Here is a 71620-nt window from a genome sequence, read left to right on the forward strand (position 1 = left end):
ATCCAAACGCACACTTAGTATATGTTTGGATAGGAATTATTTTCCTACATCTGGCGTTTTGTGTTTTTTTTTTTTTTTTTCTTTTTTTATTTGATGCATGTGTTTCAGCTTTTAAGAGACAAAGTGCACTGTTCACGTGACCCACAACCACTTTATTTAGAAAAAAATATATATTAAAAATGGATCCCACAGTACTATTCACACATTTAAAATTTATTTTGCTACAGTATTTTCAATTTTCTGTAAAATAAGCTGTTTCCAAACGAACCCTTAGTTTCATTTTTTATTTTGTGGAAGACTTTTTTTTTTTTTTTTTTGTAAAGTGTTTTTTCACAAACTTTACAGAGTTTGATGCTCTTGCAGATGGGTAAACACCACTTTCAGTTATTAAAATTTTGCCCTATTTTCATTTGGTACATTGGAGTTTAAAAAAATAGTAATCAAATCCTTAAAATGTATAAAATTATCCAATTTGGCTCATATACTAATTAGTACACTGACCAAGATTCTTATGGTTTAATTAGCACTATGAGTTCAACTAATAGTCTTGACCTTGTCTACATGTTATTAGCTTGTTTCTTTTTAATTTTGAAATACCAGAAAATTCTTCTGTTTGTACTATGGTTAGATTATCTTTGGCCAAAAAAAAGAAAAAGAAAAGGTACAGGTTGTTAAGGTTACTGTCTGTCATTCCACAATCATAGAATTCAACATGCATTCAGTTTGGTTTTTTTAGATTCAAGAACTAAATATTATGTGTGTCAAACACATTTCATTCCATGTATAAATGTAATCTAAATAGTCCCAGGAACCACAACAACCTAAGGAGGATCTTTAAATACTAAGTACCTGTTACATATACAAGCCTGCAAAATGACAGGCATATACAAAGCCAAGCCCTCATTTACAAAAATGATAAAACTGAGTTTGGAGACATTATTTCAAATGTGACCTAAAAAAAGTATATACCAAATTTGTCTATCCCAAGCTACAATGAAAGCTGTTTATGAATTTATGGCTGCCCTTCGCGTTCAAATGGCCCCACCTGATCAAACCCTGCCCTCTAGTCTGTTAAAAAGGAATCAAGATTTAAGAGCATTCATAAAAGGCAAAAAAATATCAAAGAAAGTAAGATAAGATATTGTATAACTTAATTACCACACACAGTTGCAACTGTGGTAAATATGCAAGACATAAAACCATCATCAAGTAGGTCCTACAAACAGAACTGTTTCAGGTTTGGAAACTTTTGGAGTGAAGAATGTGCAATGTGCTTATGTACATCGATTCCATAGTGCCAATTTGTTTTGTTAGAGGTATTTTTTGCACTCCATCGGCCACATTTTAGGTGAATCACATGCATGGTATAAGATGGACCAAAGGTATCTCATTGTTTGTTAAATTCAAGCATCCTCACCAAAGATTACATTCCTTATCCTTTACTATGAGACTATATAACAAATATAACACGGCTTGACAAATTTTTATAATTTGAGTGAAAACTGCCAAGTATCTCTTATTGACAAAATTGATTCCTGTCCAAGCACATGATATTCAATAAGGCCGTTGCTTTTAGCCCTTACTGAAAAGCCTCATGTAACAAACCCAGATGAATCATAACTAGCGATATATACTCAATAAAGAGTGTGAAAACAAATAAAAGAGTAGTGCCAACATTTTCACAACAAAGCCCGGGTGGCAAGTTGTTAAAGGTAAAACAGCTTGCCGCCTAGGCTTTGCTGTGAAAATGTTATGCTTGTAGCTTTATTGCAAATAAAATGGAGAGACCAAAATATAAAGTTCTTGGTGATTTTACAAGCCACTAAATCGAGAATATAAAAGCCTGATATATTCAAGATTCCTCAACACAATTTCCTCTAAAAGCCTGTTTTTTCTCCTTTCTGCTGGATGCTTCTTAAACCTATTAAATCTTTTGATACTTCAGGAATTTAGGCCAAGCAATAAAAATAATCAGATTGGTAGCATTCAGAACTAATCTTGTCCGTATAGGCATGTTTCTAAATTGACTCTCTCGGTGCAAGACACTAAAGTAATTCATTGAGATTGTGGTGTAACAACTTACTCTTTTAGGGAGCACTGATGTAAGACATTCATAGATCAACACCCTCATCAAGGCCTTTTGACCCAATCATCACATTTGAATCAATTTGCTTGTCAAACTTCTTCTTTCTTCTTGCTTCAAAATCTTGAAATCCTTCCATCTAAAAACGTTTAGGGTTCAGTTGGGTTGAAAATACATATTGGGTTTTTGCTGAAATATAAAATGAATAAATTAATAACACTACATGCGGGGACTATGACATACCTGCTGAAATTGATCCATTGAAATAGGATTGCCATGCAGGGAGATATTCTGCAGAACTTTGCAGTCTTTCAGTAGATTCAGAGGTATCTGTCCAGAAATAAATACTAATATTAATACAGGCAAGTCCAGCTACTGCATAAATAGACTAGTACAAAGGGAATCAAAAGAACCATGACTCTTCGATACTTAAACCACCTTATTCAAAACAGTACCAAATAGTAAGGCTTCCCAAAATAGATTAATAACCATGAATCTTGAAACTCCAGAATTCACATTTCTAACCTAAAAATTAAATTTATATAATCTTCAGAAAATTGCTGAACTCTCCTTTTGACTGGCAAAGTCCTGAAAGCAAACACCATCACTGTCTTAATTCGAAAAGGTCCATCAAATGGTAGTCAGGAAGTTGTACTTAGCGGAGAATAATATGTTCCGATTCTCTTCTTCAACCTAAACTATATCTTTTCTCTTTTAATTTCTTCATCTGTGTTGACCACGGGACAAAGTTTGCAAGTCCAACGGCTTTCGAGTTTGATAAAAGTAAAAGGGGCATTATCAATTCTGTTTTGGGGAACTTTAGGAAAGATAAGACTTTGAGGTAGAAAGAAGGAGAGAAAATGACGAGAATAATAGCTAAGTAGATCAAGGAAGAAGGGAGGCTTCAGTATTAGGAAAGTTGACAAGAGATCCACATGCATGTGTTAAGAGAGAGAGAGTGAGAGGTAAGTTAATACCTGGTTCACGTTATTATTGTCCAAGCAAAGTGATTTTAAGTGAATGAGATTGCAGATTGATGCAGGTAGATCTTCAATGAGATTATCTGAAAGGTTATCCAGAACATGAAGCTGTGAGTGGTCAAAATATAATTAAGAAATTACAACCATGGCACACAGCTGACAAAGAAAAATTTACTCAAAAGTTGGAACTCTTCAAATAGAACCAAACAAATATATATATATATATATATATATTTGGACAAATAAATAGAACCAGATAAATAATGATAAAATATGACACATGAAGCACAGAAAGCAGAATCGTGCCTCCAGCTTGTCCACTAAAATAACACAACCTATAAACAACTTAACAAATTCATAGTGATTGTAAATTTTATAATCAAAGGATAACATCCAAAACATAATTGCAATACACATTTCACAACATATTGATGAAGTATGAAAGTAGCATGGCATAGAACAAGAAAAGTAATGAAAAATGTAAAACTTTAGGTCAAAATGTCGTGAAAAAGATGACATATGCTATTAGTAAAAGATTTAACAAATTTGTTCATCATCTATACACATGCAGAAATTATGACCTTAAATCTCAGAAATCTACATAATGTTCAGATCCACTTATTCTAGTGCCTTATAGGCAATAGTTTTTAATGTAAAAGAAGACATTAATCTGAAGAAAGATTTAAACATACCATTTGCTTGTAATTCTTCAAGAGAGAAACAACTCCCAATTGATTCTGGAAGAGACTTCAACTTGTTATTTGATACATTTAAAAGCAATAACTGCATCATCAACAATTCATATTAGATCCTGGAATTTATAAGACATGCTAAATGTGTCATTCTTAATATTAAAATACCCAAGAAAGCATGTGAAGTTAACTTCTAATCATGATTCTGATCAATGGGCACCACAATGCGACTCCTATCGAAGTTATTCTACAATTAAAGAAACCCAAACCACAGAGGCAGTGAAACAGCCAAATAGCATTCAGTTTCATTAGATAAGATTACTCACATTGCGCAAGCTCCCAATAGTCTCAGGCAAGCATGTTAACAAATTTCCAGAGATGGATAACCGCTCAAGCCTCACAAGCTGTCCCACTAGAGACAAGAAACATAATCTGGTTAGATGCTAGTGAAAAAGTCTCATGCAAGTTACAATTATTCCATGACAATTGCAGATAAAGCCAAGGAAGGCAAACAAACTATATCGAATTTATAAATTAGCATTATCTTACTTATTTAGAGAAGAGAATTACTTTCATCAGGCAAGGAGGTAATTTGATTTCCATCAAGTGTCATAAGTTTTAGAGACTGAAGTTTCCCCAAGTTTGTAGGTAGTTGCTGGACAAGATTCTCAGCTAAGATCTGAAAAGATAGGGCAACTTTAAGCTCAAGCTTTGCCAATATCATATTATGATGATCACTCATGACAATAAAAGCAAAAAACACCATGTGCATATAATCATGTCATAAGAAATATTAAAAAAAAAAGATAAGACTTAGCAATAAAGTCACAAGAACAGCTCTCAGAGATAAGTTGGTAAATAAGATATCCAACTGTTTTACGAGACTAAAAGATCTAACAAGAGAAGAGAATGGATTGCTTCAATGAATCTCTTACAATTAATTCCCAAGAATTGCTCTTCTGATGTATGTCCCTCTCTAAGACTCTAATTCTCTCCACCACAGTGAGATAAAGCAGAACCAATACAATTATTATTCCTTATAAATATTTGTATCGACATATTCTAAGCTGATAAACAAACTGAAAATCAGATAAGTTCAAATCCATTTATCCATTCTACCTCCAAAACGTCACTTGTTTAGCAACCAATGCATCAGCCAACATTAGTGTATCTCAATGTAATTCATTAACAAATAAAAAAATGGTTCTATTGCCAATCAATGCTTTTTTTTTTTGTTTGATAGGTAATAAGTGTAGTTATACTGATCAAAAGTATTAAAAAATTAATTTCATGATGAAGAACACAAGGGAAAAAGGCTAGTCTAAGAGAAACAAGAAGTCTATGTTGGATGAACAATCCAAGAAACCCCAACACCGAGACCAATCAAAAAGAGTGTGTTGACATAATGATTTTTCCGTATCCTAAAAAAAAGACGATTTTGCTCCGTCCAAACAATCCACATCATACAACCCGGAACCATATTCCAAATATCTGATCTATGCCTCCCAAGCCAATCAATGCTTAGTGAAACTGGGTAGATCAATCCAACTTATCTCTTAAAAATGCAGCAGGCAATATGTAAATTTAAAGCTTACACAAATTTATGAATCTATTAATAGGTGATCTCTCAAGTATCCAAACTCTCTCACTACCAGATATGTTATTAAGATAGAATATATATCCTTACTTTCTCTAAAAAAAACTCCCATTTTTACAACTATGTTCATTCTTGTAGTTTAAGCTGGTATATTACATTGACTTAACAAGTCACTGTGAGCCATGTTGAAACTTTGTCAATTCAAACAAATAACAGATTATCCCGTAATCTTTGATTCAAAACTAGAAGCACTGTTTCCATCAGAAATTGAAAAGCTCCTTCAAAATCAAGCAGTTAAGGTTTTATCACTTATTTAAATGATAAGTGCATTTATAACCTATTTCATGGAAAGGGATTACAGTTCACATACACAACTGAATTTAAAGATTCTTACCAGGCGCTGCATGTTAATTAATTTGCTTATATCCACAGGTATGTCAACTGCAAAAATAAATTGAACTTGAGTAGGAGACAGGTGTTAACTGTTAACAGCATGAAGACGTTCTTTTAAAGAAAATTAAAAAAAAAATTAATTAATTAATTTCTCACTGCTAAATCAAGTACAGAAAACTATGAGAACGAGTCTGAACGAGTCTTTTTCACCAATGTTAACCCAATGACTTGGGATCTTCATAGGAAAAAGAGCATTACCTATTTTATTGTGGGTTAAATCAAGAGTCCGTACAGATCTATCCAGATCGAAAACTTCATTTGGGAACGCCTGTTGAAGAGAAATAAAGTATCCATGAGTAAAAATGGTAACTCTTCAACTGGTATCATAGTATTAGTATCCACAAACTCACTTCATAGTTTTACACAAATTGACAGGTCCTGATGAATGATACGGTTTTTCTTATCATTTATGCATGCATAAAGCAGTTCACTTTTATGTATTGAAAATATCTCCATGTTGGTATTTATGTGTCTCTATATTGATCTGATCAAAACATGCACTGACTACTTCAATTGCTAACATTAATGCATAGATCAAACCATCATATCTAATCATTTCACTGTTGTCCAAGATATGCAACAAAACTGAAAAAGTTTAACCAATGAAAAACTTTATATTCTCAACAATACTGGAACCCATTTCATTTCAATTATAACCGTCTCCTACTCTAAATTACATACAACCCACACTAAATCAAAACCACTCTGAACAAAAGCGGGTGACCTCCACTAAAAGAAACAAAACTTTTTTCAGTTTTAAAACTCCAGGATTGAGAACAAAACAAATACTTTTTCTGGTTCCACATGGCACACAAATATACATAAAATACATTAAAAAAAAAAAAAAAAAAACTCGCCGTGACTTTTTCTATATAAACAAGCTGTCAATCTCAAGTACCTCACACCCAATCAGCTCATACTCAATATAACTCCAAACACAATGATGGGTCATAATTCTTAATCCTTGGCTCATGCACAAACAATCACGGCCCTCATCCACACACAAAGAAAATGATAAGTGTTTGATTATATGATAAAGTTAAAGAAACCCAATTCCTAAAATCACAAATTGATCAATACCCACTTAACCTTTCAAGTCAATAGATAATTCAACGACCCACAAGCCCAAAAAAAGAGAAGCACAAACATAATGAATATACAGATAATATTGTAGAAAAAAGAACAAGGGAGAGAGAGAAATTACCTTCAATTTGGAGTCTCGGAGAGCAACAATGCCGGTGGATCGCCACCGTGCAATCCTACTAGCCTTAGAGTCCGTGCTCCTGCTCACACAGCAACCCATTTTTGTGATCAACAAAAAACCAAACAAACTAAGAGAAATGAAAAATTAAAAGCTCTCTCTCTCTTTGTCTCTATGTGTGTGTGTGTTTAATTCGATATATTTAACGTTGTTGTTGTAGAAAAGAAAACAGTGGTGGTGGTGTGGTCTGGTCTAGCGTCTAGGTAGGAGAGAAGCTAGACTTTTTTAAAGGAAGGAAACCGCGTTGTAAATTGTCGGCCTTTTGTTTATGAATTCATGTAATCTTTCCTTGTACTTTGTTTCTTGGCTTTTTAATGTCATTGGATATGAAAAAGTTTTACCTCCCATTGGGTTTGAAACTTGTGTATCTTTGTTTGGACTTTAATATTATTTTTGGAAAAATATTATATCATTTTTAAAATATATATATTTTAAAATTATCTCATTTTTTTATGTTTGAAAAATATATCATTATTTAAAAAGTTTTTTTTTAAATTATCTCATTTTTCTATGTTTGATAAGCATTTTAAGAAAATGCTAACGAGTGTTCTAAGGATACTCGTTAATAATCCATTTAAAGAAAATTTTTATAGGAAATAAAAAAAAAAAGTAATTAATATTTTGACAGTTTTTTTCATTTCCCATAAAAGTGGTATCAAAACTTTCCTTAAATAGATTATTAATGAGTGTCCTAAAGGCACTCGTTAGCATGACCCAACATTTTAAATGATCTAGAGAACTGTTTGTTGATTTTATTTATTTAAAAAACAATTTTATTTCAAATCAAACTTGTGGGGATCGTTCGATTAATAGGCCAATAGGATTCAGAATTAGTTCAGGATTGTTGGGCCAGTGGCCCATCCGAGGCTGTATACCCGTCCGAGGACACCATTCTCCTCGGCAATACGCGTCCGAGGACGATCGCGTCCGAGGACGATCAGGACGTGGTCTCACTGCGATCAGATCTCAGAATTAGGTCATCTCAGAAGGTAGAGTAGCCGACTAAAGATGAAAGAGATAAGGCAAACAAATATCTGAAACTACAGCTGCTTCCGCATTAATGACCACTCAACCAACTCTCTGGCCGCATTAATGTGGAGGTGATACCTGAACAGTAGGGAAGCAGCCTTACAGCTGCCCATAGGAAGTTCCAGGAGGTGCCAGATGGGATAAAAAGAAATCCTTCGGACATAACCTACATGTGTGCGGCAAGGATGGAGCGCAAAGGGGGGTATATAAACTAAAAGAATAACATGAAGAAAGGGATCGGGGGAGAAAAAGAAAAGGGAAGAACAGACATAAACTAGAAAGGAGAAAGGAAGAGGAAAAAGAGAGAATTGCACTAATCACTAAAGAAAAACGTTCATTGTACCAACTTTAAAACCTTGAACGGGCTTGAGAGTAAATCTTGGAGGTAGATATCACAGTTAACCTAGTTCTTTACACCCACGCTCTACAAATCATATTGTCTGGGCCTTTTACGTACGAACCCAATACTGTTTAGGTTCGTCACAAAATCATGTCCTTACAATTGGCGTCGTCTGTGGGAAGAGCTTGTGTTAGCTTGTACAACCTCTGATACAACGTTTCCGATGGAAGGAGTGGAACTACCTCATCCCGCAGCGGGGCTGCAACAGGATGATGTCAACTTGCATCAGACGGAATCAAGGGGCTCTCAGCATGGTGGTCCTCGAAGGAGTCCCGAACGGAGGTTAGTCCGGGAGGGGAGTATACATACCACTCATACCACGAGGAGCCATACACGCGGGAAGAGTCACGTTTCCCACGCGAAGCATGGTGGGGATCTGCAACGTGAGATTGCGAACTTGAAGAGAGAGTTGCGCTATGCACGACGGGAACGTTCCCCATCTCGCTCCGAACTATCGTCCGGGGAGTCGGATGGAACTAGCTACAGGAGGAGGTCGAGAACTCCGCAGAGCGAGACTTTCTCCTACGAAGAGGAGCGTCGCCATAGGCGTAGGCGTAAAGTTCCAACTAGCAGGGGCTTGGGAAACGATGCCATGAACAAAGTCTTGAGTCAAATTTCCAGGTCACCCTTTACAAGAAGCATAGATGATGCTACCCATCCTCGGCGGTTCAATCAACCTACGTTCTCTCTGTATGATGGCCATTCGGATCCGGTGGAACATGTAAGCTATTACAGCCAGAAGATGGCTATTCATTCCAGGGATGATGCTCTGATGTGCAAGATTTTTCCGTCGAGTTTGGGTCCAACGGCGATGAGGTGGTTCAGTGGCTTAAGGGTCAATTCTGTTGGATCTTTCAAAGCACTAACCCAGGCTTTTGGTGCTCGTTTTATTACATGCAGCAGGACTCCTTTGCCTCTGGGATCCTTGTTGACCTTGTCTATGCGAGATGGCGAGACTTTCAAGAGTTATTCGGATAGGTATTGGGAGATGTTTAACGAAATAGGGGGGAAGAATGACGCTATGGCTATAACCACTTTCAAAGCCGGCCTCCCAGCTGATCACGACTTGAGGAAATCCTTGACGGGTAAGCCTGTTACCAGTGTGCGCCAACTGATGGACAGAATAGAGAAGTACAAAAGGATAGAGGAGGATCAACTTCAGGGGAAAGGAAAGGCCAAGATGATCCCTCATGAGAGGAGGGATTTCAGGTCGGATCGTTATAATAACAACCGACCGAGGAGGGACTTTGTTGGCCAGTCGGCCTCGGCGGACGCCCAGGTTGTTAATGCGGTATTTCGGGAGCCTGTTCAGCAGGTTTTGGAGAAGATAAAGGATGAGCCATTTTTCAAATGGCCGAACAGGATGGCGAGAGAGCCTACAAAACGCAACCCGAGTTTGTATTGCCATTACCATCAGGACCATGGGCACACAACAGACAACTGCAGGAATTTATGGGACCATTTGGAGCAGTTGGTCCGAGAAGGGAAATTAAGGCAGCTCTTGCATCACTCCAGCGGAAGGACGAGCCAAGCAGGTTCCGAGGTGCGTGGGGATGCTTCATCAAGGCTCCCTCGGGGTACGATCAACGTCATCTTTGCGGCCCCGGGGAGGACTGGATCTTGCCCCACCCGAGTGTTGTCGGTGTCCCGATCCCCGGCCGAGGATCGTTCTCAAGCATGGAAGAGAGCCAAGAGGCGTGTCCCCTTGATTTTGGGTTTTTCAGACGAAGATTTGGTTTGAATCATACAACCCCATGAGGATGCCTTGGTGGTAACGCTGAGGATTAGTGGGTACGATGTCCGAAGAGTGATGGTTGATCAGGGAAGCGCAGCGGATGTGATGTATCTGGATTTGTACAAGGGGCTAGGTTTGAAACAGCAGGACTTGACAACCTATAACTCCCCTCTAATCAGTTTTGAGGGAAGGTTAGTCATTCCCATGGGGCTAATCAGGTTGCCCGTGCAGTCAGGCACAGAGGTGGTGGAGGTGGATTTTATTATCGTAGATGTTTATTCTCTGTATACGGTTATCTTGGGCAGACCTTAGCTTCACACACTTAAGGCGGTTTCATCCACCCTACATCAGAAGGTGAAGTACCCATCCGGAGACCAAGTGCTGGAGATAGTAGGGAACCAAGCGGCTGCTCGGCAGTGCCAAGTAGCGGCTATTCGGCATCGGCCGGAGGCAGAAACCTCGGCTACAGCCGATAATGAGTCATAGCAATTAAAGTCCCCAGCATCAGGTTTAGACGTACCAACCAATAGGGTAGAGTGTGAAGATCTGGAGAAGGTGACTGTTGCTGATGATCCAGAGAAATTCTTCCGGGTTGGGGTCAAGTTGCCTCTGCAAGAGAAAGCGAGTTTGCTGGAGTTCCTCCGAGCTAATGTGGACGTTTTTGTATGGGACCCGTATGAAGCCCCAGGAGTAGACCCAAGTTTCATTTGTCACCGACTCAATGTAAACTCTACCGTTCCCCCCAAGAGGCAAATTCCTCGGCGACCATCGAAAGAGCATGTCGAGGCAGTCCGAAGTGAAGTCGCCAAGCTAAAACAGGCTGGGGCTATCAAAGAAGTCTTTTACCCCCAATGGCTGGCCAATACGGTGGTAGTGAAGAAGAAGACGGGGAAATGGCGAGTGTGCGTGGATTTCACGGATCTTAATAAGGCATGCCCTAAGGACCCATTTCCTATGTCGAAGATTGACCAGCTGGTGGATGCGACTGTGGGCCACCCTAGGATGAGTTTCTTGGATGCCTTTCAAGGGTATCACCAAATACCGTTAGTCGCCGATGATCAAGAAAAGACCGCTTTCGTGACCCCGGTTGGGAACTACCATTACAAGGTGATGCCCTTCGGTCTGAAAAACGTTGGATCCACCTACCAACGCATGATGACGAAAATGTTTGAGTCACAGCTAGGCAGAAGTATTGAAGTTTATATTGATGACATGGTGGTGAAAAGCAAGGTAGTGACTGAACATGTGGAGGACCTCACTAGCATCTTCGGGATACTGAAAGAACATAAGTTGCGCCTGAATGCTTCGAAGTGCTCCTTTGGTGTAGGTTCTAGGAAATTCTTGGGGTACATGGTGACCCATAGGGGAATTGAGGTGAATCCAGATCAGATTAGGGTCATTAACAATTTGCAAGCGCCTCGAAATCCAAAGGAAGTGCAGAGGTTGACGGGGATGACTGCTGCGTTGAACCGATTCATCTCCAGGTCGGCTGAAAGGTGTCGTCCTTTTTTCCGTCTGTTACATAAGTGGCAGGGATTCGAATGGACCGAGGAGTGTGCTGAGGCGTTCCAGCAGTTGAAAGACTATTTATCCAAACCGCCGATCATGTCTAGCCCTGAAGTGGATGAGGTGTTGTATGCCTATCTGGCGGTAGCTCCTCACGCAGTCAGTTTCGTCTTGATGCGAGAAGACAATGGCGTCCAGAGGCCAGTTTATTATGTAAGTAAATCCCTCTATGAAGCCGAGGTGAGATATCTGTCCTTAGAGAAGGCCATACTGGCAGTCGTCCATGCAACACGTAAACTTCCGCACTATTTTCAAGCTCACACTGTAGTTTTTTTGACCCAATTGTCTCTCAAATCCATACTTAGAAGTGCTGACTATACCGGCAGAATTGCCAAGTGGGGAACGATTCTGGGTGCTTTTGACATCAAATACATGCCCCGCACCTCTGTGAAGGGTCAAGTTCTCGCCGATTTGGTAGTTGAATTCGCTGAGTGCCCTGAGGAAGTTAGTAGGAGTCAAGATCACATGGATGAAAAATCGGTTGGCGCGATATCCGCGCCAAGAGGGCCGGTATGGAAGGTATACGTGGATGGGGCCGCAAACCAACGGGGAGCTGGATTGGGATTGGTTCTGATATCTCCCGAAGAGGTCATCATCGAGAAGTCGCTAAGACTAGGGTTCTCGGCTACTAACAATGAATCAGAGTACGAAGCTCTGATAATGGGAATGAGCATGGTCCATAAGATGGGTGGAAAGGCGGTGAAACTGTTCTCGGACTCGAAGCTGGTCATTGGCCAGGTGACTGGAGAGTTGGAGGCCAGAAACCCAAGGATGCAAGGGTATCTGAACCGGGTTAGGCATATGCGAACAGAGTTCGAATCTTTTGACGTATTACATATTCCACGAGAGGAAAATACCCACGCTGACTCCTTAGCGACCCTTGCCACCTCCTCAGTACGAAATTTCCCTCGGGTAATTATCGTCGAAGACTTGCGTACTCCCACTTCACCAGAAAAGGAAGTTTGCCAAATTCGTCAAGCTAGTTTGACGCCATGCTGGATTGACCCTATATTAAAATTTCTCGACAGTGACGTGTTGCCCAAAGATAAGGTGGAAGTTGAGAAAATACGAAGGAGAGCACCTCGGTACTGGTTATTCGAGGATAAAAAGCTATATAGACGGTCCTTCTCTGGGCCATACTTGCTCTGCGTGCCTCCTGAGACAGCAGAATCAATCCTGGAAGAGTTGCATGAGGGCATTTGTGGAAGCCATACAGGAGGAAGGTCCCTGTCATGCCGAGCACTAACGCAAGGTTATTGGTGGCCGAATATGCAGAAAGAAGCGTAGGAGTACGTTAAGAAATGCGATCAGTGTCAAAGATATGCCCCGAATATCCATCAACCCAGAGGAGTTCTTAACCCTCTCTCAAGCCCTTGGCCCTTTGTACAATGGGGGCTGGACATTGTCGGCCCTTTTCCTAAAGTTATAGGAAACAAGAAATACCTGCTGGTCGGCACAGACTACTTTACTAAATGGGTTGAAGCTGAACCCTTGGCGAACATCCGAGACGTAGATGTGAAGAAGTTTGTCTGGAAGAACATTGTTACGCGATTTGGAATCCCAAGAGCTCTTGTTTCGGACAATGGGCTCCAGTTCGATAGTAATGCCTTTAGGAAATACTATTCAGAACTGGGAATAAGAAACAGATATTCCACTCCAGCTTATCCACAAGGCAATGGACAGGCTGAAACTGTTAACAAAATCATTGTCAATGGGCTTAAAAAGAGACTAGACGACGCGAAAGGAAAATGGGTGGAAGAACTACCACATGTGCTTTGGACGTATCGGACAACACCCCGACATTCGACGGGAGAAACTCCCTTCTCCATGACCTATGGGGTAGAGGCCGTTATTCCCCTGGAAACTGGATTCCCAACGTTGAAGACCAGTGCATTCTCTTCTAGTAATAATGATGCGATGTTGGAAAAAAGTTTAGACCTGATTGAAGAACGAAGGGAGAGCGCGATGGTTCGGCTAGCTTACTACCAGCACAAACTCAAGCAGTGCTACGATAGCAATGTGAGGATGAGGCCGTTAGCTATAGGAGATCTGGTATTGAGAAAAGTCCTGGGGGCCACTAAGAATCCAAATTGGGGAAAACTGGGACCCAATTGGGAGGGACCATATCGGATTACCTCTGTAGCAGGAATAGGAGCTTACTATCTAGAGGACCTAGATGAAAAACCTGTACTCCATCTTTGGAATGTAAATAATCTCAGAAGGTATTATTACTAGTAAAGAAGTTTTAATTCAAATATTCTCTTTTAACTTACGTCAAATATGCATCCCATCCTATCATACTGAATTGTTAAACAGAAACTGAGTTATGCCAGGTCCTCAGATCGCAAACTTAGTGGAAATTAACATCCTATCATACTGAATTGTTAAACAGAAACTGAGTTATGCCGGGTCCTCGAATCGCAAACTTAGTGGAAATTAACATCCTATCATTCATACTGAATTGTTAAACAGAAATTAAGTTATGCCAGGTCCTCGGATCGCAAATTTAGAGGAAATTAACATCCTATCATTCATACTGAATTGTTAAACAGAAATTAAGTTATGCCAGGTCCTCGGATCGCAAACTTAGTGGAAATTAACATCCTATCATTCATACTGAATTGTTAAAACAGGAACTAGGTTATGCCAAATCCTCAGACCACAAACTCGGTAGAAATTGACCTGCTAAGTGGTGTATCGAATTATTAAATGGTAAATAGAGTGGTGATGAGTTTTCCAAATCATAAACTTGGTGAAAATAATGCCCTATGAGCATTCATTAAGGAGTCAAAAAGAGAGAGCTTCGAATGCAAGATTGACGTACAATGAAAAAGGTGGGTGAAATGAACCCATACAAAGTTACGACGACAAAGAAAGTAAGTGTGAAGATAACTTAGAGCTATCAGAATGATAAGAAAATAAGCGAGAAAGTCCTCTATTAAGTGTCTATTTAAAATTACAAAACAGTTTCTACTTTTTTAATTTTAATTGGTAATGCCCCCAGTTGATTGAACTGTGGAGTCTAATTCTTGTTGAAAACCCTGTGAGATCGTCTCTGCCTTCGAAGTAGTGGTTGATTTGTTTGGGGAAGCTCCTGGAGGGGAATTGCGAGGCAAAACCTCCTCGTTAGGGTTAATAGCTGAGGAAGGAGTATCAACCTGGTATGGTTGAGGGGCTGAGGGGCGTATCGCTTCGGGGTAATATACGTTCTCTGGCTTACGTAGTTCAGATGAGGCTTCAACCCCGGCACGGTTAAGAGCCTCGTTCCAGGTTCTCGCGCAGAAGATGCGGCACACCTCCGGAACTTCGGCTCTTAAAGTTTTTTCAGTTTCAGCTATCCCAATTTCGTAGCCCCTCTGCTCGGCTTCATTCATTGCCTGTTCGGACTTGATTTTCGCTTCCTCGGCTTGTTCTTTGAGCTTTTCAGCTTTCTCCCTTAGCCTCTGAGTTTCTTCTAGGTGCTTCTTAAGAACGAGAACTTGCTCCTGAGTCTTCTTCAGCTCGGCATTCGCCTCGCGCAGAAGCTTGGCTTGTTCCTCGGCCTGCTTCTGGTAGCCTTCTGATGTCGATTCAGCACTCTTGCGAGCTTCTTCTTCGACCTGTAGCTTTTTCCTTGCGTCGGTTAGATCCTGTTCAGATTTGGACAAGGTTTGTACAGCCATTACCCTTCTTTTCCTTTCACCATCTAGCTGGTTGGAGTAAGCATTGAGCATCTCATCTAGCTTGAAGGTATTTTGAATGATCTGTAAAAAAATAAGGGGGGGTGAGTTAGCGTTATAGTTAATGAAAAGTGCGCATTAGTAACCGTCACAGAATGGAACAGTGTAAAAGACAGCTTCTCACCATGCCCAAATATCGTTTATTGTCAAGGATGAGTTGATTCTTCCTCACATTCTTTAGCTCAGCCATATCCTTTGGGAGCAATAAGGCCTCCTCTATGGCCGAGGCCACATGACACCCAATGCTGCCGTTAAAATCCCTTATAGAGGTATCGTCTCGCAGGGGCTCCCCACCGAGCATAGGAACTGGCAGCCACGCTTGTGAATCGGGATGTGGGGAATCGGATTTCTCTTGGCCCCGCGTAACGGGGTGCCTAGTTTTCTGCTGCTTTGCAGCTCATTGGACATCCTCCTCTCGAGTGGGACGAGATTTGCTCGCATCTGCCACCCCCTTACCCTTTTGTTCTCTGCGCTTCTCTTGCTCGGCAGCGCTGGGCAGCGCTGGTTGCGGAGATGATCGAGGAGGGTGGCGAGGAACTGGAGGAGAAGACCTGGCTAGAAGAGGTGAAACCTGGGATGCTATTGTTTGGGCAAGTGCAGACTTTCCCTGTTGACCTCCTATCAGCTCCATCAAGTTTTTCTAGGGTTTCCTTTGTACCCCCATCTCGTAAGAACTTTCCTCGGGGCTTGTGGGCTGATCGAAGATCTCGAAACTGTCCGTGGATTCAGATACTGTTACAACGGTTTCCTTGTTTTTTCCCCTTTTCCTTCTCCTATCGGTTCCCTTTTTCTTGAGGGAAGGTGAGGGTGAAGAAGGCCCCGCCGAGACGCTGGCCACCAAAAGAGGCTTTGTGAGAGGTGTGTGTTTGGGAAGTGGAATACCCTCTGGAACAATGAACCCTTCGTAGGCAACACTGATACGGCGAAGCCAAGGATCGCGTGCCCTAATCACGCACTTCGGCGCCTGAAAGCCAAAAGAAAGGGGGGTATATAGCCAAGAATTAAATGTGCTGCCCGTAGCTAACCATCAGCCTCGTTCACGTATATTTCAGCTTTCAATAACCTGTCTAGGCTCGCTTTATTGACTAATCTGAGATTGGGTTTCGTGTAGCTTCTATCTACAAAACCGTTAATTTTAAAGTTAAAGTCGTAAGACACGAAAATAATAAAGGTAAGTAAAATGTGTTCACGAGCTAAGTAGCATAGGCCTATAATTTCGCACCCACCTGGTGTTCCCTCTACTGTCGGGCAAGGTAGACCATCATGCCATTCCCCAGAAAAAATAAGGAAATCCTCTTTTAGGTACTTATTTGAAGTAGGGAGGCACTGAATTAGCCTTATTGCAGGATATCTCGACTTGAGATAATAGTCCTGGTCAGCTAGGCGGTGAAGGCTGTACACCCAGTTCACGTCGTGATGGGATAGATTTAGATCCATTCTCTGATTCAGAGCGTCTATACTCCCCAGAACCCTAAACATATTGGGAGCGCATTGGGTGGGGGATAGCCTAAAGAAATTAAGGTAACCCCTAGTGATACTACCCATGGGGATGGTCATCCCGCCTTCAATAAAGGCGATCATGGGGATAACCACTTCCCCAGTTTGCCTGGCGTCAACCCACTCCCCTTGGGATGCATACCTCATCCCTACCGTTGGTGGGATATTGTACTTAGAGCGGAAGTTTCTAATACCCTCCTCGGAGTCAACGAGACACCGAAAGGGATTCCTCTGTTTCCCCATTTTTTAAAGAGACTTAGTAGAGAAAAAACTTTTTGGTTTTAAATAAAAATGGTAAAAGCTTCAAGAGGACTTACAGGTTCGAAGGAAGGACCTCGGACAACGTACGATTATTTGTAGTCACCAGGAGAACAGTGAAGACTGGAAGAAGGCAGATTCAATGTATAAGCTCTAGAACCACGTAACCATTAAGGGTAAGGTACAGGTTCAATTTGGGAGCGCCTTTATAGTCATGTGAAGATTGTGAGCGGTGAAATTCCCACTCACAAAACAAGAGAAGCCCCCTACCGTTTGATTTGGATCTCACCGTCGAACGTGGGAGACAAGGGAGTTGTCAGAATTTAATGCTGCCAAAATCGGGGTGCTGAAGCGTCAGGAGCATGCCCCAAAATGCGCACAGGTGCAGGCTTATGACGTCAAAATCCACCTTTTCTCCTGAGGAGTCGAAAATTAGGATTTTGAGGGGCTATTGTGGGGATCGTTCGATTAATAGGCCCATAGGATTCAGAATTAGTTCAGGATTGTTGGGCCAGTGGCCCATCCGAGGCTGTATACCCGTCCGAGGACACCATTCTCTTCGGCAGTACGCGTCCGAGGACGATCGCGTCCGAGGACGATCAGGACGTGGTCTCGCTGCGATCAGATCTCAGAATTAGGTCATCTCAGAGGGTAGAGTAGCCGACTAAAGATGAAAGAGATAAGGCAAACAAATATCTGAAACTACAGCTGCCTCCGCATTAATGACCTCTCAACCAACTCTCTGGCCGCATTAATGTGGAGGTGATACCTGAACAGTAGGGAAGCAGCCTTACAGCTGCCCATAGGAAGTTCCAGGAGGTGCCAGATGGGACAAAAAGAAATCCTTCGGACATAACCTACACGTGTGCGGCAAGGATGGAGCGCAAAGGGAGGTATATAAACTAAAAGAATAACATGAAGAAAGGGATCGGGGGAGAAAAAGAAAAGGGAAGAACAGACATAAACTAGAAAGGAGAAAGGAAGAGGAAAAAGAGAGAATTGCACTAATCACTAAAGAAAAACGTTCATTGTACCAACTTTAAAACCTTGAACGGGCTTGAGAGAAAATCTTGGAGGTAGATATCACAGTTAACCTAGTTCTTTACACCCACGCTCTACAAATCATATTGTCTGGGCCTTTTACGTACGAACTCAATACTGTTTAGGTTCGTCACAAAATCGTGTCCTTACATATATATATATATATATATATATATATATTTTAAGGTTTTGCATAAAAACAAACAAAGTGGCATGATAATGAATGTAATTGAAACTAACAAATTGGAGAGATGTCTATAATCAATATGTTTTATACTAAATTTATAACCTATTATATTTATTTTAATATTTCTATATATTTGGTTTAGAGGACCCATAAAAAAAAATTGTTTTAGAGACAGGGTCTTGGTGCGATGGCAAGTGCTTTTAACCAAAAACGACAAATCACAGATTTGAGTTTAGACTTTTGTATCTTCGTTTGGACTTTAATATTATTTTTTGAAAAATAATATATCATTTTTAAAAAATATATATTTTAGAAAATTATCTCATTTTTTTATGTTTAAAAAATATATCATTTTTTAAAAAGTATTTTTTAGAAAATTATCTCATTTTTCTATATTTGATAGACATTTTAAATGATCTAAAAAACTTTTTTTTTTTTTTACTTTCTTTATTTAAAAAACAATTCTATCTCAAGTCAAACTAAATAAGAAAAATCAAGAGCTAGTTTTCATTTGACTTTTTAATTTTTTAGTACTATCAAATAGTCAAATACAAAAAAAAAAAAAAAAAAAAAATCCAAAACAAAAACAAAAACAAAACAAAACAAAAAGGAAAATTTATTTTAAGGTTTTGCATAAAAACAAATGAAGTGACATGATAATGAATCTAATTGAAACTAACAAACTGGAGAGATGTTATTACATTTTATTGAAAAGCACTCTATAATCTATATGTTTTATACTAAATTTATAACCTATTATGTTTATTTTAGTATTTCTATATATTTGGTTTAGAGGACCCTTAAAAAAAAGTGTTTTAGAGACAAGGTCTAGATGTGATGGTAAATGTCTTTCATCAAAAGCAACAAGTTATAGATTTGAGTTTAGACCTCAACCTCTTAATATAAGGTACTAAACACCTTTTTTAGACCTCACAAAAGTGGGCGCTTTGTACTATAAGTTTATGTATTTAATTTGTTTTAGTATTGTCTAAGTATGCTTTTACTAAAAAGAACTTATAGTTATTGAAAATTTTTAAGAGAGCCACATGCTACTTTTCTTAAAAATTACTGGTAAATATAGATTTGAGGAGATTAATAAATAAAAGTACTTGCTAAGTCATAAAATTTAAAGAGAAGTGAACTGGAGGAGCGTGACACTGAAAATTGTTTTGATGCTATTAAAGAGGGTTGCTCCCATGTTGTTTGGCACATCCAAGCTTTAATTAGTACTGTTTTATAGCAAATCTTTTGTTAATTGTAATTTTAATTGGGTTAGGAAAATATGTTTTTTTGAATGTTTACATAAAGATGATGCATCTGTTTTTCATTATTGATATTCATTCTTGGTTATTAGCAAAAATTAAAATAAAAGAGCTTTGATGTTAGCATTAAGCCATATGATTAGCAACAACTCTAGCTTTATGGTTTAGTGCAAAGGTTATTTAAACATACTTTTCTTTATTTAAAAATAAATAAATAAAATAAAATAATAAAAAGCCTCCTCTCTTGACTGCTCTCCTATGTTCCAGGATTTCATCATTTGGGAACCCTTGGGATTTGTTCTATAAACTATAGGTACTTGGAACACATGGTTGTCATTAGAGAACATGGAAAGATAAATCTTAAAATGTATTTAGTTTAATGCTTATTCATGCCTATACATATTTTTCCTTCATTGGTATCAAAGCCGAAGGCTAACTTTTTGGCTCCCCATGACCTTATGATGCTATATGAGGCCTTTTACACATTTTTGCATAATGCCCATAAACCAATTCAAAGATTACATCCCCAATCCTTCACTATTGAGACCATAGGTATTGTACCAAATATAACACAGCTTGAATAAGTATCATAATTTGAGTGCTAAGATTTCTTATTTTGACAAAACCAATTCCTGTTCAAGCATATGTTATTCACTAAAGGCTGTAGTAGGCAAACCCAGATGAACTATAATTAACAGTATATAAAATGGAGAGACCAATATACAAAGTTCTTGGCGATTTTACAAGCCACTCAATCAAGAATATAATGGTTTATTCATGATGCCTCAACACAATTTCTTCTAAAAGCCTTTCTTTCTCCTTTCTGCTGGATGCTTCTTTATCCTTATAAATCTTTTGACAGTTAAGGAATTTAGGCCAAGCAATAAAAATAATCTGATTGGTAGCATTCATGACTAATCTTGTCTGTATAGGCGTTTTTCTAAAATTTACTGTCCTGGTGCAAGACAGTAAAATGATTAATTGAGATTGTGGTGTAACAAAATACTCTTTTCGGGGACACTGATGCAACATTCATAGATCAACACCCTCATCAAGGCATGTTGACCCAATCATCACATTTGAATCAATTTGCTTGTCAAACTTCTTTCTTCTTGCTTCAAAATCTTGAAATCCTTCCATCTAGAAGAGTTTAAGGCTCAGTTGGGTTCAAATATACATATTGAATTTGCTGAAATATAAAAAATAAATAAAATACACTGCATTTGGTGACTATGCCATACCTGCTGAAATTGAACCATTAAAATAGGATTGCCATGCAAGGAGAGATTCTGCAGAACTTTGCAGTCTTTCAATAGATTCAGAGGTACCTGTCCAGAATTAAATACTAAATATCAATACAGGCATGTCCAGCTTGCATAACTATACTAGAATGAAGGGATCAAAGAACCATTAATCCTGTAACTACAGAATTCACATTTCTAGCTTAATGATTAAATTTATAGAGTATTCAGAAAATTGCTCAACTCTGCTTTTGACTGGCTATTACTGGCAAAAGTCCTGAAAGTATGCACTATCACTGTCTTAAGTGAAAAAGGTCTATCAAATGGTAGCCAGGAAGTTGCACTTTGGGGAGAATAGCATGTTCTGATTCTCTTCTTCAACCTACCTAATATATATTTTTTCTTTTAATTTCTTCATGTGTATTGACCTCAGGACAAAGTTAGCAAGTCCAACAGCTTTCAAGTTTGATAAAAGTAAAAGGGGTATTATTGAAACTGTTTTGGGGAACTTTAGGGAAGATATACTCTGAGGTAGAAAGAAGAAGAGAAAACGATGAGTACGACACCCAAGTAGATCAAGAAAGAAGGCGGGATTCAGTATTAAGAAAGTTGGCAAGAGATCCACATGCATGGGTTAAAAGGGAGAGAGAGAGAGAGAGGTAAATACCTGGCTCACGTTATTATTGTTTAAGCAAAATGACTTTACATGAATGAGATTGCAGATTGATGCAGGTAGATCTTCGATAAGATTATCTGAAAGGTCATCCAGAACATGAAGATGTGAGCAGTGAAAAAAAAAATTAAGAAATTACAACCATTGCATGCAGCTGAAAAAGATAAATTTCTCAGAACTCTTTAAATGATGATGAAAAATGACATGTGAAACACAGAAAGTAGAATCATGCCTCAAGCTTGTCCAATAAAATGACACTCTAACCTAGAGAAAACTTGACAAATTCATTAGTTTCACAACACATTGACAAAGATGAAAGTAGCATGATGTAGAACAAGAAAAGTAATGAAAAATGTAAAGCAAATTTAGGTCAAAATGTCATATGCCATTAGTTAAAGATTTAGCAGATTTATTCATCAGTAAGCTAAAAGTCTATGAACATGCAAAAATTATGACTTTAAATCTCAGAAATCTACAGTGTTCAGATCCACATTTATTCTAGTGCCTTAGTATATGCAATAGTTTTTTTTTTTTTGATAAGTAAAATTTTATTGATGAAAAGAAAACGAAACAGCGACTAGTACACAGGCAGTGTACGTACTAGTCGTGTATCGATTTTACAAAAAATTACAGAAATCCAAGAGATTAGAAAATTAATGACCACTCCACATGGCCATCTACTCATATAAAGTACATAACAGATTATCCTGCAACTTTGAAAGTAAATCTTTATATGTTGTCAATTTGAACAAATAACAGATTATCCTGTAATCTTTGATTCAAACTAGAAGCACTGTTTCCATTAGAAATTGAAAAGCTCCCTCATCACCAAGCAGTTGAGGTTTTATTGCTTATTTAAATAACAAGCGTATTTAAAACATATTTCATGGAAAGGGACTACAGTTCACATACACAACTGAATTTAACAATTCTTACCAGGCGCTGCATGTTAATTAATTTTCTTGTATCCATAGGTATGTCAACTGCAAAAATAAATTGAACTTAGTAGAAGACAGGTGTTAACTGTTTACAGCATGAATACTTCATTCTTTAGGGTTCATAAAAATTGTAGAAGAAGAAGAGGAACTCCTCACTTCTAAATCAAGTGCTGAAAGAGTCTCTTTCACTAAACTTAACTCGATGACTTGGGTACTTAATAGGAAATAAAGCATTACCTATTTTATTGTGGATTAAATCAAGAGTTTGTACAGATCTCTCTAGATCAAAAACTTCATTTGGGAATGCCTGTTTAAGAGATAAAAAGTATCCATGAGTGAAGTTGGTAACTCTTCAACGGGTATCATAGTTTTATAATCCACAAGTTCCATTTATAGTTTTTCACAAATTGACAAGTATCGGTCTATGATGCTGTTTTTCTTATTATCTACGCATGCATAAACCAGTTCACCTTATGTTTTTAACATATATGCGTGTTGGTATTTATGTGTCTCTATGTTGTAACAATCGAAACATGCATTGACTCCTTCAATTGCTAACACTATTGCATAAATCAAGCCACTGTATCCAATTATTTCAGTGTTGTCCAAGTTATGAAACCAAACTGAAAATTCTAACCAACGAAAACTTTGTATTCTCAACAATACGAGAACCCAATTCACTTCAATTAGAACTATCTTATACTTTAAATTACATACAATCCACACTAAATCAGAATTGTTCGAGCAATACCGGTTGACCTCCACTAAAAGAAACAAAACTTTTACAGTTTTAAACTCCACAACAGAGAACTAAACAAATACTTTGTCTGGTTCCACATGGCACACAAATATACATTTTTTTAAAAGTAAAATACATAACAAACTCGTTGCGATTTTTCTATATAAACATGGGCAGTGAGATGTGCAACAAGCATCAGCCAAGTTAGTTTCAGTAGTAGGCCAAGAATTGTAACAGCAGCCTAATTTAAGAGGCTTGATAGGAGTTTTTAGTAGTTTAGATCAGCAATAATTGGCCAGTGCACCTGTATGTAGCTAGTTGAGCAGTTAGGTAGTATAAAAGCTTCTTGAATGTAACTGATTGGCTGTAATAGATTCTATTTCAAGTTAGTTACTGGTTGTTGCAATAGGCGCAGCCTCTTAAGAAGTTAGAAGCATAATAGACCATTGATCCATTGTATTTTACATATTGAGTTTAGTGAATGAAATGCCAGCTGTTATGCTACTTTCAGAGAATAAACACACTGTGCAGAGGTGTGTCCAATAAGCTACTATAAGCAAACTCTTAATTCTTCTTAAATCTTAGTATGGGCATGCCTTTGTGTTAACCTGCATCAGTGTTATACTTGATATCAAACCCATTAATGCTAACAGAAATTTTGTCTTGCCAAAAAATATTTTGCGTAATCATTCAACTAAAATTGATTTCTGCCATATCATTGAAAATCCCATTTTAATCTAACATTTGTTTATAAAATAGCCAACGATTCAATGACCTAACATGAAGATGATTGAAATCTATTTCCTAATATCATTTTAGCATTTAATACAATCAAGTATAAACAAGCATAGCACATACATCTGATAGACACGCCCTGAAATTATGTATGGTATACAGGATTTTTTTTTTTTTTGATAGGTAAAAAGCTTAAAGGAAAATAAGAAACATACCATCTGCTCCTATGGTATACAGGACATGTACTAATGGAAACAAAAAAATTAAGCAAAAAGTACAAAAATCTATTAAAAAAAAAGATGGGAGAAAGACCGCTATTTAGCATCATCCAATCAAACAAAGTAAGCAAGAAGAATTGTCAACCATAGGACCAGATGCAACATATCGAAATCCCTGTCCATCCAAATCACACAATTGATAATAATTATGCATGCACTCACATAGAGAAAAATACTCATTGTCAACTTAATGCATGTTGAGAGAAGAATGATTGATATACATTTGATATGATCAGCTGACAATCAACATATGTTGTTATAAATTACATTCAGATGGTATCATTACAAATCCATAATATGTTCCTAGACCAATATGGTATTACGTCATAATAGCATCTTAAGAATGGTAAAAGAGGAAAAAGAAGAATTGTAAGAGATATCAAAGAATGCCAGTCCTAAGATAATACCAGAATAGTCATTACTTTATTTGTAGAAGATGTTGTCAAAGGACATTAAACACATAATTAACCTTTTATGACACAGTAAAGGCAGACAAGCCAACATGAAAGTAAAGTATAACAAAACAATGTATCACTTTAATTAGGGGCGCGCAAGAAATCAAATGTCTCATTGTTGTTTTTTTGATAGGTAATCAAATGTCTCATTGTTGTTCTGCTGTGATTCTGGAATCCTAGCATTTGAATGCTCTTCAGTATTTGTTTTGATTGCGCAAAGATGTAAGATACCTCCACTTGTTCTCACACTAGTTATAATTCCTTCATAACATATCCTTAATCACCACAATATATATTAGAGGAACTCATTTCTTTAGTAAAATCCACCAAATAACCTCTCTAGGCTCTCTATCATACATCTTCTTTATATTTCTCCATTAGACATCTAAGTAAGAAAAATACTTCTACGGTAGCCCTCCCTAGCATAAAACCAAATTGATAATTCGATAATGTTCAATCTGCTATATTATTATACTAGTACCCTAAAGCATAAATAAAAATCAAAAAATTAGGAAGAGAAAAGGATTGGTCACTAAAGGCACTCTCCTCCATAGGAGGAAGTATAAATCATATATTTTACATATAGAATGACTTCCCAAGTAAGCACAGTAAAGTAAAAGAGGAGAACACGCCATCACAATTAAAGGGTACTACAATCAGGTAATTCTAAGTGAATATTGAGAAAGTAGAAATTGGAAAGATATAAAAGGTCCTAATACAGTACTATTATTACCATCATGTTGAAGGAAGGGGGCTGAGAGAGGGAGCAAATGCTGTAGCACTACCAATCATAGTCACTAGCATGCAATGAATGAACATAGAATACACACACATACATAGCCCAAGACAGAATATCTACCCAAACTACAATAAATTTGATCAAACAAGCCATGCATGTAAGAATAGAATCAATTAATGTGCCATAATCAATAAATATTCAAGCATACCATTTCCATGCCAAGATTTTGATACTTCTCAAAAGCCTAAGGAATAATGCATTCAGACACTGGCATATGGCGCTTTGACGGTCTCATATATTGACCAAATGTCATCACATCCACACCTGCTGCTCTCACCTTCTCCATAGTTCTGACAACTTGCTCGGGTGTTTCTCCATAGCCTAACATTATTGAAGTTTTGGCAAGTGTTCCAGCAGGAGCATAGTCCTTGGCCTCTTCAACCGTTTCAATATTATGAGCAAAGACATCTAATCCTGATTTCGCCACTTTCTCTACACAGCCAGCATCTCCTCGAAAATCAGGAGCCGCAGAATCAAAATAATGCAACATTACAGAAAGAACAAGGGCTCCTCCATACCATCTATGGGCATAAATCAACCTAAAAGAGTCCTTGTAAAGTCATCCAACTTCCTATATATGAGCAGAATTAAATCATGCATACATTTGGATCCAAATTTAACCATGCATTCCACAGTCTAGGTAAAATTTATTATAAGTTCCAAAACAAGTATTCAAATGCCTCCCTCTAAAATTGCCAGTAGTGTACATGAGCTTCCCTATAAACAAATTCCAACGTAAAAATTATTCATGAGCACAACTAGTCAAAGCTCCAGAACCACCAAAAAAAATTATACAAACAGCCAATTAAAGGGCTTGCGTGGCTGATGAACCAAAATTTGAAAAATCAGGAGCTGCACAATCAAAAATAGTGCTAGCAACTGATTAAGGGAAAGTAAAGAAATATTTATTTAGTTCCAGTTTTATTTAAATTTCGAAGTCAAATGTATTTTATTTTAGGTATTATTAGTAAATTATATAAATTCAAATTATATTTAATTCCTAGAGTCAAGGTTATTTTGTAATTCAATAAATGGGATTTCCCAAATAAATTAAAATTTGGGTGTTCCTATTTCAGTTAGAATTAGGTTTAGTCTTAAGAGTCTATATAAGCACAATAACACACTCCTATATATGAAGACAGTCTTATAGATTACAGTTTGAATGATGAATAAACTATCTCTTGAAATTTTCCAATGGTTAGGTGCTGACTCCAGCCAACCCTTTGTGCTAACACCTAGAAGTTTGTTTTATCTTGCTTGGTGCTAACTCAAAGCACTCCAAACTCCTAGAGGTTTATTTTATCCCTCTTGTTATGAATCCAACAGGAATAACAGAAAATGGGAAACACATTGCCAGCTTGTGCAGCATTAGCATTTAGCAGTGGTGTTTACTAGCCTACATTTGCAATTAAATACCAAGCTATCTATGGCTTTTCCAAGGAAATGCACAATCAAAATAGTGCAAGCAACATCACAGAAAGAACAAAGATGCATCTAAAACAGCTATAGACATAAATGAACACAAGAGTCGTGGTAAAGCATTCCAATTTCCTATATATAAGCAGATTTAAATCATGTTTAACCATGCATTCCACTGTCTAGGAGAACTTTACAGTAAGTCCCATTAAAAAAAAGTATCCAAATGCCTCTCTCTAAATCTACTAGTAGTGTAAATGAGCTTCCATATCCATATATACAAATTCAACATAAAAAAATATTCAGCTCAAGTAGTTGAATCTCCAGCACCACCAAAAGTGATTACACAACCAGCCAATTAAAGGGCTTGCGTGGCTTATGAACCACATTTTCAAAATCAGGATCTGCAGAATCCAAAAAAGTGCAAGCAACATGACAGAAAAAACCAAGACACAGAAGACCAAGAAATGTTAACATCAAAAATCATTGACAACGTAATCCAACTTTCTATATATAAGCAAACCCTTATCATGTATAACAATGGATCCAAGTTCAACCATTCAATCCAGAGTCTAGGTAAAGTTTACAATTAATTATAAAACAAGTATGTAGGGGCCTTTGTTTGGATCTGCCTATAACAAAAATGAGCTGCACTATTTACAGATCGTAACAAAAGGCTTAATCACCCAATCAAGGGCTGCAGGTTTTAAAACTATGACAAGCTAAGCTGGTTTGAGCAGCATTTCTCAAAAGCCACTCCACAAATTTGGTGAAATAAATAATCTTTGATTTAAAAATAAATAAAAAAAGATGCAGGCAGCTTCCGCTTTTTAAAAGCTGAAGCTTCCTTTGAAAAGACCCAACAAACAGAGCTTAAAGGGTCACTAAATCAAATGCCAATTCCTGCAATCCGGGAAAATGGACTTCAAAGGTAATAATAGAAAAAGCAACACATCTTCTGCATGTGCAGCATTAGTTGTAGCATCCACTGGCCTATGTTTATGGTTAAATTCCAAGCAATCTATTGCTTTTCTTAATAACAATTAGCTATACTTGCAAACCTTTCAATTATTCTGACATCTATATACACATTCATTAATTCTCACACTTAAAAATAAAAAATAAAAAACCAATATCTCATTCATACCACCAAAAAAAGAGTATACAAGCAGCCAATTAAAGGGCTTGTGTGGCTGATGAACCAAATTTGAAAAATCAGGAGCTGCACAATCAAAATTAGTGCAAGCAACTGATTAAGGAAAGGTAAAGAAATATTTATTTAGTTCTAGTTTATTTAAATTTCGAAGTCAAATGTATTTTATTTTAGGTATTATTAGTAAATTATATAAATTCATATTTTATTTAATTCCTAGAGTCCAGGTTATTTTTGTAATTCAACAAAAATGTTTTTGCATAATCATTCAACCAAAATTGATTTCTGGCATATCATTGAAAATCTCGTTCTAATTTAACAATTGCTTATAAAATAGCCAACAATTCAATGACCTAACATGATGATGATTGAAATCTATTTCCTAATATCATTTCAGCATTTAATCCCATCAAGAATAAACAAGCATAGTACATACACCTCATAGAAACCCTGGAGTTATGGTATTTGAAGACGATAATTTTTTGTTTTTTGTCTTTATAGGTAAAAAGCTTAAAGGAATATAAGAAACAAACAATCTGCTCCTATGGTATACAGGTCTTGTACTAATGGAAACAAAAACATTAAGCAAAAGTGCACAAATCTAAAAAATCCAAAAAAGAAGCATCATCCAATCAAACAAAATAAGCGAGAAAAACCACCAAGTTATTGCATGCCAATCTGCTTTCCTGGAACTTGTGACCAGTTTTCAGTCCTACAATCGTTTCATTTCTCCACGAGACTTTTTCTTTGTACCCGAATCTTCAGCATCCTTAAGCTGGTACCAGTGCGGGGCTATGTCCACCAACCACTCCCGCTTTAGTTCTGTTACCTGTCGCATATATGCCTTGGTTGTGAGCACCAATTCATGGTATAGAACCCATCTTGGAAGTACTTGTGCTAGCCCTGAGCTTGGGTGTATGTGAGCAGCCTGTGGAGGTTTGACTGTCCGGTAAGACCCATTTGTTTGTAGCCTTGCAGAGTGTGGAAAAAAACCTGATGTTATAGCCTTTTTTATGGACTCTAAATCATTGGCATTTGAGGTCAGTTCAATTCCAACCCTTTCCAAGAGCCCCTCAAGTTGATCACGTATGTCCCTAGCACGTTTCATACTCCTAACTTGTACATAATTTTCATAGCACCATTGTGTCGAGTAACCTGTCTCCTTCCATGAATTATAGACATTTAGCAATGCAATGTGATCCCCCACATTTCCAGAATGAAAATTCATTCGTGCATTGTCAGCATGGACTTGTTTGTCCTTTGGACGATAAAAGATTGAATTACCAACCGAAAGCATAGCAGCAATGGAAATCATTTCATCTGAGCACTTGTATTTGTCAGAAGCAACTATTGCTTTGGATAGCATGGGATCAAGAGGGAACTCTGCCATCCGTCTACCTAACGTAGTTAGCTCGCCTCTTTCGTTCAAAGCATTCAAAGAAAAGAGTAGTTCCAAGGCTTCCATTAATGCTTCAGGTGTAGGCGAGTCCATAAAATCAAACTTCAGCAAGTCATGGATCCCAAGGCTCTTAAGAATAAGGACAACATTTGCAAGGTTAGTCCTTTTTATTTCTGGTGTAGAATTATCTTCCAAATCATTATAGCTGCAGACGGTATATAACCGGAAGCATTTTCCAGGACCTGTTCTTCCTGCTCGACCTTTCCTCTGATTAGCTGATGCTTTTGATATTGGAGCAACTAGCAATGACTCCATTCCAGTCCTTGGATTATAAGATTTCATTTTACAAAAGCCTGGATCAATTACATACTTGATCCCATCAATAGTCAAGGAGGTTTCAGCTATATTTGTAGCAAGAACAACTTTCCTTGCTCCTTCAGGAGTGGGTTCAAATATTTTTGATTGGAGCTCAATTGGTAGGTTTGCATATATTGGGCAGATAATCAGTTCAGCAATCTTTGTCCCTAGTCCCTTTGTCCTGTGCTTTAAATTTTCTTCTACTGTTTCAATCTCTTCTTGACCAGTCAAGAAAACCAATATATCTCCAGGTTCTTCCTTCACATGGATATTAAGAACAGTAAATATAGCTGCATCCAAGTAATCAGCTTCTGGAGCTTTCGTGTGGTTTATTTCAATAGGATAGCGCCTCCCTGGAAAGCTAAAGATTGGAGCAGAATCAAAAAAATCACTAAATTTCTCTGCATCAAGTGTTGCACTTGAGATTAGTAACTTAAGATCGGGGCGTGATCGAGCAACATCCTTCACCAATCCAAATAGAATATCAGTTGAGAGAGTTCTTTCATGGGTCTCATCCACCATTAACACACTATAGCTTTCCAAATCAGGTTCAGCCAGAAACTCTCGCAACAACATCCCATCTGTCATATATTTCAGAACAGTCTTTTCTGAAGTGCAATCTTCAAAACGGATAGAATAACCTACCTCATGGCCAAGTTTGACACCCATTTCATGAGAAACTCGAGCAGCAACACTCATAGCAGCAACTCGTCGTGGCTGTGTGCATCCAATCTTTCCGCGCTTTGTGTATCCAGCTTCATGAAGATATTGGGGTATCTGTGTAGTCTTCCCAGAACCAGTTTCACCAACAATAACAACAACTTGATAATCTTGAATGGCTTGAAGCAGTTCATCGCGATATGAATAGATAGGTAAAGATTTTCTCTCCTCTTGAAGCCTCTCCAAAGCTGATTTTGCCTTAGACTTCTCAAGCAACTTGGACACCTCCTCATTGTCAGTATTGTAACCATCCACAACTGAAGTTTTGATAAAATCAATCTGATCCTCAAACACAAACTGATAGTCATCATCAGATATTTGCCTTTTATTCTTTGAACCATATTTCAGCATTGCCTTTCCAATTTGATAATCCTCCCAAGCCTCTTGTTCTGCAAAAGGATTCATTTTACCCCCAACACATTCTTGGTCTCTGCAACGTTTCAAAGCCACATCAAATCTCTTTTCCTGATTAACACTCCCTTCTTGATCATAGGCTTCAGGAATTTTGTACTCACTTGTATCATCAACCTCCACTGATTGCTTCTTCTTCTTCTTCTTCTTCTTCTTCACAATCTCATACAATTCCTTCTTGTGCCTTAACTCACCATATTCAGCTTCAGTAAGCTTCACCCCATCAAATAAATACTCCTCATCTTCAATATCATCTCTTAATTCCTCTACTTTCTTTTCCTCCCTTTTCTTCAAGTACTCTTGCCTTGAAACTCTTCTTAAAGTTGTAATGTCATCTTTCTCAACAGGCTCCATTAATAAATTTTGTGTACCTATTACATCCCGGTTTCTTATATTTTGCTCTAGTTGCTCCCTCTCTCTTTGGTCACGCACTAGTCTCTCCTCTTCTGACTCTGAACCATCATCATCACCTTCTTCATCTCCGGTTATTGTTCGCCTTTTAACCCATCTTTTTTCATCATCATCATCAGCATCATCCAAAAGTACAGCATAAGTCCTCTGCTTTCTTGCCAGCATTGCAGCCTCCATCTCTCGTTTCTGATAGAGGGTTACTACACCACTATCTTTACGGGGTACCCTAGTGAAGATTTCTTCGGCAAAAGCATGAAGAGTGACAGATGATGAAGACAATGATCCACATTCCACTGAAAGCTTGTTCACCAAACCACCAGTTGAAGTTGCTTGCTTAGCCAGTGCAATAACGTATTGAACCAACGTGGGCTGTGAATATCCCAGCATCGACATCAACTGATCAGACACCCATGTCTTCGAACTGTCGCTGCTGCTCCCCATTGATCTCTCCTAGTCCGGGTTTTGCTCGCTTGTAAAAGTGAAAGAGAACGAAGAGTTGTGGATATTGATGAGAAAGCCAAGAAGAATACTTCGCTCGTCTCTCATAAAAATAGAAAAAAAAACTAACCATTGAAATGTCTAGACTAACGGCGCCGTGCATGTAAAGAATCAGTTTTTTTATAAGAAAAAACTGAAAACCCCTTTGTAAAGGATTCCTAGTCCTAATTAAAGTAGGACTCTAAAATCTAAATAATCAACTCACGGGAAAAAAAAAAATTATATAACATTTTAAAAGAATTTTGTTTTGGCATCAATAGTTTTTTGTATAAACAAATATTAAAACCGAAATCTTTTATTCAAACATTAAAAATTTTATCAATTGAGTTAATTGAACCCACTACAAATTACAATGCTTTTGAGTTTTTAAAGACCCGTTTGGTACGTATGTTTAAACAACAGTTTTCAGTTTTTTTTTGGAAATAAGTGTAGGTAAAAAAATGTGTGGAAATATGTATAATATTGTTTAAAAACTAAAAACATGTGTTTAAATTAGTATACCAAACAGTACCTAAGTTTTTTTCTATTTGCACATTTGAGTGGATGAGTCAGTCCAGTAGAAGCATTAAAACACACCAAAAAAAATTAAAAAATTAAAAAATTGTAAATTAATAAATTAATATTAGCAAAAAATAACTAATAAATTAAAGAATTTTAAACGAGTTGAAGAATTGTAAACTAATAAACAATTAAATAATTATAAATACATAGGCTCAAAATGTCCTGTGAATTCAATAAAAGAATGGTAAATAAATTAAAGTATTGTAAGCCATAGTAATTATAGTTTACTTAATAATAATAATAATAATAATTAATATTTTTATTGTATTAGAAAAAATATGACAAATAAACTTATAGTTTATCTTCTTTTTTTTCTTTTGCTAGTACTATGAACATATTTGCAATAAGGAAACCATGTAAGCCGCAAGATTCATCTTCTAAGCGTGATCATGTTGATGTGAAAAATCTTCCTTCGAACCCTAAAACAACTAGAAAATATCACATTTTGTGATGTCGATATATTCAAGTTCTTTTTTATTTTAGATTTTATATCATTTTTTTTAAAGAGTTTTAACCTATGGCATCGACTCATAATGATAGCTCTTTATCATCAGACTATAACACCAATCATTTTTTTCGTGTAGATTTTATATAATTTATATCTCTTAACCCCTAACAAAAATCTTTTACAACTTTGAGTTCGAGACAAGTTCAGGCTTTTGGGATATTTTACCTTGACATTTTTTCTAAAAACCCAATTTTACCCTTGACAATACAATCTCCCTTTCAGCCCTAGAATCTCACCGGTCTCTCAGTCCAAGTCTCACAAGCTCCTTTTCGACACATTGTAACTTGTTTAGTGAAATATTTTGGGATTGGGTGATATTGTTGTATAATTCCAATAATTTATAATTTGTTTGTGGTATTCTGTTCATTGAGATGTCTACTAGGCATATACATTTTTGGCACACACATTGCACAACTTACTTTGGCATGTGATAATTCAATTACCAACTAACACTCAAGCAAATTATGGCAAAATGTGTGCCAAGAGTTTGTTCTCAAATTTTTTGAATCACAAAAGAAAAAGAGTGATTGAATAATTCGTTGAAAATTTTTGTCAAATTTATGTGACATCAAAATTTTTATTGAATTTTTCACTTTCTTTTCCTTTCGATGTTAGTGGTAAAGTCCATTTGAGTGAAATTTTTGGTGCATTTTAGGGTTTGTTTAGTTGGGAGGGTGAAAAAAATGAGAGGGCAGAAAATGGTGGGAAAATGGAAAAGTGAGAGAATAGAAAAGATTTTAATTTCTCTCATTTTTATTTGGTTGGGTTTGGGAGTGAAAAAGTCGAAGGATGAAAAAAGTGAGTTTGTATAAATTTACTCATATACCTTAGTTAAAAAGTGATGGCCAATTAAAACCAAAAAGTAACAAACAACCAAAAAAGAAAAAAGAATTTATTAAAAAATAAAAATCATGTCCAAAAAAAAAATGTGTCTAATTAAAAAAAAAGGGGGGGCAATGCACACGAAAGGAAAAGATTTTTAAAAAAAAAAAAAAAGGGGAAGAAAGAAAAAAATTGGGAGGCAACGCGCCTAGGAAAGGAAAAGGAAAAAAAAAATTGCCAAAGGCAACGTGCCCAAGAAAGGAAAAGAAAGAGAAAAAATTGGCAGATGCAATGTGCAAGTGCATATGGACATTTTCGTCCATTAAGCAACCTCATTTTCTCCCTTTAGTTTTCTCTCCATTTTGAGAAAAAAACTTTTTGATGGATCTGAAGAAAAAACAGCTCAGCCCCACCATTTATTTTCCTTTCTTTCCATCCAACCAAACACACTCCAAAAAGTTTTTATTCTTATTTTCTCTTCAAAGTTTTCCATCCACCTTATTTCACCTCCAAACAAACACTCTCTTAGTATTGGTCTTGGATTGGGTTGCTTTTTTTATACTGTTACTTCCCTTGTGCATAGCTAGACAGTATAACGAGAAAAAATAATTCTCTTTTGTATAAGAGGCTGATACGGAAAGCTTTAGGAAGGGAAAGGAATTCTCTCGTTTGGTATTATGTTCAGATATATAGTTGGCTCAATTAAAAGGAATTTTACTGCTTGAGATATTGATTTTCCTTTTAAACTTTTTTCCTAGTAACCAAACAGAACATGTGGGTTACTTTTCCCCTTTGATGCAAATGGTTCTGGCTAATGTACTTTCATGTAGATTTTTCCAATTAGCGATTCATTCTTGAAAAAAAATTGATGTTGTAGTGGTGTCTAAGTTTATTGTATATAATTAATACAAAGTGAAAACGGTTGACTCAAATATTTTTACTACTTGAGACAAAATAAAAGCTGAACCCTAGCTATCATTGTATCAACATTATTCAAAACAAAAGTTGAACGGCCTATCACTGTATCAACATTCTTAAAACTAAATGCAGCTGTGAACAATTCTTTATTATGTCACTCAAATGCCCACTGGTTCTCCCTCCGAACTTCCTCTTCTTCCTCTGGAGTGTAATCATTCTTGATGTGAAATGTGTCGCGAATCTCTTGTGGAGTCTTTCCCTTCATCATGTTTGCCACAGTCTTGCAGGTTAAATCCAACAACCCCTTAATATTCAAATAGTTAGCCGCCTGAAAATTGAAACAATGAAAAAAAAAAAAAAAAAACTTGTCAATACAGCACAAAGGGCAAGCAATGCATACCACAATTACCAAAAAGATACTCAAGTGTGTAAACTACATCACAAACTATAAAATACGAGAGTTTCTAAGTTATAACCATATAGCAACCCTATCTATAAAACTAGAAATCAGAAATTGCCTTTTTAACTTCTTAGCAATTATCAAAGATTGTAATGCACTAAGCTTTAAGGTTCTAAATAGCAAAGACGTACTAGTTAGGGATAACTTTTTTTCTCTCCTAGTATAGGAGCGCTCTCTCTCGTGTCTATGCGAGTCTACTCTCTCCCTTAGGATAACAACTGAGGGTCTGTATTTTCTTTGGTTTGGCCGGGCTGTGGGTACATCATATGGCTGACGAGGTGGTCAATAGTCTGGAAAAAATGAAGTTGACATTGAAGGAGGAGGAGGTGATCGAGATTTCGGATGAGGGTCGTTTGAAAGATATAGAAGAATGTTCACAGAGTCTAATTGGCAAGTTCCTCACATGCAAACCATTCAATAAGAAGGCGGCCCAGAATACGTTGAGGAGATCTTGGGGATTGGATGAGGAACTACAGATTGTAGAGGTGGGTTCAAACTTGTTCCAATTCAAGTTTAAATCAGACTTTGAATTGAAGCGAGTGCTTAAGGGTGGACCTTGGACTTTTGATAACCAAGCATTGATGCTTCGTCGGTGGCAACTAGGAATGACAACGGCTAATGTGAAATTTACCTCGATTGCTCTGTGGATACAAATATGGGATGCTCCATTTGACATGATATCCCCAATAGTTGCAGCGGAAATTGGGAACCGATTGGGCGAGGTTGTTGAAGTGGAGAAAAGAAGAACACAAGACACATAGAATTTCTTTATGAGGGTGAAGGTTGAGCTCCCAACGTCAAAGCCAATAAGACGAGGGGCATTCATTGGTGGATCAAAGGGCCTACGTACGTGGGTGACTTTCAAGTAAGAAAGGCTCCCCATGTTTTGCCATTTCTATGGGGTGTTGGGCCACGATCTTAAACATTGTGCGAAGCACTTTGCTCGGATGAGGAATAGTAGGGAGGTGGAGTGCCAATACAGCGATTGGCTGAGAGCCAATGGGGGTCGGAATCGAACTCCTCCACGGAAAATGAAGCCAAACAATGAGAACGAGCAGGAGGAAACCAGTGAAGGACATATCGGAAAAACTAACGGCCAAGAAGTGGAAGTCGACGGTGAAACGCAGGCAGCGAAAATTACGGATCTTATTAATGGTGCAATTAATGAGAGTGTAAGTCATGGGATTGAGACAGATTCAGGTCAGAAGCACAACATAGCGGATGAAACGGATAAGGAAAACATGGGTACGTTGAAATCATTTACTGAGACAAATGGAACGAGCTCCACGCTAGTGAACGTCCCTGTCCTGTCCGAACCGACATTAGTAGAAACTAATTTACCCAAGCTTCCTCCCATGCACGTGACTACTACAAACCAAATTGGGCTGAAAGAAAATAAACCAAGGCCCACCTAGACAAGACTTACACGCATGGATTATGGGCCGAAGGGGACTAAAGGTGATTGTGCTAAGTCCATGTTGGGTAGAAGAGGATTACAGGAAGTGGAGCATGCCTCTGAAGGGGTGATAGACAGCAATGAAAGAAAGAAAGGTAGAAGACAGACTGATATCCAGAAAAATGAAGCGGCAGGGGTGGAGGAACACCCTTACCGAACACGATGAGGCTATTATCATGGAACTGCCAAAGGCTTGGGAACCCTTGGACAGTTCGTAGCCTTCGCAAACTTGTGAGGGACCAAGCTCCTACGGTGTGCTTCTTGATGGAAACACGCCTTGACAGAGAAGGATTCGATAATAGGTGCGGCGACTTACCGTTCCAGAATAAGGTGGTAGTGAAGAAACCAAACTCTGGGGGCGGGTTGGCATTGTTATGGAAGTCACAGGTTCAACTAGATGTAATAAATTACACGGACAACTTCATTCTCACAAAAGTGGTAGAGGAGGACGGTTTCGTATGGATGCTTACATGTATCTATGGCTGGCCGGAGGCAAGCCAAAAACACAAGACTTGAGCGCTACTCTCCCATATTTCTTCATTGGTACATGGCCCATGGTGTTGCATCGGCGATTTCAACGCCATTCTACATTCTTCAGAAAAACAGAGCAGGTACCCACCTCCTTTCAAACAAATGGAGGAGTTTCGCATGGTGTTGGATTCTTGCAACCTTGCAGACCTGGGTTTTATTGGATATAAATATACATGGAATAATAAGAGGCCGGGGGCAGCCAACACTAGGCAGAGATTGGACCGGGCGATGGCAAACGCAAAATGGCGAGATAAATTTCAAGCAAGTACTGTGACCCACCTATTCTCTCATGCCTCAGATCATCGCCCATTGGTTTTGCAAATGAAGGTGGATTGGAGAAATAGGAAAAGGCTGTCACAGGATTTCAAGTTTGAAGAGTCGTGGCTTCTTTGGGAGGATTGTGAAAAAATAGTTTTGGAAGCATGGCAGAATGCAGGAGGGGCTAACACAGGATTGAACAGAGCTAAGGATAAAATAAATAAGTGTGGGGAGGAATTGTTTGCTTGGGGGTCCACCAAAACCCAACCCAAGACGGAGGAAATAAAAAAACAACAAAAGAAGATTGAGGATCTTAGCATGGAGGATGCAACATATGGGAATAGTGCAAGCATGCTGGAAGCCAGTAAAAAACTTGATGATTTGCTTCTTAAGCAGAAGATTTATTGGGCTCAAAGGTCACGGATTTCGTGGTTGAAACATGGAGATAAAAACACCAAATATTTCCATTCAAAAGCTTCACAACGGCGAAGGAGGAATATGATTCAGGGTGTTAAAGACCAACATAATAATTGGGTGGAAGAAATAGAGAACATTGTTGGTGTGGCGACTGAATACTTTGAGAATATGTTCAAAACTGGTGCATGTGACAGATTGGATGAATGCCTTGATGCAATACAACACAAGATGACGGCAGATATGCAAGAGATATTATCCAGGGAATATAGTGCTGATGAAATCAAAGCGGCGCTACTCCAAATGGGACCAACAAAGGCTCCTGGACCCGATGGTATGAATGCTCTTTTTTACCAAAAATTTTGGCATATTGTTGGTGATGATGTTGTTGCTGCTGTCTTAGATTTTTTGGAATCGGGTAATATGAATTCTGATATAAATTATACTCATATTGTACTCATTCCAAAGTTAAGTAACCTGAAAAAATGTCAGATTATAGACCTATTAGCCTATGTAATGTCATTTATAAAATTATTTCTAAAATCATGGCTAACAGGTTAAAACAGATACTCCCTCAACTAATCTCTCATAGTCAAAGTGCCTTTGTTCCGGGATGACTCATCACGAACAATGTGCTTGTGGCCTATGAGATGCTCCACTCTATGCATTGCAGGAAAACAGGGAAGAAAGGCATGCTAGCATTGAAGCTGGATATCAGTAAGGCTTATGACAGGGTGGAGTGGGATTTCCTCAAAAAAATGATGTCCAAGTTGGGGTTCCCGGATGTATGGATCGAACGGATTATGATGTTTGTTTCAACCCCTTCCTTTTCTATCTGTATCAATGGCAAAGCGTTCGGTAATATTATATCAACAAGGGGTCTTCGTCAAGGAGATCCCTTATCTCCTTACTTGTTCCTGCTATGTGCTAAGGGGTTTACTACTTTGTTGACCAAAAAGGAGGCTGAAGGCAAACTTCATGGGGTATCTATTGGAAGGAGAGCACCAACAATTTCTCATCTCTTGTTTGCTGATGACTCTTTGCTTTTCTGCCGGGCAACAATGGAGGAGGTGAGGTGTACTACAGATACCATACAGTTATATGCAGCATCATCTGGGCAATGCATCAACTTTGAGAAGTCATCAGTCTATTTTAGCGGCAACACATAAGGGATACAAAGAGAAGCAATCAAAGATGAATTGGGGGTGAAGGAGGTTGACCGTTTTGAATCTTATTTGGGGTTGCCTACATTGGTGGGACGTGCAAAATATAGAACTTTCTCCTTTTTGAAGGATAGAGTTTGGAAGAAGATTCAAGGGTGGAAAGGGAAGTTATTATCTAGAGCAGGAAAGGAAGTATTGATCAAGGCGATTGCCCAATCAATCCCAACTTATACAATGGGAGTGTTCCTATTACCGGCCAAACTTTGTAACGAACTAAATGCAATGTGTGCAAAGTTTTGGTGGGGCCAAATAGGGAATGAGAAAAAAATCCATTGGAAGAGTTGGAACGTGTTGTCTCAACTTAAGAAGGAAGGGGGTTTGGGGTTTAGAGATTTAAGGAATTTCAACTTGGCAATGCTAGCAAAGCAAGGGTGGAGGATGCTACATGAACAAGACTCCCTTTTGTCTAGATGTTTTAAGGCACGATACTTTCCACGTTGCAATTTTCTAGAAGCCTTGGACGTCCCAAATAGCTCTTTTGTGTGGAAAAGTTTAATGGCGGCTCAACTCATACTTAAAAAAGGGTGTTGTTGGCGGGTGGGGGATGGCTCTACAATACGGGTCACTAAGGACAAGTGGATTTTCGATCATCCAACTAATATGGTGATCCATCCACCATTGGAGGAGGAATGGGAGTGGAAGGTGTCAGAGATTATAGATTGGAGGTTCAAGGAGTGGGATCGGGAATTAATTGAGGCCAAATTTCATAGGGAGGACGCTGAGGCAATCCTTCGCTTGCCACTAAGTCGAAGACATGCCTCTGACCTGTTCATATGGCTGCACATGAAGAACGGGGAGTATTCTATAAGATCGGGGTACCATGTTGCTAGAGAACTTTCAAGGCAGGGAAGTAACAAGGGGGAGAGTTCAAGGGCAGATTCTGGTGGGCTGGTCTGGCGGCATCTGTGGAAATTGCATTTACCAAACAAAATCAAGGTCTTTCGATGGAGAGCGTGTCAAAATGCTCTGCCTACCCGAGAGAATTTGGTTAGATGTAAGGTAGTGGAGGATGGGCGTTGTCAGATATGCGGATTGGAAACTGAATCAGTGGCTCATGTTCTCTGGCAGTGCGGGGTGGCACAAGATATTTGGGCGGGGAGTATAAGGAAGTTGCAGAAAGGCATCACCAAACAACCTAAGTTTATGCAGATGGTTGAAGGTTTGACGCAGAAATTGAATGAGGAGGAGCAAGAGCTATTCTGGGTGCTTTGTTGGACAATTTGGAGTCAACGGAACCGGGTTATGCATGGAGGAAAATTACAAAACCCAGTAACAATTATTCAGCGAGCGAGAGACTTTTTAGATGAGTTCAAAGACGTACAAACTCAGCTTTCTGCTTCTGTGTGTATTGATTCTGTCCAGAAGTGGAGACCACCCATGGGGTTGGCTTTTAAGCTTAACTTCGATGTCGCGATATTTGCGAACTCAAACTCGTCAGGTGCTGGAGTTATTATTCGGAACAGCATGGGAGAGGTGATGGCTGGATTGTCTGCTTGAGGTCCGTTCGTGGCGAGCAGCGAAGAAGCTGAAGTGCTAGCATGTAGAAAGGCCCTTGAGTTTGCTCTTGACTTGGGGTTCCGAGACCTGGTAGTTGAGGGTGATAATATCACGGTAATGAGAACCATGGTATCCCCACGTCCTAACAGGTCTAAACTAGGACACATCTATGATGACATTTGTATGTTAGCTTCAAGATTTAGGAGCATGTCTGTAGAGTGTGTTAAGTGGAGCGCCAACTCTGTTGCACATTGCTTGGCCCGCTATGCTAGTCAGCTAGATGAGGATATGGTATGGTTGGAAGAGTCACCTCCTCCAGCCCTGCAAGCTTTGTATTTGGATTCCAGGTCTCTGAATGAATGAATGAATACTCACATTGGTTTCAAAAAAAAAAAAAAAGGTTCTAAATAGCAAATACACAATCAAGAGAAAATCTTTCTCCTGATGAAACTAATTAAATTCATTCAATACCCAAGAAATAACTACAAATTAAAAAAAAAACGCAATGAGAACTGCAATTGTTACCCATTGTATCAAGCAATCTTTTGCAATTACCGTGACATCCAACTAGGAAAAGCAACTTACAAAACATCACCCTCTCAATCAATGTTTATTCTATTCACCAATTAAAACAAAAAAATCATGAGCTCAACAACACCGAAACTAATAACAACCCCATTCAATTGCAATGAAACATATTGAAATACAAAACCACATTGATTAATATATTCTAACAATTTCTCTCTACTCCCCAAAAAAGGAAAAAAGAAATTCAACTCAACCAAGCAAACAATACATGAAACAATAACACCACAAAATCATTACCTACAGAACCAACCAAACCCTAATTACCATAACAAATTCGTAGAGGCAGAGCTTAAGATAATCAACATATATCATCGAACAGAATATTATTCACCTTTTTAACTAAAAACAGTAAAACATAACCCAATTTTTTTTCCTTCTCGCCTCTTATTTTCTCCGCATCAAAACAAACTCAATGTTTTTTTTTGTTTTTGTTTTTTTAACGTAAGCTAAAAAAGACACATACTAATCAAAGAAAACGGTAAAATATAATTAAAGAATGACAAAGTTTAAGTAGAAAATTAGTTGTAACCTTAAGCTATAATCTTACTCAATATCTTTTTATTGAAGGTGAATTTTGACAAATCCATCATTGGATTACATCTATATTCTCCATACAATAATTATGTTATCAATAAATTGTTTAAATTACAAGTTTTTATAGTATAAAATTATACGTAAAATATAAGCTTATAAATCATGACACAAAATTTGACGAAAAAATATGCAATTTAACGGTTAGATTTTCAAAATATGTGATAATGTCTATTTTATTAAATAAAGTTTTAGTTTTAGACTACAATCAATTTTGTAGCTAAACTAAAAATTTAAAAAAATTCAGCTCATTAGAGAAAAAAAAAAAAAAAAAAAAACCCTTTTCAAGGCAAAGAAAAATAATATTGTTATTATTTCAACTGCAATTCCTCATGTTTTTTCTTGTCACCCTTTTGATTTCTAATATAATATATATATATATTAAAGAAAACCACAATAGGAAGAACAAATTTTGGATAACTACACGAAGCACAAAACAATCAATGAAAACAGTAAATGAATAAAAAACTTTTTTATCAACTCAAATTCCCCATGTTTTTCCCTATACCTTATACCTAAAAAAAAAAAAAATTATCAACTCAAGAAAAGTTCCCCATGTTTTTCTTTATAAATTATACTTCTGTTTTCTCAGCTTCTAAACAAAACCCCAAAAAAGAAATCTTAAACTACAAGAATTGCACAACAACCCAAAAACACAACACAGTGAATGAAAACGGTAAAACAAAAGGTGAAAGCAGAATGAAAGGGCAAAAGGATTTGTTTTTAGTTACAGACCACTATAAGGTCGAAGAGGGTGCTCTGGTCGACCTTGACGAACTCGGCGTCCCAGGCAGCAGTGAGCGGATCGTCATGAGTTTTCTCAGTCAAAGAAGAGTTAGAAGTCTCGGGCACGGGGTCGGCAGCCTCGACGTGCTTCTTGCAGTACTCGATAACGAGCGTGAGGATGTTGCTTGTCACGTTCGGCAATGGTATCTCACTGTAGTCGTCTTCGATCATGTGCTTTATCGTCTGTGACTCTGTCGCCACCTTCTCTTCCACCTCGAACGCCTCGCCGTCCGAGCTCCTCAGCGTTATTTTCTTCTCAGAACTCGTTGAAGAAGAAGACATTGTTGCTTAGTTTCACAGTTCACAAAGACGAGAGAGAAAGAGAGAGAGAGTTTGGAAGTTGTGGGTGAAAAGCGTGAAGGTGGTGAGGTATTTAGTTATAGGACTCATGTAATCTAATTTTGATAGGAATAGGACTCTTTTTGATTGGCTGAAAAAAAAAATAAAAAAAAATTGGAATTTTCGAGTCCAATTAATATTAGAATTTGTATGAATTATGGTAATTGGTAAAAGGGATTCCCATGATTTTTATTAATAAATAACTCAAATTTTTATAAGGTTATTAGTTTTCTTTTTCAAAGGTTTTTTTGATAAACATGAAATTAAATAGAGTAACAATCTTGATAATTAATGAGTCAAATGACAAAAACACATTAGTTTTTAGATAAATTATAAATAATTACCATAAAAAACAAATTCTATTTAAACTTCTAAGTTTTGCCAAAAAAATTTATTGGAACATTAATTTGTATATAAATTATAAATAATTATTTTATTTACAAAAATAAAATAACAAATGATTGAAATAATTAATGAATTTTATATTAAATTTCTGAGTGAAAGGACTCAATTTGTAACGACCCCAAATTGGTTTGTTGGGTTCGGACGTTAAAAGGCCCAAACAATAAATTTGTAGAGAATGGGCTAAAAGGTTAGGCCTTGGTTATTGGACAGTAGTCAGTCATGGTGTTCATGATAATCACACGGGAGTGGACTGAGTGTATCTAAGAAGAATTTCTCCTCGGCACGGCCTGGGAGGCTCTGGTTCTTAGCCTTGGTCCCAGGAGCTTAATGTTCTTATTATTCCTTTTACCTTAGGTTACAATGGTCCAAGAGTCGATTCATAATACTCTTCTTTTTCTTCCCCCTCCCTTTTCCGTGGATGAATTTTTACATTATATAGCCCCTCTTAGTTGATCCTAATCTTCCATCTGTTAATCAGGCAGGTAACTACTCGAGTGCTTGTCCCATCAGCCGCCTTCCCCCACTTTTTGTTAGTTGCAATAACCGAAGCCACACTGTTCAGGGGTCTTTTCCCATCAATGTGGCCAAGACTTTTATTGGCGCATTCAATGCGAAGGTGACAACTTTTCCTTGAACCCTCCCACATTGTACCCCCGTGCGAGTTCTATTGTACTCGTCTTTTTTTCTGTGAGCGCTTTGGGGGCTGCCTTTGATGGCGTGTCGTTCTTCCCTTCTAAGTTTTGGGATGCCGATGACAGGATTGTCCTCGGCTGCATTTCTAGGCCATTTGGACTTTCGTTGCATGTCCTCGGCAACGTTTCTCCTCGACGCGAGCCTTGGGCCCTAATGCATAGTAGGCCGGGGTCACAAATTCTCTGGCCCCACACTAAGTTACACTAAAAATATTTATTAGAATATATTTATATATAATAACTAGCCTCTAAGCACACGCTCATGCGTATGCTCAGATGCTATTTTTTTTGTAAAAGTTAATAATTTGCATTTATTATAATTTAGAAATATATTTTTTATTTTTCAAACAAATAAAAAAGATAAATTTTAGATATAAGCAATAACTGTAATTTCTTTTTTGAAGATGAAAAGAAAAAAAATTCTAAACTTTGGGAATTTTCTTTTTAAATTCAAAATGAAATTTGTTATTTGATATTTATGACATATTTCTAAATGAAGTTACTTTTCATTAATGAGGATATTTTTGAACCACATAAAAGTCCAATTAAAATAGAGAAATCCCTACCACCGTGCACCTTTAATGCGGTGGTCACTCCACAAGTATAAATGCTTGTAGGGTGTGGGAGAGGGTAAGGGCCAGGTTTCAAGTCTCCAAGGGGAGTTTCACACACATATACACTTAAATTAGATTACAGTAGAAATTCTATCTAGTAAAAAATAAAAAATAAAATAAAGGAAATATATAATATAAATAGATATAATACATATTTAAATATATAATAGCAACTACTCCTTAAGCTAACAGGTGAAATTTGTTAAAACTTTCATATCATAATGGACACATGATATATGTTGAACTTCTTTCAGTTTCAAGAAAACAAAATTAGTTTCTCAAAAAAAAAATTTATTATTTTGCAAAAAACAATATATATATATATATATATATAATGTTTATAATTTTTTTCCCGATAGCGTTCACAATTCGTTATATTATGTGTAAAATGTAAATAGATGAAAAAGTGTAAACATTGTGTCTAACGTTTCACTTTCAATAATATATAAAACAATCATTGGTATACTACAAAGTGCATAGCCAAATTGTGTTCTTGGCTTTTTTTTTTTTTTATTTTATTTTATTTTATTTTATTTTATATAGCTTTTGTCTCTTTTATAGAAAGCTAAAACCATTATTATTGGTATTAATAGATGACTCAAAGATTTATTTTTTTAAGTTAATTAAAAGTTATACCCTTTTTTTAAATGTTTTCAATTCAATTATTTAAGGGTCTTTTTTATTCTTCTTTTCCTTTCAATCATTTTAATTTTATTCAAGCAGAGTCGACCCTAGGTCTAGGCCATAGCCAAAGGCCCCCTAACATAGAAAAGCCCCTAGATATGGGGCAGTAAGGGCTTTTTTTTTTTTTAGAATAAAAAAAATGCAAGTTAAGAGTACATTTTTCTTCCCACTCATAAGAAGGCCTAAAAAAATTAGAGTTGATGATGTTGAAAATTGTTAGTTGTGCAATCGTCTATATAGATGGATGATGACAAATTGTTCAGCCAATCAATTTGCAAGGACCACAAGAAGATAGAACACTGGTGTTGTGTTAAACAAAGTCCTTCCAACGACTAAGTTAGATCAAGGTAAAAGGATCCACTTGCTTAAATTAGAGAGTTAAAATGACTAATAGTTGGGAGTAAGAAATTGTGTACTTTTGTCTCTTCTAGTTGTGTGGGTTTTATTTATATATATAGGCTCCGTTTGGATTGAGCTTATTGTTGCTGAAACTGAAAACTGAAAACACTGTAGCAAAATAATTTTTAAATGTGTAAATAGTGTCGTGGGACCCATAAATAGTGCGTGAACAGTGCGTAAACAGTGCGTGAACAGTATTTTTTGTCCCCTGCACAGTACTTTTACTGTTCACGTGCAGAGGAAAAAAAAAAAAAAAAGTAGGAAAACGTAGAGCTGAAACGCAAGTTTCAGCTCTACCCAAACGGGCACATAGTATTCATTATTTGAATGAATATCTACATTTATGGGTTTTCGTGTCTTTGGTCATAAATATTAGGCTTTTGTTGCCTTTCAATGGTCATTCGTCTGTTGATACTCATACGTTACTCCTTGGTTGTTTCCTGCATTTAATGTCATTTAGGGGTTTGTTCCTCTGCTTGATGACCGACCGTTATGATCTGCATTAAATAGCATTTATGAATTTGTTCATCCATCAGATGGATGATCTTGATGAATTTGTACTTATCAAGAGTTATGCTAGTATATTACAAGTTTTATTATATAGGTCTTATAAATTGATATGTCATCATTCTAAAAAAAAAAAAATGATATGTCATCAATTACAAGAAATAATTCAATACTCATTTATTCTTTTGTTGAAGTGTCACTCATTGCCACATCAATTTGTAATATTTTTGTAGTAAAGTTTGTAGTAACTTTAGTATTTTCTCCAAAACAAAAATTATGAATTAATAGAAATACAACCTAATCACCATTAAGTAAATGAAAAATGTTAAAGCTAATACAAATTTTACAACAAAAAATTTACAAACTAATGTGGCATGAATATGATTGGTGTCACTTAAGCAATATAATAAATGAATGCTTAATTTTTTTTTTTATTGGTGACATGCCACTTTGTAAAACCTATATAGTAAGTATCACTAGCTCATTTTGGATGAATTAGTCATATTAATTAATAAGAATTAATAATATATTTGAAATAAAAAATTATAATATAAAAAATAAACTAAATATTATTAAGTGATATTTAGATATAAAAAGATCTCTTTAAAGTTTTAGCCTTAGGCCTCAAACTATTCTGGGCTAACCATGCATTCAATATGGTTCCATCTAAAACCTCCATTATTTTTAGGAAAAATGTATTGTTCACATTTCAAAACACTGCCTTATTGGTTGGACTTACCTTTTTTTTTTTAATGGGAAAGAGTCTAAGCAGTATTATTCAAATAATTGGAAGATCAAAAACAACAAAATGAGAAATGTTTGGTGAAACAAACTCCATCCAGACTAACAAATGGTAAAAGAACCTTGTTCTCCTGACTAAGGCATAGGCTACAGAATTACCCTGCCTCTTAGTATGAGAAAATGAATGAGTTTGTAGCAAACTCGCAATAGACATTGAGTCTTTTACAATATGACCAATAGTTAAAAAGAAAAAGCCAGCGGCTAAGAGAGCCTTACATACAACCTTTAAATCCCCTTCAAATATAGGATGACGGATACCTAGTTCAACAGTGAATTTGGTAGCTCTTCGCACCGCTAGAGCCTCCATAACTTCTATTGATGAGGGTTGGGATATTTTCTCGGATAATGCGGCTGTTACTTTACCTCTATCATTTCGAACAATCACCCCAATCCCAACTTTAGATGAGTCTTCGAAGATTGCCTCAGGTTGGGCTTACTTAATGATACAAATTATATTAGAAACAAGTGAAAATTAAAGGATTGAAAGGGGAAAAAAGCCTCCAAGAATTAAATTGAAAATGTGTATTTTATAAATTGAAAAATTCTTAGTTTACACTATAGACTAACACAATTGTATATAATATTGTACACTTTTATGCAAATGTGTACAATATCATACACTTTTGCATAAAATTGTATGATATTATATACATTTGTTTAGTCTACATTATAAGATTTACATTGATAGTAAAATGTAAACCTATAATTACCCCTATAAATTTTAATTTCCAAGACAAATGATGATTAATTGGCATGATTGTGAGCTACATTCAATAGCCAATGGGTTATAGTAAGATTGTATTTTAACTTATGTCACTAGATTCATGAAGATGACAATTTTTCCCTACTGCGCAAAGGTGGTGGGGCGAGAATGAGGCAAGATGTTTCTCCCACACCTTAGGGTGGGATGGAGTGGGTTTAGGCTTTTTAGCCCCGCCCCATGCCCACTCTATTAGTGTTAAATATTTAGCTTGTATTACTAAGTATTTAAATGCATGAACATTAAAATTTTTTGTTTCATTGTAACATTGTCTTGTTAAATACTTTTGATAATATTATTCAATCCATACTAAAAAATAGTTTGATTAAAATAATAAATTTAATTGTAATTTGAAGTATATTTATATTAATGAAATAATTTGGTTTTATATTAAAAAAATTGTAATAGGTTTGGGGTAGGATGTGATAGATTAACACGATGTAAAGATTTGCAGAATGGGACCCTGTGAAACCCTAAGGGGTGGGGATGGGGCAAGGCAATTTGCCCCACTATGTGGGGCTGGCTAGAACAGGGTAAGATAAAACCATGCGAGGTAGGGGTGAAGGCCCCATCCTTTGGCCCTGCCCTGCCCTATTGCTATCCTTGAATTGCGATGAGTGTTCTTTATTCTTATTTGATTTTTTTTTTTTTTAATATAGATAGAATTTTATTCTTATGTCAACTTCACGGCAAGTGTTCTTTATTCTTTTTTGAAAATAAGAGACTTTTGTCTGATAAGACTTTAACTAGTATGTTAATCCCAAATCTTTTTATCATTTGCCCAAGATATCAATTAACTTTTTTCTAAGTGAGATTGGATCAAAGATCTCATATTAAAGAGACAATTAAAAAAGGTGAAACTACACTATTAGTTCATGAAGTTTACTCTGTGTACGCAATTGGTCCCTCAAGTTTTTAGAATAAGCAATATAAGTCCTTCTATTAACTTCCATTAGTAGTGTTGTTTACGTAGCTAACATAATAATTACCTATCATTTTTTAATGACATGACATTTCTTTTTATTTAAAAATTACAAAATGAATTTACATGTAAGAAACAATTTGACACGTTTCAATTCAAATCTTAATCCTAACCCGGTACCAAAATAAAACTCATTTGCAATCTGATTCATAAACCCATGAAAGAGATAAGGGGGAGAGAGTGATTGAACAAGCCCAAGCCCTAGCCGTTGTTGGCGACACCACTGCCCTCTGCCAAAGAAGAGGTTAAATTAAGCCTTTTTTTAGAAGAAGGTTAGATTAAGCCTAAACATGATAAATCAAATACTTTTTGATAAACTTCTTGCAAAGGCTTATAGCTTATAGTTGGGTTGTCGGGCAGTATATATTCCATCTCAGTGAACTAACTATTCCACCATTGTAAGTTTCTTAAGACCTTCTCCCCTCTCCTTGTGTGTGTATGTTAAAAATATTTAGTATTCTCAAACGAAAAAATAGTAGGTAATTCCCACATTGGAAAATGAGTGTGAGTTAAAGAGGTTTAAAGCTTGCGCTGTATATTCAAGAGTTGACTCTTTTGGATATACATCACTGTAAGTTTCTTTAAGACCTTCTCCCTCTCCCCGTGTGTGTGTGCTAAAAATATTTAGTATTCTCAAAAAATATATATATATATTCAAGGGAATTTTATCAAAAAAAAAAACTATTCAAGGGAAAAAAGAAAAAGAAAAAGAAATAAATAGCATTAAATACATTCTAGAGAGCACTTACTATATTATCAAAGATGTAGCCACTGGACATTTGGGAAGCGTAAGAGTAAAAAGATTGAAGAAGAAATACACCATGATCTGCGGATTAACAATAACAATGGTGGATGTCTAAGAAGAAATAGGCCACTGTCTCCAATGGAGGGCAGCAGCGTTGTTGGTGGCGGCTAGGACTTGGGTTTGTTCAATCACTCTCTGGGCTTGTGAATTAGATTGAAAATGAGTTTTATGTTGGTATCGAGTTAGGATTATGATTTGAATTTAACAGGTCAGATTGTTTCTTACGTGTAAATTCATTTTGTAATTTTTAAATAAAAAGAAATGCCACGTCATTAACATAATGACTTATATTACTTATTCTGAAAACTTGAGAGACTAATTGTGTTCACTTGAAACTTAAGAAACCAATTACACACGCAGGGTAAACTTGAGAGACCAATATTGTAGTTTCGCATTAAAAAAATACTTTAACAATTAGAACTAACTGAACCCTGTGAACAATTAAAAAAATGACAAACTTTAGCCACAAAATTGGTTATAGTCTAAGACTGCAACCTTACTCAATATATATATTTTTTTATTTGAGGTAAATTTTAACAAATCTACCATTAGATTACATCTTCTTCTTATATCCTCTATGGTTGCAAAATTTATAAAAAAAATTAAAAATCAATAGTTATGTCATCAATAAATTGTTTAAATTGTAAGTTTTCGTAGTTTAAAATTATGCATAAAATATAAACTTATAAATTATATAGTAAATAATATTCAAATGACACAAAATTTGACATATGTACTAAGAGCGTAAAGAACATGCAATTCAATGGTTAGATTTTCAAATTATATAGTAATGTTTATTTTATTGAGTTAGGTTGTAGGCTAAGGCTACAGCTAATTTTAAGGCTACAGCTAATTTTGTAGCTAAACTTTATTCATAAAATAAACATTATTACGTATTTTGAAAATGACAAAATTTAGCGACAAAGTTGGTTGTAACCTAAGGTTATAATCTTACTCAATAAAATAAATATTATTATATATTTTAAAAATCTAATCGTTGAATTGTATGTTCTTTATGTTTTTAATACACATGTCAAATTTTGTGTCAATCAGATATTATTTATTATATTATCTATAAACTTATATTTTTACATAATTTTAAATTAAAAAAACTTGAAATTTAAACAATTTATTGATGACATAGCTATTGATCTTTACTTTTCTATAAATTTTACAAGCATAGAGAATATAAGAAGAAGATGTAATCCAATGATGGATTTATCAAAATTCACCTCCAACAAAAAGATATTGAGTAAGGTTGTAACCTTAAGTTACAACCAATTTTGTAACTGAACTTTACCCTTTTGAAAATCTAACTATTGAATTGCATGTTCTTTATACTCTTAATACACATGTCAAATTTTGTATCAATCATATATTATTTACTATATGATCTATATTCTTATATTTTATACATAATATTAAACTACAAAAAATTGAAATTTAAACAATTTATTGATAATATAACTATTGATTTTTAATTTTTTAGAAATTTTGCAAGTATGGAAGATATAAGAAGAAGATGCAATCTAACGATGAATTTGTCAAAATTCACCTCCAATAAAAAAAAGGCGTAAATGCATTTTTGGTCCTTATATTTTGGGTCATTTCTCGATTTAGTCTATAAACTGATTTTGCTCCTAAGTTAGTCATTGATTTTTTAAAATCGTTTTTAAAATGGTTCCTGCCGTCAACCCAGTTATGGAAAATGCTGAAGTGGCAAACAGATTTTACTGTTCACTAATATGGCTAATAAAATAAAAATAAAATATATTTAACATTTTTTAAATGCCATGTCAGCATTTAAATTAATAAAAAAAACCAGCTAAGAAATTTTAAAAAAAATTAAATTAAAAAAAACCTAAAATCTAATTTAAACTAAAATCATTTCTTAAAAAATAAAAATTCATAATCGTTTTAATTCTTTTTGCTTTTGCTTTTGGTTAACCTCATAAGCTTAAACCCATAAATTGAGATGAACATCAAACCCAGAAATTTACATGAAATCCAAAAAATGAAGTGAACATCGAACCCATGAATCAATATCAAACAACAAACCCAGAAAAATTACATCAAACCCGCAAATTTACAACCCAGAAATAAACATATAGAGAGATCAAGCAACAAACTCACTGAGATGAACAACCCATAAACCATAAGCAGCTCCTTATTTCAGTCATCAACAAATCCAGACCTCAAAATCTCTGCTTCGGTCATCCACTTCGTCAATGGCCAGATCTAAAAGGTCACACTGAGTCACTGAATTGCAAGGCCAACAATGATGGCTTTCGTGACTTGATTTCAATGAGCTCGGTCTGGGCTCACCCATTTCATGGCTTTCATCTCTTCAGAAGCACCACTTAAGACCCACAACTAGCAACGTGATTAGCTGTCGTCACCGTTTCCTTCTCCATGGCCACATCGATCGCCATGGCCACAACCCACCCCTACTGAAACCCAGCCTCTCCAACCAAACCCAGCCATCTCCATCTCCATCTCCATCTCCAACCAAACTCATAATCCAAGACCCATGGATTATTGATCTCCACCCTAACCATCGATCTCCACCTCGACCACCCCAACCACACCGATCTCCACCTCGACCACCGATCTCCACCTCCATTACCGACCACCCCACAGAAAACTAGAAAAACCTAGAGATTAGAGAGTCGGGTTTAGAGAGAGAGAGAAAATGTCAGAGATTAAGAAAGAGAGAGGGATTGAAAGTTTGAACAAAGAAAGATACAAACATAAATACGCACCAAGAGACAAAAAGAAAGGATCTGAAAAAAAAAAGGAAACGAAAAGAAGAAAGATACATACACAAACACAGAGAAAGAGAGGATCTGAAAAAGTTTTTGCTTTTTTTTGTTTTTGATTTTGAATTTTTTCAATTTAATTTTTTAAAAATTATTTTAAATTTTTTATTAATTAAAATGTTGACTTTTCATTAAAAGGTTGACATGGATGCTGACGTGGTATTTTTTAATATTATTTTATTAGCCACGTCAGCAAACGATAAAATCCGTTTACCACTTCAGTATTTTCCGTAACTGGGTTGACGGCAGGGACCATTTTAAAAACGATTTTAAAAAATCATGGACTTACTTAGGAGTAAAATCAGTTTAGAAATGAAATTGAGAACTGGCCAAAAATGTAGTGACAAAAATAATATTTACGCCTAAAAAAAAATTGGAGTAGGGTAAAAAAATTCTTTAAAACCCATTTAAAAAAAAATTAAAAAAAACAAGGGATTTTTTATTTGAAAAAAGGTCGGTTCCGAAATCACAGAAACGGTAAAACTAAAACCCTCCTTCCCAAAGCGCTGTCTCTCTCAGAAACTCACAATCTTCGGCTCTCTGTCTCCTCCGGTGGTCTTGTCTCGCATTCACACTTTGTTTGCGTCACACGCTTGAAAACCTCCTACGTGCGAGGCACAGCGCCATAGCCAACCTTTCTCAGAACCCAAACTCTCTCTCTTCCTCGCCGAACAAACCCTAGTAATAGTCTCTCTCTCTCTCTCTCTCTCTCTTTCACTCTCTGATTAGTTTCCTTAGATTTTATTGTTTTGCTTTTGAAATTGAACTTCAATTCTATCTTCTGTGTTTGGTTGCTTGGAATATAAGTACCCAGTAATTTCTTGTTTGGTTGCTCAGAAACTCATTTTTTCCAATTCTAATACCTGGGTATATGTTTATTTATGAATGAGTCAAACTTAGTTATAGTTAATATAAACACATGGTTTCACTGAATTCAATTTTCCTTTGGAAAATATTAACACTGTTTGAATTAAATTGGGGAACTTAATGTATTGCACAAAAAAAAGTTTTTTTTAAATTTTTTTTTTTTTTAGTAATGAAAACAATGGAAATATAGCTTAAACTAAGTCAGAGAGTGTTATTGTGACATGTTGAAAGTAAATTTACTGTTTGTTTGCTGAGAAAACTGAGGATATGGCAAAGAAAAAGGGAAAAGTTAATGGATGCCCTGAGGGCATTGGTTTAGGAAATATTTCAGAATTTTTTTATGGGAAAAGAAAAAAGTAACTTAATTTTTTGACAGATTTTTATATTTTCCATAAAAGTGGTATTAAAACTTTCCTGAAATGATCCATTAACAAATTCCCTAAGGGCACCTGTTAACCGGAACCAAGAAAAAAAAATCCACGAACTGGTTATTGAATATTTTGCCCTTTTTTATTTTATGCTCTGGGTTCTGAAAGTGATGTGAAATTTACATTGATTATTGTGATGATTCAGCTGAATAAGTGGAGTTTTTCTTCTTCTCAAGTCCATAGAAAATCAACAACTTATTCTTTTTTATTGTTCTTTTATAATTGAAAGTTTCAGCAACCAGATGACCCTAGGAGGAATTATTAATCTTTTGGTTCATTTGATCGTCTGTACTTTGATCAGCACTAGCCAATGACCTCTAGGTCAAATGGAAATTCCAATAGAAATATCTAGGGTTCAAATCCGGAAAGCTCCTTCCCCTAATTAAAATGCTAAAAAATAAAAAATTTCCATTGGCACTACTATATTTGGCCACATTTAATTTTAATAGTTTGTCGCCTACGCTATTTATACCCAATATTAAAAGGTGGAACCACTGGTTTGATTTGGTTGTTTTGGTTACGTTATTTGATGCCAGGGAAAATGGCGAGTGATGGGAATTTGAAGACATGGGTATCTGATAAGTTGATGTTGATACTGGGATATTCTCAGCCCACATTAGTTCAATATATTATTGGACTAGGTAAAGCATGATATGGTGTACTTAACATATTTCACTTTGTGATTATGGTTAGCACTTTGTTTAATGGAGATGTTGCATTTTTTGTAGCTAAGAAAGCGACATCACCTGCTGATGTGGTGAATAATCTAGTGGAATGTGGATTGTCTTTATCAAGTGACACCCGTGCATTTGCTGAAGAAATCTTCACTAGAGTACCCCGTAAATCATCTGGTGTAAACGTGAGTTTTTTACTGGATATTTTGTCAATGCATATACTTCCATCTTCAATGAGCATCTGCAGTTGACCTTTGCCATTTTAATTTCTTATTCTTCACATAAACGAATTAAAAATTTCCTGCCTTCTTTCACTTTAAGTGGTGTCTGTAACAGCTTTATCATTTTTTTTTCCCATGAAGTAGTCTTTTCTATTGATATCTTATCTACCTATAAAAAAAAACAGCTTTATCAGAAACAAGAGAGGGAAGCTGCGATGTTGGCAAGAAAACAGAAGACTTATGCACTTTTGGATGCAGATGATGAAGAAGAAGATAATGTTGTTGGGGATGATGCTGAGCATCGATCTTCCATTGCAGCTGCTCCTGAAACCAGAAAAGCAGATACCAATAGAAAACGTTTCAGGAAGAAGATTGAAAGTCAAGATGATGAAGACGATGAGGCATTGTGTTTATAATCTAATTTATATATATATATATATATATATATTTTTTTTTTTTTTCCCCATAAGCTAATGGGCAATACTTGTTCTAATGGCAAATCACTTTTGTTTGCCTTAATGCAATGCCACAGGTAATTGCATGGGGGGAAGGAAAAGGACAGGTTAAAAGACAAACATCCGAAGATGAAGATGATGGTTCAGAGGTATCTTACTATTCTTAAGCCAAGTTGTTTTATTTTTCTAAGATGCTCCCTCTCTGTTACACCACAATGTTCACTGAAAAAAAGAATTCTTCTTTGTTTGGTAAGTTACACATGCCCATAGTAGGTCTTGAACCCTTGTCCTAACCCTCCATCCCATTAATATGTGAGGAGGAAATGGCATTCGAGCTATATTTCATTGGCTCATTGAAAAAGATGGCTGAGTTATAATGCATGACCAACCTTAAATAGTTGACTTCATCCATTGATTCAGTTTAATACTTTTAAGGCGTTTAGCTGGTATTCTCATTGGCTGGTTCGTTTACTTGTTATATTATATAAACACATCCAACTTGGCAATGCTGGGTGAGGACATTTAAACAGTATCCTATCTAAAATTTGTTTTTTTGAATACCTACATGGTTTCATTGATTATACTATTGTTTGCCTTGTTAAAATTTGTAACTTGTGTTTCCTGAAACATCAATTCTATTAGGGAAAAACATTATTTTTATTTTCATTATTTAGTTCTTTTTTCCCCTTTCCCAAATTTAATATATGGTTTGTGTTTCAACTGTTATGCAGTCAGAAGAAGAAAGACTGCGTGACCAAAGAGAGAGGGAGCAATTAGAGCAAAATATAAGGGAACGGGATGCAATAGGGACACGGAAGGTACACATTTATTTATTTCAAAATTGTTATTTTGATCTGTTACTTTAAGCTGTTGTTAAAAGATATATTGGTAACTTGTTGGGCTATGTCTTGTTATTTCAAAGTATCATGGTTGATGTTCCCTGTAGATCCTTACATAATTGATTGATACCTCTATGCATAAAGAGGCAGCTAAAGAGTGGCCACATATCTGAGCCTGCCAGCAGATGCAAATTAATTTGGCACGTCCATGTAACATATATAGTTGTATATACAGGCTTGGATTCATTGTCCCTACATCTATGTAGATTTATTTACACTAAACAAAATTTAATACTTTTGCCTTGATATAGCACGATAGACTCTGCTGTGTCTTCCTATATGTGTGAATGATTAGTATTAAATGTCATTTTTGTACATACAAGATACATATATGCACAAACAGATGATCTTTTACAACATGCTTTATTTGTTAACTTTCATGTTACTTATATTCTGCCTCTTTTATTTATTTATTTCTTCTTTTTGGTTGTTGATTTTTTAACAGCTAACAGAGTCAAAGTTAACACGAAGGGAGGAAGGTATGGTATTCTAGAGTCCTGCTTAAATACATCAACACTCATTACATCCCACAAATAAATGCATAGTTGCTCATACAAATACATATTGTAGATGTATATACATTTAGATGTAAATGTGGTTCAGCTATGTATTTTATTGCACAACAGAAGAGGCAATAAGGAGATCTAATGCTTTGGAGCAAGATGGCATCGGAAGTTTAAGGTTGGTCATTATATATATATATATATATATATATACCCTTGGTTGTGTTTTCATTTATTCATTTTTATTAACATGATATTACATCTTTGTTTGAAATGAAAACATCATTCTTTTTATTAAAAAAATTATTAAGAGCATGATGTGTACTTAATGTGACTAAAGAATTCTTTAAAGTTAATCCTCTAGCTAGCACAGAATGGGACAAAGGAGTCATTTAGTCAACCTTATAAAGCTGGATAGAGTCTTGCTTGAGTTTTTTTTGATGATAACAAAAGTAAGAGACACATTTTGAGAAGAAATAGGCTTGTTGAGATAATTTAGTTATGCAGTTTGCGACTTGCTGACTAATACGAAAGACAGTGCTTGACAGCCTACTGAAATCTCCTTTATTACACCAAGAGCCTTGTAGTTCAACTAGCACCTCCTGGTGTTTCCAATGGAGACCAGGTTCAAATCTAGGAAGCACAGACACGTTATTATCAAATTAAAAAAAAAAAAGCCTTCTTTATCACATTCTATTGTATCAAGTTTATCATTTAACAGTATTAAATGAGCTTGAACATGACAAATATGATCTCAAGAATGTATTTTCATAAATTTTTAGCTGTCTATGAAACACCTAGATGAAAATTATTGAGAGTTACTAATATAAAAAGCACTGTGTTGATGTGTAGAAGCACAAACAAGTGTGCTTAGCAGACTAAGAACTATTTTTTAACGAAGTAGGTTCCTTTGTCATATTTGAGCAAAGCAGACACTGATTTGGGCATAACACATCTTACACCAAAAACCGCAAAGACAGAAGTCCTTAACTAAATTTTTATAAGCTCCCGATTTTTGCCCCTATAGTACATTCCCAATCTACTTGGGTTGGCTATGATTTTTAATAATATTTTATGTTACTTATCATTTTTTTTTTTTTTACAATTAATAAAAATTTATTGAAATAGAGGAGAAGCCTCATGTGCATAGGATGTGTACGCAAAGTTTCCCTAAAGAAATACATGAATCATAGAGTTACAAGCAAAAAGAGAGAGAATGAAGAAAATCTCAAATAGATTTTGTGACTTCTTAGGCATCATCCAATGAATCCCAAATACAGTAAAAATAAACAACACTTATCAAAAAAACAGTAAAAATAAACAACCCCAGTTTTATGGGCTACTGATCTGTAGTACAAAGAAAGCCACTTTCCTCAGCATCATTGTACACCGTATACCTCATACCACTAGAACCTCTTATTTGTAGGGCCTTGTAAAAGGAGTTAATCAAACTTTCCTTCACTGCTTAGCCTTCATTTCAATCAATTAAGATGTTAACGTAGAATCAACTCCCTCTTTCATAATCATTGAAAGCTTGTTCAAATCTAGTATTCCATGAGAAATTCCACCTTTATTCAAAGGTCTTGGGCAAGAGTGCTCTGAAACATTCTTATTTGCTGCAATAGAGTCCATGTAACTAATCAATATAACTCCTTTATTGCATAATTCCTACTCTATTTTTAATGCCAAAGCCTCACTCTTCTACCATCCCCAACCTCATAAGTCAGCCTTCAGAAGTACAGATCTATTCACTTGTCCTTATGCTTCTCCAAGGACTACATCCATGCCTATTTCTAACACCATAGGACTTAAGCAATGAAGTAGCAAAGATCCGTAGATTTTTCATTTCATTTTTATATATAATAATAGCAACACCAATCACACCCCCCTTCTTCCCTTTATATGAAAATCATTTGTAGAAAATTTCCCCAAAGTTGCTTTCCAAACAAAAAATGCAACCTTTGTCGGTGCTTTCAACTCCACTTAGCCTTTCAAGGGGAATCTAAACTAATAACCCCTCTCAGAGCCTCGTAATAGGATCATTTCCATACAACTTCCAACATTTTTAATCATATTTTCCAATATTTATCCTGACCAAGTAGAGTCAGTAAAAAAAAGTGTTAATTGGCAGCATCTATTACTTATATATACTCATTCACTGTAGCAGATTTATTCACAGCTAGCGTAAATAGCTCTAGAAGTAACACCTTTAGAGGTTCATCAGCACAGCAGACATCATTCCAAAATCTGATGCTTCCACAATTACTAACCTGAAATTTAATAAAACATGAAAAAGAGTCCAACTGGCTTTAATACCCTTCCCAACTCCCACTCCATGTGTATCTCCCACTGAATTCAATGTCCAACCCCCTCCCCTCAACCATTTTTCCTACATATGATTGCCACGAGCTCCTTCCACAAATGATGTTGATGTCTCGACTCCCCGTGCTGTTCTGAAGTCTTGCTATTTGTCATTTGTGTTTGCCAGATTGGATGAAGATTCTGCAAAAATAATTAATAATCATTCTCATATTACCTTAATTATTTTATAAGTAAAGGCTTTATTGATAAAGAAAAAATGGTGAAGCCCTAGCACACTGGAACTATTCAAGAGAAACTAAAAAATTAGGTTTGAGAAATACAAAGATCTAAAAATGCCAAAAATGCGAAAGAATCAAGTGAAGTGAAGGATTTTATGTATATTCTATCTGTTGCACCATTTGGTGTTCCAATTTTATGTGGTGGATTAATATTGATACTAATCATCTCTTTCTTGCCTTGTTTCAGAAAAGTTTCAAGACAAGAGTACTTAAAGAAAAGGGAGCAAAAGAAACTAGAGGAATTAAGGTATGATGGATGTACATTTTGCTCTTACCTTAGTTCAGCTGCACGCTGCAGCTTCTGCTTTTTGATGACTTTCGACCTGAAAAAAAGAATAATGGAAATAGTGGTAGGTGCTCTTTCTTAATAATTTTTTTTATTTGGCTTCACCTCAGAGATGATATAGAAGATGAGCAATATCTATTTGATGGTGTGAAGCTTACTGAAGCAGAATATCGTGAGTTAAGGTAATTTGTCTCTTACTGCTTGTGTATTCTTATATTATTCATTTTCCTTCTCCATATTATGAGTCTATGAGTACTCACTTTGCATTAAATTATCTATCTTTTAAATAGTATGTCAAACTAATATTATGTTCTATGAGATTGGTTGGTATACATAATTTTTCAAAGAGTATATATGTGCTGGATGTTGAACCTTTATGATATGATGTTATATTACTATGCATGATTAAAGCCTTTTTCCGTACTTTGTTGGATTGGAGTGCTGCTTCTGTCTCTCCCCATTGTTTTTCTCTCTTGCACTTGTTTGATCATTCTTTTTTGAATTGTTTGTACTTCTTTCATAGTACTGCCAGTTTACTAGGTTTGCTTTTTTCTAATAAAATTTTTCGTTATTTATCAAAAAAAAAAAAAATTTCCTTGCATGATTAAAAAAGAAGAAGAAAGAATCACACTTGGTACTTGTAAACTTCATTAATTTTGTTTAGTGTTTCAAAGTTTTATTTCACAATAATTTGATATGCAGATGCCGAATTTCTTCCCCACCCCCCAAATCTTTTGTCATTTTGGAAAAAGAACAAAAATCTGTGGTTGTCCTAGTGGATGCCCTCTCCTTTTGCAATGTGGACAGTTCTTTTGTCCATTTGTCCATTTATTTTACACACTTAAGACTTTTTTCCTAGACTAATGAAGAAGTCCTTTATTAGGTCTTGCATATTGTGTTTGCATGTGTGATGATGTCTCTTGGGAACTCCATCTTACACCTTTTCTTTGCCACATAACTGGAATTAATTTTTGTTCTTTCATTTTTACTATTTTTTTTATTGTTCAATTTCAATAGTATTTGTTAAAATAATGGTTAAATGGTTAAATTCACAATTTTCTAATAACTTTAAGTTTTTGAGATAAGTGGTAGTTTATTATAGTATCAGAGCAGGTGGTCCTAATTCCACTCTACCTTCTATTTAGTAAGTTAAAAATCCTACATGTTAGGCCCCACTTATTAAGGGGGAGTTTAGTCCGACATGTGAGAGGGAGTGTTAGAATAATGGTTAAATGATTAAATCAACCATTGTTAATAGTTTCCAAATAGTATAAGCTTTTTGGACAAATGGTAGTTTATCATATTATTAAAACATTTCTTTAGCTTACATTGCTTATAACTAGCAGAGGGCCGGCTTACCTAGTGGCTAATGTTTCTACTTAGTTTGGGAGAGGTAGCTAGTAGGCATTCTTAAATTTTTGAAGAGACCGATTGCCAGAGACTTGAGCTCATGACACATTGCTTGAGTATAGTACTAGTATCAAATAAAATTTCAAAATTGTTGGCATCTGTTTCTTATACTAAAAAAAAAAAAAAGCTTTAGAATGGCCACCCTGGTGGCATGCAGCAGAAAGATGATAGAATGACTTAAAACATTCTCTGTGTTGTTCTTTATACACATGGTGCATTTTTGAACCATGTCTGTGACAATCAACTATAGTCAACCTTTGGTTGAGTGCTCATGTGAGATATGTTTTGAACTTATTCATTTTGTATCCGTAATTAATAGTTCAAAGGTCAGAATCCCTGTCATGGGCTCCAAACATGCCTCTCTCCTCCCCCCGCCCTTTTTTCTCAAATTTCTGGAATTTTGATTGATGACAAAAAGCATGGATTTTATGTTTGTTTAGGTACAAGAAGGAAATATATGAGATTGTGAAGAAGCGGTCAGAGGAGGATGACAATACAAATGAGGTAATCAACAGTTTCTTTTTTCGATTAGTAAATAAATTCATTCTAACCAAAAATAGTGCATTCCCATTACACAAGCTGTGTATAGAAGAAGGCACATAAAGGATACAAAAGAAAGACAAAACAGAACACGTGGCAATAGTTAGTGTACAATGAGTCCATGAACTCTAATAACCTTCCAAAAAAAAAACTCTAATAACCTTCCACTACAAAATATAAAGTCTGCAAAGTCCACTCAAATAAAGTCTTAAAGAAAAAATACTTCAACTTCACCACACTAAGTTCTTGACCCTCATAATGTTCCCTCCAAACACACCACATAAGACACAAAGGAACTGCTTGCCAAACCTCCCCACTACCTCTCCTGCCAAACCTCCCCTTAAACACTCCAAAATTACCCAAGAAACACCAAACAAACAAAATAGCATAGACCATAACTCCCAAGCCACATCACAATGGTGAAATAGGTGATTTACATCCTCCTTGTTCTGTTTACACATAAAGCACCACTCCATAACAATGATACTGCATCTCTTGAAATTATCTGCTGTTAAAGTCCTCCTCAACACACCCTGTGAAATGAAAGCAACCTCTGGAGGGATACAGATTTTCAAAGTACTCTTCCAAGGAAAGTCTGCACCCCCTAGCAATGTGTTGTAGTAGCTCTTCACTTGAAAAGCCTTTTGAGGCGAAGGGGTCCACACTAATGTATCATCCTCCCCATGTCTAAATTTTGTGTTGTAGAGCTCTGATAACTGGGCCACATCATCTACTTCTAAGTCCTGCACTGCACGAAGAAACAAAGGATTCCTATGCAACTGGTCATCCTTATACTCTATATAATTAACCATCATAGCTTCACTATCTTGTGCCATAAGAAACAATGTAGGATACCTTTCCTTGAGGGAAGTCTCTCCTTGCCACAGATCGTGCCAGAATCTAATTTTAGAGCCATTGCCTACATCAAAACAAATGAAGTGTTTGAATATATCATAAAAAATGGTTGTGGCGGTTTGGGGTGGAAACTGATGCTTTCTGGAGGCAAGTTATAGGGATAAAATATGGTATTTCTAGGGGTGGCTGGTGTACTGATTTGGTGGTAGGGCCCTATGGTGTTAGTTTGTGGAGTATATAAGCAAGGGTTGGCCTGATCTTCTGAATAACATCTCTTTTGAAGTGGGAACAGGTCATAAGATTCATTTTTGGTTGGATATCTGGTGGAGTAATGAGTCCTTTTTGGACAGATTCCTGGACCTTTTTGAAATTGCAAAAAGTAAAGAGGCTTTTGTAGCCGAATATTTGGATGGTTCCAATGCTTGTATCCATTGGAATCACATTCATTCAGCCTCTTCATGATTGGAAGCTAGAGGGCATGGACTTATTCCTAATGGAGTTATATTCTGTAAAGATTAATTTTCCTCAGGAGGATATACTAATCTGGAATGCTTCTTGGTCTTGAGGATTTTCAGTAAGTTCTTTTTATCAGCTTTTGAGGAGAGGTGGGAGATGCTTTTTTTTTTTTTTTCCTTTGAGGACAGTGTGGCGTGTGAGAGTTCCTCCTCAGGTTGGTTTCTGTCTGGTCCACTGTGAAAGGGAAGATCTTAATGACTGACAACCTGCAGAAGAGGGGTTTGATAATTTCGGATTGTTGTGTTATGTGTAGATCTGATGGGGAGGATATTGATGATTTATTTTTGCATTGTGGCGTTGCACGTGAATTATGGGTTTTTATTTTCTCTCTTTTGGGTCTTTACTTGGGTGATGCCAAAGAAGGTGCCAGACTTGCTCATTATTTGGTCTGGAATGTGTGGTAAAAAAACTTAATCTACTACGTGGGGAGCTATTCTGGCTTGTCTTTTATGGACCATTTGGAGGGAAAGAAATATGAGAGTTTTTGAAGGATCAAAATGTTCAAATGTTCAACTGAAATCTCAAATTTTGGGTACTCTGTTTGAGTGGCCGAAGGCGTTTTGCTCTAATGTCAGTTCAGGTTTAGACTTTCTGACCTTTTTGGACAGTTTGGCTCTTTCCTGAATCTTGGGGTTGTTTTGTTTTATTCTTTTTCTTTGATGTATTCTTGCTTTTCTTTTTCCTTTGGAGTGTCCTTAGTATACTCCCTGTTTACTTTGGCCTCGGCCTTTCTTCTTCTTTTTTGATTGAATAAAGCTTCTTTTCTTACTGAGATATATATATATATATATATATATCCCAACCACTTCTAATTTACTTTCACAAACGCAATCCATATGCTCCCCTAGCCACCCCTGAGCACCAGAACTCACTGCTGGATCTGTACTTTAACTCAATGAACTGTCTCCAAAGCGCCATTTCTTCACGCACGACTCCACAAGCACTACCCTACAAAGCTTGATTAAAGATTAACAGCTTATTAAATCCTAAACCCCCATCGCAGACTGGATTGCAACAAATATTCCAGTTAACCAAATGAAATAAATTCTTCACCCATACTACCCCATAGAAAATCTCTCTGAATTTTCTCCAATCTAGGTAACCAACCATTTCATCAAAGCATTGTTGTCAGATCCATTTATTCATTCATTGTTCTGGTTAAATTTTTATGGTAATGTTAATTGTGTTTGTAATTACTTTGCATAGTCCCTGGTAGCGCATGACAATTTTACAAATGTTGCATAACATTAATATTTGAGGAATTGGTTGTTATTGCCAAGCTATAGAATTAAGCTGATGATCATCTATGTTGCAATGCAGTGGTTTGGAAGAGATTTCTGCAAACCGGTTTAGATGAAAACTTTATTGCCTTTTCTGAAGAAAAAAAAATTAATTTTTGTAATTTTAACTTATTTATTTATTTATAAGTAGTATTGCTGGGAAAAAAAGAAGAAAGATAAGAAATGTGAAACCATAAAATGAATTTTCTGCCTCTCAATCAGTTAAAGATGGCAAATATTTTTCAAAGGTGATCGTTGAACAAATTAGGAACCTAGATGATGATATGTACACAATCGAGTGGATTGCAGAATTGTTTGAACCATCAAATACAGTATTTCCATTCCTCCTGTTCCTTTTCATTCTTAAGTCTGATTATGGTTGGGCAGTCCACTGACTTGTAGTCAAATAATTTTCAATGCTTATTAGAGTTGCTTTCTGTTCCTTAATGTACTTTCTAGATGGAAAAAGGAAAATTCAGTTAGTTGCATTTTTACCTATTTAAAAAAAAAAAAAAAATACTAAATAATATTTTCCATGCGCAGTATCTCAGATCTGGATGGGAGCTACATTAAATTTAAAACTTCCATTCAATTTTAAAAACTCTTAGTTTTAGAAATATCCCCCCAAAACTTATATCAATGTTTTAATTTTTTGAAGAGTTTCTCTCTGCAATTATCAAAAAAAAGAAAAGAAAAGAAAAGGCTCTCTCTGTCACATACTGACACACAGATTGTCTATATTATATGTATTTAACTTTCAAAAAAAAATTTATATGTATTTATGCATATTTGTTTGTCTGCACATCTGAATACTTACACATACTAATGCAAGTATATGGCATGTATCTTTACGCTTGCAGATGGTCAGATTGGTTTGTTCTTGAGTTTAGTTACAATCACCATGCATTAAGCAAATGATATTGGTGTTCAACCTCAACATCAAACATGTATGCACCACAGTAGGACGGCAGAAATTGCCAGGGGATATGATCCTTTATTATTTCTATGAAAATGTTTTATGTGTCTATATTTTAGTTTTTAGAATAGATTAATACAAAATCCAACACACAAGTTGAAATATAGAGTTGACAGTATGCAAAAGACGATTACATTAAAATAAATCAGATATATTTTTCCTCAAATGTAGGTCACAAGTATACATCTATGCAGTGTTGGAATATCAAACTTTAAATAATGAATATCATATTGCCATTGCGCACATTCTTGATTTTGGCTAGGTGACATGCTTGAAGACCTTTCTATTAAGAAATTATCCTCTTGCTTCAAATAAACTTCAAAAAACTTAAGATAACGAGTGAATGAATTCTGTCCTATCTTCTGCCTATATTTGTTTCTTGTTCTTATTAACTAATTATGTGCTGTACTCCCTTACATTATTTGGAAGTGCAGTACAGGATGCCAGAAGCCTATGATGAGGAAGGGGGTGTCAATCAGGAAAAGAGATTTGCTGTGGCTATGCAACGTTACAGGTCAGGTTACACTGGAAAGAAAGGATGCCGAGATGTTTACAATCATTGCATTTCTCTCTCTCTCTCTCTCTCTCTCTCTTACACACACACACACAGAGTACAATAGCCACATTTCATTTAGGAGCTCCATCCACCACAGCATGGTTATGAATTTATTTTCTGGAAATGCATCTTGTTTAGTCTTGTTAAGCTTTTATTTTATTTATTTATTTTTTTTTTTTTACTTATTGTGCCTTATAGAGACCAAGGTGCTGCGGATAAAATGAATCCATTTGCTGAACAAGAGGCCTGGGAGGAGCATCAAATTGGTGAGTTGAAGATTAGCATTCTTTTTATTCATCATCTAATCAAAATTCTCCTCTGTGATCAGTATTCTAATTCTGAAATCATTACCTTTGCAGGAAAGGCAACGATGAAATATGGTTCAAAAAATAAAAAGCAAATATCTGATGACTATCAGTATGTTTATTCAATTTCTACTCTATTGCATCATTTTGGTGAATCTTGTTTACATGCTTTTAGGATGTTCACTGACATTTTCTTTTTTTCTTTTGTGATGTATAATGATTACACTAGGTTGTTGTCATAGTTTCCTTTGTTTTATGTGAGCATGGTTATGACTAGCATCTGTTGTTTCTTTCCATATACAGGTTTGTGTTTGAGGATCAGATTGATTTTATCAAAGCATCAGTTATGGGTGGCGAAAATGTATGTATTTTAACTTTGCATGCATTTGAAATTGGATTATATGCTGGCTTTTTACTTATTTTATGTACTGTTTCAGCTTTATTTCAAATAATCTAACTTTCAGCTTTTTGGAAATAAGCTAGCTTTTAGCTCTGTCTCACGCTATGCAAATAAGCTACTGTAAATAAGCAATGGATAATATGGATCAAATTCTTCTGTTTTGTGCTAAATTTCTATCTGCTTCTGTGGCAGTTCCTCCCTAATTTTGTGCTAAATTTCTATCTGCTTGTCACTTTCTTCACTTGCAGATTGATAATGAGGAGGCCACCGAGTTGCTTGAGAAGTCTATGGCAAAATCAGCTTTGGAAAAGCTTCAGGTCAGTTTGTAGTCAAAATCGCTTTTGTGGGGGGTTTGAAATACTTCCCCCATAAATTATTAGGATCAAATTCTTCTGTTTTAAGCATGTGGCATGATTGGGCAAAAGATATCTTAAAAAAAAAAGATGTTTAAATAGTTCGAATTATATATTACATTAAAAAATAAGATGTTTGAGGAAATTTTCAGAAAATTGTGGAATAATAATTTTATCTAGTTGTTTAAATAAACATGGAATGACACTAAAAAATTATTGCTATGGCAGAAGTTAGAAAGGCAGAATTGCCCTAAAAAATGAGAAAAGTTTGAAGAGACTGAATAACATATTTTCAAGTGAAACAACACATATTTTGGAAATTTCAAAAAATTGAGGGAAGTTAATAAATAAATAAAAATTTGATTATCATTTTTCTTTTTGCTCATTCAGGAGGACAGAAAATCTTTACCTATTTATCCATATCGAGATCAATTGCTTCAAGCCATTGAGGATCATCAGGTTTTGAATTTCTTCACACTTTTCACCTAATAAAGTATTTTATATTTATGATTATGTTTTGTATTATCAATTTGAGAAATGTCATGTATATGTCTGCATAGATGCACACATATCCAAATGCATGTCTTTTAAGGTGTAAACTTCTTTATGATTACCTTTTATTTTTTTGATAGATTCTTGTTATTGTTGGTGAAACTGGTTCTGGAAAGACTACGCAAATACCCCAATATCTTCACGAAGTTGGATACACAAAGCGTGGAAAGGTATCAGGTTTTTTGGTTATAAGTTATGGTGGGGGTTTTTTTTTGAATGAGATTTAGTGGAAATCTTCTGGTGATTTCCTCAATACAATTGCTGTTACCTTTTGTTGATTCCCTTGTGAAAAATTCAGAGAAAAATTTGAGATGATGTTACTGAGTTTATGTTACACACATTCTGACAGATCCTCCCCCTTCAAATAAAGTGTGTTACCATTTTCCACATTCTGATGTAAATTGTATCCTCCTTAGTTGCCTTTGCAAACTAAAATTAAGCAGAGGTCTTGGTGATTGATGGAGTAGGTTGGTTAATTGAAAATATTTGGAATTCAGCCTAGGTTTTAATCATGATTTTGGCCTTTCTTTACAGATTGGATGTACACAGCCACGACGGGTTGCTGCTATGAGCGTTGCTGCTCGAGTTTCTCAAGAAATGGGTGTCAAACTTGGGCATGAGGTACGCCATCTTAATTTCTGTATTCTGGTTTATTTTTAGATAGCCCACTGTTGTTAAGTTCTTAGTACTAATTAAGCCTTGTGAAAAATAATGTATATTTTTGTGTTGGATTGCATGCCTTTTCATGAATGATGTATGTTGTACCTGTACACACGCTTTGATTCAAATATGTGATCTGATGTTATAGATGTATATGTGCTGAAAAAAAAAAAAAGAACAGCCAGATATGGAGGGATTGGAATTTTTGTCTTGAATTTTGCTTCATCTTTTGTATCAATAAATCAACCTAATTGGGATTGCAACGTTACTATTATCCCCATTTTATGATTTTTCTTGAAATGTTCTCTCCTTATTGTTTGTGTCAAAATGATGCAATAAACACTGTGGTTACCATAATATGATTTCTTTAATTTTCCTCTGTTGAAGGCCAACAGTAATGGTGTATGTCATATGCAGGTTGGTTATTCTATCCGTTTTGAAGATTGCACTTCTGAAAAGACTGTTCTGAAATATATGACAGATGGGATGTTGTTGCGAGAGTTTCTTGGTGAACCAGATCTGGAAAGCTACAGGTGAGCTATTTTGTTGTGTGTTTGGTTGGGGTGAAAAGGGATAGGAAATAAAATGGGTGTTTGAAATTTGCCATACAGGCCCACCATTTTTTTTCCCCATCCAAATGGAAGAAAATGAGAGGGGAAATGGAATTGAGAAGAAAGTAAAAAATTACCCCTCCACTTTTTCATGTTTTTACCTTTATATATTAAGGGAATATAAGTAATTCTCTCCAAACACATATGGTGCAAAACACAAATCTTTTCTATCCTCCCAACCCAACAGAGTCTTATGATTTAGTTATATTGGTTTTGCTGATTTGCCTATTGATATTTCTACAAGCAGTATTTTATTAAAGACTCAAAGCTATTACTCTTAATTATTAATTAAACAAAGGATAAAGATCAATTCAGACATATTTTTTATAGTTATTATAGAACGTACATAATTTTAGTGGTCGAATTTGGGGCTGTTTACTTGACTTTGAACCTATTTATCTTATAAATTAAGATAATAATATGGACTCAGTCCTTAGATTTATTTATGGCTGTAAAGGAGCCTTATGAAGTAAAAATCTCATGATGTTTGCAAAATTTTCAGTGTGGTGATGGTGGATGAGGCCCATGAAAGAACTCTCTCAACTGATATTCTATTTGGATTAGTGAAGGTGAGTGTAAAACCTTTAATTTAAAGCGGTTAATGTTTTATGGTTTTTATTTTTTTAATTGAAGTTCATTTATTGGACTGTTGGGTCATTTTTCCAATCACAAGTGGCAATCCTGTAATTGGGTGTGTAGATCAGTCTGCCAATGTTTTGGTGAGTCTTGCAGTATAATATTGGCAAGGTGTATTGAAGTTTCAGTTGTTTGTTTTCCTGGAAATAATGGAAAATATTTCAAGTGATTCATGAAATGCCTTTGGCATGTATATTTTCAGTATTGCCATCTGAAAGGTATTAGAATTGAAGAATGCTTAATATGGAACCAATCAGACAGCTTAGTTGTCGCAGTTAGATGTACAGGGAGCACATTCTTTTCTTTGGAATTGTCAACTACCTTTGGCTTCAGGACTCTATTTGGCATTTAATATTATTTTTAATCATTTGTTTACTATCTGACTACTGGTGCTCTTGTGTAACAGGATATTGCTCGATTTCGCCCCGATCTTAAGTTGCTAATCTCAAGTGCAACGCTTGATGCGGAGAAATTTAGTGATTATTTTGATTCAGCTCCAATCTTTAAATTTCCAGGGAGGCGCTATCCTGTTGAAATACACTACACAAAAGCTCCAGAAGCTGATTATTTGGATGCAGCTATAGTTACTGTTCTTCAAATTCATGTGACACAAGAACTGGGAGATATTTTGGTTTTCTTCACTGGTCAAGAAGAGATTGAAACAGCAGAAGAAATTATAAAGCACAGGATAAGGGGCCTAGGGACAAAGATTGCTGAGCTGATTATATGTCCAATATATGCAAACCTACCGACTGAGCTCCAAGCAAAAATATTTGAAGCCACTCCCGAAGGAGCACGGAAGGTTGTTCTTGCTACAAATATAGCTGAAACCTCCTTGACTATTGATGGGATCAAGTACGTAATTGACCCAGGCTTTTGTAAAATGAAATCTTATAATCCAAGGACTGGAATGGAGTCATTGCTAATTGCTCCAGTCTCCAAAGCGTCAGCTAACCAGAGGGCAGGTCGAGCGGGAAGAACAGGTCCTGGAAAATGCTTCCGGTTATATACTGCCTACAACTATTACAATGATATGGAAGATAATACCATACCAGAAATACAAAGGACTAACCTTGCAAATGTTGTCCTTAGTCTTAAGAGCCTCGGGATCCACGACTTGATAAATTTTGATTTTATGGACCCACCTCCATCTGAAGCATTATTAAAAGCCCTAGAACTCCTCTTTGCTCTGAGTGCATTGAACAAGTTGGGTGAGTTAACTAAAGTGGGCAGACGGATGGCAGAGTTCCCTCTTGATCCTATGCTATCCAAAGCAATAGTTGCTTCTGACAATTACAAATGCTCAGATGAAATGATTTCCATTGCTGCTATGCTTTCTATTGGAAATTCGATATTTTATCGTCCAAAGGACAAACAAGTCCATGCTGACAATGCGCGAATGAATTTTCACACTGGAAATGTAGGGGACCACATTGCATTGCTAAAGGTTCGGTTAATAATGGTCCTCTTTTTTTTTTTGGTGTTATTTTGTGGATACTCATTTTCCAGTTCTAAATGTTCACTGACTGACATGCTCAATAAATTTGAATGGTTTAAGTTTCTTTTAGTTGAGATCTTTAAAATTTTATGATGTAACTGGATTTCCAAGTGTGGCTGGATAGTAATGTCCTTTGTACTAATGTACAATAGGCTGTTCTGGCTGCATTTTCAGTAATAACCAAAAGAATAGTGATGTGGCTGTAGTGTTTTATTATACTTAATGATTTATGAGCATTGCAATGAATAGCCGTGTTTGAGAATTGGTATTGACCTCATTTGTTTTTTTCTCATTCAGGTCTACGATTCTTGGAAGGAGACAAATTACTCAACACAATGGTGCTATGAAAATTATATACAGGTATGGTTTGGGCACAACTGCTCTTGGTTGTAAAAACCTTAATTGTGCCAATGTTTTAATAGAAGCCTATGTATTTGTTAGAATTATGTGGTTAAATGATTAAATCTGCCATCTCCTAATAGCTTAAGCTTTTGGGACAATCAGTAATTTAACAGTGTTGATTGCATTCATGTCACTAGGTGCGAAGGCCTTGAGATGAATTGGTTTTAGAAACTGCTAATAGCTAAAAAATCTTCTTCTGGAGCTTAGTTCAGTCAGAATTAATATGTACTATATTGTATGTATAATTCTTGTTTACAACTAAAATAGGGATTTGACACAGCTAAGTGGCAATGGTGTAACAATACAAGTGCTTCCCCCCCCCCAAACTAAAATTTTTATTTTTAAGTCCATAAATTTATAAATTTTACTCTTTATTCTTTATTTTGTCTTTAAATTAATGAGTTCAATGAAAATTGTAAACTTCCTTAGCATTAGCTTTATTGGTTATGTTGATTGTACAGCAATTTAGACATTCTTATACTGGCTTAAAGGGTTAATTGTTGTGCTAGTTTGTAATCATAAGTGTTCTTAATGTTTTTTGTAATTTCAATGTTTACAGGTTAGGAGTATGAAACGTGCAAGGGACATACGTGATCAACTTGAGGGGCTCTTGGAAAGGGTTGAAATTGAATTAACCTCAAATGCCAGTGATTTAGAACCTATAAAAAAAGCTATAACATCAGGTAATTACTTTGCTTGCAATGACGAGGAAGTCAGAATGATTCCTTTTATAT

At 36.0% G+C, this 71620-nt stretch overlaps 4 protein-coding genes across 7 annotated transcripts in view; 1 reads left to right on the forward strand and 3 right to left on the reverse strand.

The window, feature by feature from the left end:
• Window positions 1-746: 746 nt before the first annotated feature.
• Window positions 747-7361, reverse strand: LOC115962624 (plant intracellular Ras-group-related LRR protein 7). Of its 2 annotated transcripts, none has more exons than XM_031081508.1 (10): window positions 7010-7361; window positions 6004-6073; window positions 5747-5793; window positions 4326-4434; window positions 4082-4167; window positions 3756-3846; window positions 3061-3146; window positions 2327-2413; window positions 2084-2222; window positions 747-1056 (listed from the first exon to the last, which is right to left on the reverse strand). In XM_031081508.1, the coding sequence occupies exons 1-9, from the start codon at window positions 7106-7108 to the stop codon at window positions 2112-2114; spliced, it is 786 nt and encodes a 261-aa protein (XP_030937368.1). In that variant the 5' UTR covers window positions 7109-7361; the 3' UTR covers window positions 747-1056; window positions 2084-2111. The 2 variants fall into 2 exon arrangements, with proteins under 2 accessions (XP_030937368.1, XP_030937367.1); XM_031081507.1 differs by having other exon boundaries at window positions 747-1068; window positions 7010-7360.
• A 13120-nt stretch (window positions 7362-20481) lies between these two features.
• LOC115963087 (SKP1-like protein 1A) lies at window positions 20482-42950 on the reverse strand. Of its 2 annotated transcripts, XM_031081977.1 has the most exons (3): window positions 42546-42950; window positions 21002-21088; window positions 20482-20900 (listed from the first exon to the last, which is right to left on the reverse strand). In XM_031081977.1, exons 1-3 carry the CDS (start codon window positions 42876-42878, stop codon window positions 20793-20795), a joined length of 528 nt encoding a protein of 175 aa, XP_030937837.1. In that variant the 5' UTR covers window positions 42879-42950; the 3' UTR covers window positions 20482-20792. The 2 variants fall into 2 exon arrangements, with proteins under 2 accessions (XP_030937837.1, XP_030937838.1); XM_031081978.1 differs by lacking the exons at window positions 20482-20900; window positions 21002-21088 and adding an exon at window positions 34764-35120.
• LOC115963086 (pre-mRNA-splicing factor ATP-dependent RNA helicase DEAH1-like) lies at window positions 28805-31926 on the reverse strand. Its single transcript, XM_031081976.1, has one exon. The coding sequence runs from the start codon at window positions 31924-31926 to the stop codon at window positions 28900-28902; it is 3027 nt and encodes a 1008-aa protein (XP_030937836.1). The 3' UTR covers window positions 28805-28899.
• A 9893-nt stretch (window positions 42951-52843) lies between the features above and the next one.
• The window catches only part of LOC115963510 (pre-mRNA-splicing factor ATP-dependent RNA helicase DEAH1-like), a 23671-nt gene continuing 4894 nt past the window's right edge, over window positions 52844-71620 (forward strand). The window contains exons 1-24 of one of the 2 annotated variants that reach the window (XM_031082517.1): window positions 52844-53084; window positions 54235-54339; window positions 54427-54557; window positions 54779-54994; window positions 55126-55197; window positions 55780-55866; window positions 56393-56426; window positions 56574-56628; window positions 59238-59297; window positions 59447-59518; window positions 61187-61250; window positions 65348-65427; window positions 65668-65735; window positions 65829-65886; window positions 66078-66135; window positions 66423-66491; window positions 66918-66986; window positions 67160-67249; window positions 67614-67700; window positions 68157-68272; window positions 68853-68919; window positions 69393-70433; window positions 70782-70844; window positions 71446-71569. In XM_031082517.1, coding sequence (XP_030938377.1) covers window positions 54240-54339; window positions 54427-54557; window positions 54779-54994; window positions 55126-55197; window positions 55780-55866; window positions 56393-56426; window positions 56574-56628; window positions 59238-59297; window positions 59447-59518; window positions 61187-61250; window positions 65348-65427; window positions 65668-65735; window positions 65829-65886; window positions 66078-66135; window positions 66423-66491; window positions 66918-66986; window positions 67160-67249; window positions 67614-67700; window positions 68157-68272; window positions 68853-68919; window positions 69393-70433; window positions 70782-70844; window positions 71446-71569 — 2881 coding nt within the window. In that variant the 5' untranslated portion in view covers window positions 52844-53084; window positions 54235-54239. Of the gene's footprint in view, window positions 53085-54234; window positions 54340-54426; window positions 54558-54778; window positions 54995-55125; window positions 55198-55779; window positions 55867-56392; window positions 56427-56517; window positions 56629-59237; window positions 59298-59446; window positions 59519-61186; window positions 61251-65347; window positions 65428-65667; window positions 65736-65828; window positions 65887-66077; window positions 66136-66422; window positions 66492-66917; window positions 66987-67159; window positions 67250-67613; window positions 67701-68156; window positions 68273-68852; window positions 68920-69392; window positions 70434-70781; window positions 70845-71445; window positions 71570-71620 lie in introns of those variants that run through there. The other variant, XM_031082518.1, reaches the window with a different exon arrangement.

The sequence above is a fragment of the Quercus lobata genome, chromosome 10 (assembly GCF_001633185.2).
Source record: "Quercus lobata isolate SW786 chromosome 10, ValleyOak3.0 Primary Assembly, whole genome shotgun sequence".
In the NCBI taxonomy this organism is placed as follows: Eukaryota; Viridiplantae; Streptophyta; class Magnoliopsida; order Fagales; family Fagaceae; genus Quercus; species Quercus lobata.

Bases quoted from the DNA above. Each gene is read 5' to 3' on its own strand.
- LOC115962624 (XM_031081508.1), bottom strand. From the start codon at position 7,108: ATGGGTTGCTGTGTGAGCAGGAGCACGGACTCTAAGGCTAGTAGGATT. The intron at 6,074-7,009 runs GTAATTTCTCTC...TCTCTTCAACAG, and splicing joins TCCGAGACTCCAAATTGAAG to GCGTTCCCAAATGAAGTTTT. The intron at 4,435-5,746 runs GTAAGAATCTTT...CTATCTTTTCAG, and splicing joins TAATTAACATGCAGCGCCTG to ATCTTAGCTGAGAATCTTGT.
- LOC115963086 (XM_031081976.1), bottom strand. From the start codon at position 31,926: ATGGGGAGCAGCAGCGACAGTTCGAAGACATGGGTGTCTGATCAGTTG.
- LOC115963087 (XM_031081977.1), bottom strand. From the start codon at position 42,878: ATGTCTTCTTCTTCAACGAGTTCTGAGAAGAAAATAACGCTGAGGAGC. The intron at 21,089-42,545 runs GTCTGTAACTAA...AATTCTGGACAG, and splicing joins CCCTCTTCGACCTTATAGTG to GTACCTCTGAATCTATTGAA. The intron at 20,901-21,001 runs GTATGGCATAGT...AAACTCTTCTAG, and splicing joins TAATGGTTCAATTTCAGCAG to ATGGAAGGATTTCAAGATTT.